This window comes from Stereum hirsutum (assembly GCF_000264905.1).
Source record: "Stereum hirsutum FP-91666 SS1 unplaced genomic scaffold STEHIscaffold_2, whole genome shotgun sequence".
Classification (NCBI taxonomy): Eukaryota; Fungi; Basidiomycota; class Agaricomycetes; order Russulales; family Stereaceae; genus Stereum; species Stereum hirsutum.
In genome coordinates, this window is record NW_006763132.1 from 1,173,880 (window position 1) to 1,235,955 (window position 62,076).

General features: G+C 52.0%; 23 protein-coding genes across 23 annotated transcripts in view; 7 read left to right on the top strand and 16 right to left on the bottom strand.

The window, feature by feature from the left end:
* Window positions 1-2,327: 2,327 nt before the first annotated feature.
* STEHIDRAFT_90828 (uncharacterized protein) lies at window positions 2,328-5,121 on the bottom strand. The gene is made up of 16 exons (XM_007299664.1): window positions 5,089-5,121; window positions 4,958-5,032; window positions 4,878-4,885; window positions 4,810-4,828; window positions 4,710-4,755; window positions 4,630-4,656; window positions 4,508-4,573; window positions 4,311-4,453; window positions 3,727-4,254; window positions 3,475-3,570; window positions 3,305-3,416; window positions 3,167-3,243; window positions 3,015-3,107; window positions 2,875-2,956; window positions 2,778-2,819; window positions 2,328-2,710 (listed from the first exon to the last, which is right to left on the bottom strand). The coding sequence occupies exons 1-16, from the start codon at window positions 5,104-5,106 to the stop codon at window positions 2,664-2,666; spliced, it is 1,479 nt and encodes a 492-aa protein (XP_007299726.1). The 5' UTR covers window positions 5,107-5,121; the 3' UTR covers window positions 2,328-2,663.
* A 2,001-nt stretch (window positions 5,122-7,122) lies between these two features.
* On the top strand, window positions 7,123-7,820 carry STEHIDRAFT_127958 (COX5B-domain-containing protein; the record flags this gene model as incomplete). The annotated part of the gene is made up of 3 exons (XM_007299713.1): window positions 7,123-7,425; window positions 7,550-7,658; window positions 7,729-7,820. 3 exons carry the CDS (start codon window positions 7,123-7,125, stop codon window positions 7,818-7,820), a joined length of 504 nt encoding a protein of 167 aa, XP_007299775.1.
* A 319-nt stretch (window positions 7,821-8,139) lies between these two features.
* STEHIDRAFT_165380 (beta-lactamase/transpeptidase-like protein) lies at window positions 8,140-10,661 on the bottom strand. The gene is made up of 7 exons (XM_007299714.1): window positions 10,608-10,661; window positions 9,817-10,222; window positions 9,305-9,758; window positions 8,970-9,213; window positions 8,840-8,891; window positions 8,535-8,774; window positions 8,140-8,467 (listed from the first exon to the last, which is right to left on the bottom strand). Exons 1-7 carry the CDS (start codon window positions 10,624-10,626, stop codon window positions 8,284-8,286), a joined length of 1,599 nt encoding a protein of 532 aa, XP_007299776.1. The 5' UTR covers window positions 10,627-10,661; the 3' UTR covers window positions 8,140-8,283.
* A 768-nt stretch (window positions 10,662-11,429) lies between these two features.
* Window positions 11,430-12,102, bottom strand: STEHIDRAFT_107620 (uncharacterized protein; the record flags this gene model as incomplete). The annotated part of the gene is made up of 5 exons (XM_007299715.1): window positions 11,430-11,534; window positions 11,602-11,685; window positions 11,758-11,778; window positions 11,845-11,887; window positions 11,963-12,102. 5 exons carry the CDS (start codon window positions 12,100-12,102, stop codon window positions 11,430-11,432), a joined length of 393 nt encoding a protein of 130 aa, XP_007299777.1.
* A 1,469-nt stretch (window positions 12,103-13,571) lies between these two features.
* STEHIDRAFT_144415 (survival factor 1) lies at window positions 13,572-15,415 on the bottom strand. Its single transcript, XM_007299716.1, has 5 exons — window positions 15,344-15,415; window positions 15,090-15,293; window positions 14,065-15,019; window positions 13,668-14,001; window positions 13,572-13,611 (listed from the first exon to the last, which is right to left on the bottom strand). Exons 1-4 carry the CDS (start codon window positions 15,361-15,363, stop codon window positions 13,888-13,890), a joined length of 1,293 nt encoding a protein of 430 aa, XP_007299778.1. The 5' UTR covers window positions 15,364-15,415; the 3' UTR covers window positions 13,572-13,611; window positions 13,668-13,887.
* A 385-nt stretch (window positions 15,416-15,800) lies between these two features.
* On the top strand, window positions 15,801-17,523 carry STEHIDRAFT_136849 (TPR-like protein). The gene is made up of 5 exons (XM_007299717.1): window positions 15,801-16,145; window positions 16,244-16,512; window positions 16,584-16,762; window positions 16,819-17,078; window positions 17,159-17,523. The coding sequence occupies exons 1-5, from the start codon at window positions 15,885-15,887 to the stop codon at window positions 17,333-17,335; spliced, it is 1,146 nt and encodes a 381-aa protein (XP_007299779.1). The 5' UTR covers window positions 15,801-15,884; the 3' UTR covers window positions 17,336-17,523.
* Window positions 17,524-18,119: 596 nt separating this feature from the next.
* STEHIDRAFT_22037 (uncharacterized protein) lies at window positions 18,120-18,553 on the top strand (the record flags this gene model as incomplete). Its single annotated transcript, XM_007299147.1, has 2 exons — window positions 18,120-18,196; window positions 18,265-18,553. Coding segments are annotated over 2 exons (366 nt in total), but the record flags the coding sequence as incomplete, so codon positions are not given.
* A 716-nt stretch (window positions 18,554-19,269) lies between these two features.
* Window positions 19,270-20,799, bottom strand: STEHIDRAFT_118130 (uncharacterized protein). Its single transcript, XM_007299718.1, has 5 exons — window positions 20,451-20,799; window positions 20,268-20,364; window positions 20,111-20,155; window positions 19,929-20,022; window positions 19,270-19,869 (listed from the first exon to the last, which is right to left on the bottom strand). Exons 1-5 carry the CDS (start codon window positions 20,579-20,581, stop codon window positions 19,799-19,801), a joined length of 438 nt encoding a protein of 145 aa, XP_007299780.1. The 5' UTR covers window positions 20,582-20,799; the 3' UTR covers window positions 19,270-19,798.
* Window positions 20,800-21,297: 498 nt separating this feature from the next.
* STEHIDRAFT_118131 (uncharacterized protein) lies at window positions 21,298-22,760 on the bottom strand. The gene is made up of 7 exons (XM_007299719.1): window positions 22,573-22,760; window positions 22,482-22,501; window positions 22,361-22,420; window positions 22,278-22,300; window positions 22,129-22,199; window positions 21,992-22,069; window positions 21,298-21,933 (listed from the first exon to the last, which is right to left on the bottom strand). The coding sequence occupies exons 1-7, from the start codon at window positions 22,650-22,652 to the stop codon at window positions 21,615-21,617; spliced, it is 651 nt and encodes a 216-aa protein (XP_007299781.1). The 5' UTR covers window positions 22,653-22,760; the 3' UTR covers window positions 21,298-21,614.
* Window positions 22,761-23,185: 425 nt separating this feature from the next.
* STEHIDRAFT_152607 (uncharacterized protein) lies at window positions 23,186-23,841 on the bottom strand (the record flags this gene model as incomplete). Its single annotated transcript, XM_007299720.1, has 6 exons — window positions 23,186-23,270; window positions 23,351-23,421; window positions 23,491-23,510; window positions 23,565-23,624; window positions 23,684-23,703; window positions 23,765-23,841. The coding sequence occupies 6 exons, from the start codon at window positions 23,839-23,841 to the stop codon at window positions 23,186-23,188; spliced, it is 333 nt and encodes a 110-aa protein (XP_007299782.1).
* A 793-nt stretch (window positions 23,842-24,634) lies between these two features.
* STEHIDRAFT_152608 (uncharacterized protein) lies at window positions 24,635-25,360 on the bottom strand (the record flags this gene model as incomplete). The annotated part of the gene is made up of 7 exons (XM_007299721.1): window positions 24,635-24,647; window positions 24,713-24,790; window positions 24,866-24,936; window positions 24,991-25,013; window positions 25,084-25,143; window positions 25,204-25,223; window positions 25,284-25,360. 7 exons carry the CDS (start codon window positions 25,358-25,360, stop codon window positions 24,635-24,637), a joined length of 342 nt encoding a protein of 113 aa, XP_007299783.1.
* A 562-nt stretch (window positions 25,361-25,922) lies between these two features.
* Window positions 25,923-27,195, top strand: STEHIDRAFT_165385 (uncharacterized protein). Its single transcript, XM_007299722.1, has one exon. It carries the CDS (start codon window positions 26,053-26,055, stop codon window positions 26,578-26,580), a length of 528 nt encoding a protein of 175 aa, XP_007299784.1. The 5' UTR covers window positions 25,923-26,052; the 3' UTR covers window positions 26,581-27,195.
* Window positions 27,196-27,335: 140 nt separating this feature from the next.
* STEHIDRAFT_118152 (uncharacterized protein) lies at window positions 27,336-30,207 on the bottom strand (the record flags this gene model as incomplete). Its single annotated transcript, XM_007299723.1, has 6 exons — window positions 27,336-27,788; window positions 27,849-27,950; window positions 28,010-28,200; window positions 28,261-29,181; window positions 29,242-29,938; window positions 30,004-30,207. The coding sequence occupies 6 exons, from the start codon at window positions 30,202-30,204 to the stop codon at window positions 27,492-27,494; spliced, it is 2,409 nt and encodes an 802-aa protein (XP_007299785.1). The 3' UTR covers window positions 27,336-27,491.
* A 349-nt stretch (window positions 30,208-30,556) lies between these two features.
* Window positions 30,557-30,895, bottom strand: STEHIDRAFT_49221 (uncharacterized protein; the record flags this gene model as incomplete). The annotated part of the gene is made up of 2 exons (XM_007299268.1): window positions 30,557-30,661; window positions 30,731-30,895. The coding sequence occupies 2 exons, from the start codon at window positions 30,893-30,895 to the stop codon at window positions 30,557-30,559; spliced, it is 270 nt and encodes an 89-aa protein (XP_007299330.1).
* A 2,554-nt stretch (window positions 30,896-33,449) lies between these two features.
* Window positions 33,450-34,638, bottom strand: STEHIDRAFT_49810 (thiamine pyrophosphokinase Thi80; the record flags this gene model as incomplete). Its single annotated transcript, XM_007299313.1, has 6 exons — window positions 33,450-33,577; window positions 33,641-33,752; window positions 33,810-33,943; window positions 34,008-34,113; window positions 34,180-34,255; window positions 34,361-34,638. The coding sequence occupies 6 exons, from the start codon at window positions 34,636-34,638 to the stop codon at window positions 33,450-33,452; spliced, it is 834 nt and encodes a 277-aa protein (XP_007299375.1).
* Window positions 34,639-35,621: 983 nt separating this feature from the next.
* On the bottom strand, window positions 35,622-38,029 carry STEHIDRAFT_107627 (uncharacterized protein; the record flags this gene model as incomplete). The annotated part of the gene is made up of 6 exons (XM_007299724.1): window positions 35,622-37,019; window positions 37,113-37,349; window positions 37,418-37,497; window positions 37,611-37,686; window positions 37,786-37,818; window positions 37,994-38,029. The coding sequence occupies 6 exons, from the start codon at window positions 38,027-38,029 to the stop codon at window positions 35,622-35,624; spliced, it is 1,860 nt and encodes a 619-aa protein (XP_007299786.1).
* Window positions 38,030-40,428: 2,399 nt separating this feature from the next.
* Window positions 40,429-41,031, bottom strand: STEHIDRAFT_118154 (uncharacterized protein). The gene is made up of 2 exons (XM_007299725.1): window positions 40,597-41,031; window positions 40,429-40,545 (listed from the first exon to the last, which is right to left on the bottom strand). Exon 1 carries the CDS (start codon window positions 41,025-41,027, stop codon window positions 40,755-40,757), a length of 273 nt encoding a protein of 90 aa, XP_007299787.1. The 5' UTR covers window positions 41,028-41,031; the 3' UTR covers window positions 40,429-40,545; window positions 40,597-40,754.
* Window positions 41,032-41,080: 49 nt separating this feature from the next.
* Window positions 41,081-41,956, top strand: STEHIDRAFT_48612 (Isochorismatase hydrolase; the record flags this gene model as incomplete). Its single annotated transcript, XM_007299217.1, has 3 exons — window positions 41,081-41,292; window positions 41,467-41,787; window positions 41,869-41,956. The coding sequence occupies 3 exons, from the start codon at window positions 41,081-41,083 to the stop codon at window positions 41,954-41,956; spliced, it is 621 nt and encodes a 206-aa protein (XP_007299279.1).
* A 1,304-nt stretch (window positions 41,957-43,260) lies between these two features.
* Window positions 43,261-46,508, bottom strand: STEHIDRAFT_152613 (uncharacterized protein; the record flags this gene model as incomplete). The annotated part of the gene is made up of 7 exons (XM_007299726.1): window positions 43,261-43,431; window positions 43,622-43,807; window positions 43,865-44,434; window positions 44,604-44,891; window positions 45,042-45,578; window positions 45,644-45,723; window positions 45,782-46,508. 7 exons carry the CDS (start codon window positions 46,506-46,508, stop codon window positions 43,261-43,263), a joined length of 2,559 nt encoding a protein of 852 aa, XP_007299788.1.
* An 8,075-nt stretch (window positions 46,509-54,583) lies between these two features.
* On the top strand, window positions 54,584-56,138 carry STEHIDRAFT_165390 (kinase-like protein; the record flags this gene model as incomplete). Its single annotated transcript, XM_007299727.1, has 4 exons — window positions 54,584-55,019; window positions 55,079-55,207; window positions 55,260-55,339; window positions 55,410-56,138. 4 exons carry the CDS (start codon window positions 54,584-54,586, stop codon window positions 56,136-56,138), a joined length of 1,374 nt encoding a protein of 457 aa, XP_007299789.1.
* A 412-nt stretch (window positions 56,139-56,550) lies between these two features.
* STEHIDRAFT_152615 (uncharacterized protein) lies at window positions 56,551-58,432 on the bottom strand (the record flags this gene model as incomplete). Its single annotated transcript, XM_007299728.1, has 14 exons — window positions 56,551-56,664; window positions 56,759-56,968; window positions 57,047-57,073; window positions 57,139-57,147; window positions 57,214-57,245; window positions 57,312-57,369; window positions 57,452-57,594; window positions 57,661-57,769; window positions 57,835-57,854; window positions 57,915-57,947; window positions 58,009-58,090; window positions 58,159-58,183; window positions 58,243-58,335; window positions 58,410-58,432. The coding sequence occupies 14 exons, from the start codon at window positions 58,430-58,432 to the stop codon at window positions 56,551-56,553; spliced, it is 978 nt and encodes a 325-aa protein (XP_007299790.1).
* A 942-nt stretch (window positions 58,433-59,374) lies between these two features.
* STEHIDRAFT_90850 (WD40 repeat-like protein) lies at window positions 59,375-61,149 on the top strand. The gene is made up of 5 exons (XM_007299678.1): window positions 59,375-59,937; window positions 59,987-60,059; window positions 60,114-60,188; window positions 60,239-60,636; window positions 60,704-61,149. The coding sequence occupies exons 1-5, from the start codon at window positions 59,419-59,421 to the stop codon at window positions 60,923-60,925; spliced, it is 1,287 nt and encodes a 428-aa protein (XP_007299740.1). The 5' UTR covers window positions 59,375-59,418; the 3' UTR covers window positions 60,926-61,149.
* The window catches only part of STEHIDRAFT_165392 (uncharacterized protein), a gene marked incomplete at its 5' end in the record, with an annotated part of 1,801 nt that continues 864 nt past the window's right edge, over window positions 61,140-62,076 (bottom strand). Inside the window, one exon of the mRNA XM_007299730.1 lies at window positions 61,140-62,076. This exon is cut by the window's right edge and continues 864 nt beyond it. Coding sequence (XP_007299792.1) covers window positions 61,228-62,076 — 849 coding nt within the window. The 3' untranslated portion in view covers window positions 61,140-61,227.

The following is a 62,076-nucleotide window of genomic DNA, read 5'->3' on the forward strand; positions in this document are numbered from 1 at the left end:
ACTCACCACATGAGCTGGCGAGCTGCTGGCAACTATTTTGAAGGTGTGGGTTAGCAGGCTCACTCGATGAAACAAATCGCAGATATCGCACATGAAGCCCGTAATGACAGCAATGTTATCAGCCGAGCCGTGGTTAAAGGAGGCTAGTTAAACTGTCAGCTAATGGAAACATGAAACAACCAGCAGGGCTGCTCACTTTGGTCGACAGCTTGGAAAGCGGTCTCCTTACGTCCGTCCAATCCAGCAGCGAACATGATCTGAGGAACGGAACAGCTCCCGACGTCACCGATATTCGATTGACGGGTCCAGAGAGGGCGTGCATGAGCGACTGAAGACAGCGCGGTCAAAGCAATGAGAGATGTAGCCAGCATTTTGGATGGAAGTCGTGGATGAGGTTGTAGCGAACGTGAGTTGACGAAGGAATGAATGGGTCAAGAGACCAAATGAAGCCGAGAGTACGAAAAAAGTAAAAGGAGGCTTCAAGTCTCAAGTCGATGGGTGAATGAACAGGACCTGCGCTGACCGAGGTTAAGGAAGGAAGTGAGCGACGCCTGGTCGAGAAAGAAACAGGGCAGAAGCAAAGGAAATGAGCCGTTCAACGACAAAAAAGACGGAGAGGGTGGGCAGAAAGAGAATGAGGGGGAAAGACTCGGAAACGCAACGGTCAGGCTTATAAACGAGAGCGTCGATAGCGACGGAGACATTACCGGTTGTTGTCAAGCGAGGTCATGTCTTCCAGAAAGCGAGCTTGAAGCAGGCGATTTGTCCCAGTGGGGGCGAAACAGTGGTACGTCGTCAAGGCGTTGCCAGGACAGGTATGCCTGGTAGGCATGCATGTAATTTTGATGTGATTTCAGAGAAGCAACAACAGGACTAGCGTGCAAACATGTCGTTCCCATCGGCATCAATTCATATACTACCACACCCGGGCAGAGTGTCTTGTCTCGTCCGAACATAGGGCTGTCTATGTCAGTCCACGATGAGGATGGAGCAGGAAACGCGTCCAGAGATGCAAGGATGCGTTCTGTGTATTAGAGAAAGAAATTGGATAAGACAGAACGCCGTGATGAACTTACCTCCGATATATCTCCCGTACTAATCACCCGTTCATATATACCGCTCCGAGATATAATAGCAAGTCGGTTCCGTATATCCTTCACCAGGACCAGGACGCCTGGCAGGAAGAGGTCCTTCTGTCATAGCGTACCTTGACAAACCCGCCGATACGCCAAGAAGAAAATCCTCTAGCGGAACATTTCGTTGATGACCCGTTCAATTGAAAGATGAAAGAAGGAGTACGAAAGAGAAGCGCCGAGAACACACGTCCTGAGATCCTGTTCATGCAGATTCAGACCTGGTAACACAGGCACCGCGGAGAACGTGCTCACCACGTCGTCGTTGCCCTCCTCTGCAGATTCATTCGCCGGAGCGCACGGTGACCATCTCCGTGAACAAAACTTCCGTCTCCCTTCCGTCTCCCAACCGTCCTCCGCGACCATCGAGAACATCAACAACCCGCAGGGGTTGCATGGTACTTACCACCGAGAACGACCGAGCTCGAGATTGAGACCGAAAGCTTTGATGTGACGCGGATGCAGAGAAGGGCGGTCCGGTGCCTGGTCGTCGTGCAATGTAATTATGTAGACGATGGGACGTGGTCGTCGGTGCATTAGAGAGATTTATTTAAAGGTCGTCATGCGAAGCAGCATCGAGAGCAGAGAACAAGGAACCCGAGACCACGAGAGTGGTCGAACACTTGGGCAGCGGCATATTAATGGTCGTGTGGCGAGGTGTGGCGCGGATCAACAACGAAGAGTGTTCAAGTTGGAGCAAAGTTGGGGCAGGACCAGGTGAAGCTCTGGGGACGGGATCGTCGGGCAAGTGAGGAAACAGAGAAAAAAAACAAGAGAACCTTTGACCTTTTTATGTACAGCTGGCCGAGCTGCGGAGAAACATATATGTGACCACCTAACAATCATCAATGCATCTCTGGCTTGGAACTCACTGCGCAGCTCGGTATCAGTTCCTCAAGCTGAGTGAAAGTTCGATGCGGCGCCTAGACAGAGCTAGGTTGGGCATTGAAACGTTGAGAGCAGATGGGCTCACAAGAACCAGACAGGATCTTGAGGCTTGGAAGGTGTACCGATGCGATACCAATGCTGTAACCGACAACCAGTGCGCGTACAATAGCGGAGGTCCATATCCTACACAAACGTGGGGACTCAGTAGCCACAGAAACCTGCCAGGGCACCCGTCGACGAGGAGTCCAGGTAGTAGTATAGTATAGCATGGTATGGTATGCGAGCGAGTGAGGGTGGAGAAAGCGAGAGGGAGGGAGGGGAGATACGGGATGATGTGGTTGGTATATACAGTACGGTATGATGGAGAAGAATCTGACGAACAAACGGCCGTGCGCGACGTGCAGGGGACAGAGTAATGTATGTTACAGTCTTTTGAGAAAGAGATCTAGATCTAGAAGAAGCAGAAGACAAGACGATTTACAAATCTAAGGGAAAGAAGGAAACGTTGCAGAGAGCGGTCGTCTAAGAATGCAGTGTATGTGAAGCTGAAAGTGAGAGATGATGTGCTCGAATTGTGGGAAGAGTCCAATGGTGGAGTCCATGCAAGGGTACGATGAGAGCAGATGATGAGAAATGTCCAAATCAGGGAGCGCTAGCACATGAAGCGAGAGTGTACGAGAACGTAGATCCTGCAGAGGAACGAGACACGTCAGCGACTACGCGATCATCATGCAAGGATTTTGGCTTGCGACTCACCGGGATAGAACCAGAAACAGACGGCGATCACCACATAGAGGCCTGAATAAACGCATAAGCAACGAGAATAGGCATACTATGGGAGAGTTGAACTCACAAATGAGGATCGCGCCCTCAAGCCAGTTGGACTTTCCATCCGCCACGACGTAGCCCATGGTGTGCACGGAGATATACAACACCTGCATGAGATATATGTCAGTATGAACACGACATCGGCAATGAGTAAAGCCAACGTACGACAGACTGGAAAGGGTCGAAGAGGAGAGCAAGGGGTTTGGACATCGCCCAGCCCAGGACGATCATCAACGGAGTGACGAAGAGTGCCGTTTGCTACGATGAGGCAATGATCAGAATATTGCATCCAAGATTTCTTTATCGAGGCGGCTTACGATCGTAGAACCGATAGCTACACTAACGCTCAGCGTCAGCTGGTCCTTGACAGACACGTTCATGGCCGTCGCGCACTCTATAGATGAATCCAAACACATGAGCGACTCTTTCTGGCGAAAATTCGGTGAGGTGCGTACCTGCAATAGAGCTGATGGCAGGCAACAAGATTAGACCAATCCATTGCTTGCTAATCATCGGATTCAGCCCGTCCATGGCCTCCACGAGCCATTCCGCATTGACCGCCACTAACTATATCCGGTCATCAGTACGGTCGTCATTTGTTTCAGCACAGATTAATAGCACGTACCACAGTCACTGTGATCAACAATCCCAACGTCAAAGGCCAAGCCAACTTCGGTTGCTTCGGAACTACACCATCAGGCCCGACATATCTCTCTGCTGCCTCCTTCTCCTCAATCGCCCTCCTCCTCTCCCTCTCCTCGTACGCCATATCCTCGTCGAACCGGATCCCAGGCCCTGATTCGAACACAGGAACCTCCACCGTTGTGCCCACAGAAGACGAGCTCGCCATCTGTCCATGGTGTGGAACCAGCTTCACAGTCGTCCCATGCTCGGGCGCAGGTGTGGCGCCCCCCTTCGAATACACGTATCTCATACTCGAGCTCCCAGCGCTCGTTGGACTGGGGCTGGTCTCTCTCCTCCCATGGTCGATAAACTGGCTGGTCGACCCGTTCGTCAGAGGAAGCGAGATATCCGATGCGGAGGCCTCGGGCGAGTTCAGGATGTAAGACCTAGAGTGACCGAACGCATATGGCGAGTTGGTTTCGCTCTTGTGCATTCTGTTTCGCGACGATTTGGGACCTTCGGGGCTTGAGTCACGACTGCTCGAGCTCCCCGGGCTGTTGGGAAATCTCTGCGCGGGGGTCTTTGATCTGTCTTTGCCGGCGTAGGCAGCGATGTTGAGCGTCGAGCGACTGGCCATGTAAAGACTCTTGAGGGGCTTGAGATCGGGTGCCTGTAGGTCGTGGTGTTTTGACTTTTCTTCCTTGTCTTTGAAGTAATTGCGATGGGTGTAGAGCTGGAAGAAAAGGTAGGCGACGTATATCACAAGGAGAATGATAGCGACCTGTTTGAACATAATCAGCCACGCAGGCAAGAACCGATGTGGAGGATGAAACATACACCGTGGCTCATCTGGAGGATGTCAAGTCGCTGCTCAAAGGAGGCCGTGTTGCTTCCACCACTGATCGAAAAATGGTACGCGGCGGGGAGAAGAACGGCGCCGACACTGATACTAAGCAGTGAAGAATGAACCTGCGTGGCGGCTGCGAAAAAGTTGTCAATGATCGGGATAACTAGTGGGTTCGAAGAGTACATACAAGCGTCAAAAGCTTGTTCGGTGAAGCGCAGACCGCCCGCGAAGAAGCACAATCCCAATACGAGAACTGAAGACGGCATTCGATGAGTATGATATATTGCATGAAATACAGCTTGCACTTACGAAGCTTGCTCAACATGGAGCCAATCACTGTAAGTGTCGTAAGTAAATTATATCACTTAGGGGGCCAAGATTTGACTCACGAGTGGACTGCACGACACTGAGCTCGCACTTCCGAAGCGCTGTAGCCTAGAATGAGATCGTCAGAAGTAGACCGTCGAAATAATCGAGAAACATGCTCACAGCTATGACTATTTCCACACTGGAAGGATGTCAGCTCATCGCTTATAGTAATGAGGAGTAAAGCTCACATGTTACTCTAGATGACCATCACAAGAGGACAGGGTTCAGTGAATTATTGTGCTGATTATAGGGAAGAAGCAATACATACCATACTGGCATTCAACAATCCGGTTCTGGAACCTCCGATCCTATGGGCCAAGTCCCGGGTCGTCATATCGTGCAGCTATACTCCATAACCAAGTAAGCATCGTTCTTTCATCAAGAGAATATTCGTTTTACCTTGACAAGAGGCATCATGGCCAGGATACAGACTGGGCAAAGATGAATAGATGAGGAATTGCGGTGCGCCGCACCTGCGGTGAAACAACTTACAAATAAACACGAGCGTCTTCGATTCTTCTCCAATCAACGAGTCCACGATCCACTATCAGTTACAATTGACGGGGATGTCAGCGTTGAATGATGGTCCGATAGGTGTCCTGCTTACCGAAGCGGGCAAGAAAACAAGCAACAGGTTGAACCCTGTCGAAAGAAATGAAGTCCTGCTCCACATTACACGCAAGAGACAGGGAATGAACTTACAAGAGCCAAACAAAACGAGCCGCCAGCCTTCCCAAGGCTTCATCTTCTGCTTATCACCCTCATTACTACCGATTATTCCGCCCTTGCCACCACCCCCGGCGCCTCCGCCTCCATCATCCACTGGAGACAGCTTCTCCATATCAAAGTCGCTGTCCCCCGAATACTTGTCCTTCCGTGAATGGAACGGATGCGGCCAGTGGAAGCCGGAGGTGGTCTTCGCAGTGGAGGGATGCCGGTGTTGCTCGATAAGGAATGCGGTAGAGGCCATGCTGTTGGCGGAGCATTGCGATGTAGTGCGAGAGAGGGGAGGGAGAGGTATTGTGTCGAATGGGCCTTGACTATCTCGAATCGGCCGTTTGGTCGGCGTGAGGTTGGATGTTTCGTAGGAGGTGGTGTTGTTGTAAGTGTAGTTGGAAAGGATGTCATCAACGTTGGACGATGACCTCTCCATCGCTGGAGTGGTGACAACAGGAATTAGGTTGATGAAAGAAGAGAAACTTTGATGAACGCACTAAAGGAGCAGTCGTGGGGCAAGATCTCTGGGAAAGCCTAAAGTATGGGTAGGTGATGCCGGCTAGCGTGCGAGAACAATTCTTAGAATAAAGAGCGTGGGGTATTGGAACACGTTTAGCTGCCGCGTGCTCGCTGGAACAAAAGCACGGAGCAGGGTTGAGCAAATGCTGTATTCGGAGATCGGAGAAGTAAGCGTCGTTCAACCTGGTACGAGGAGTATATAGAGAAGAAACTCACGAGAGAGAGAGAGAGCGGGAGTGGGAGGAGGAGCACTGGGGGTTGTTGGTGGAGAGACAAAAGGGTAATAGAATATGGGCTGGCTGAAGGCGAACATGCCTATGTTTAGCCCCAAACCTGTATCGCGCTTAGCGGAGTGAATTGGTTATATTTATAACACCCCCGTTCAATAAAGAGAAGCAGAAGCGGGAGATGGGGCAGATGCCGTCGTGCCGGGGTGTTAGTCTTCCCATTTTGGCTAGTTCGCAATCCCGTTGTGTCCTTTTCTGGCCGCCTCATGCTAGCAGATCGCAGGATATTTCATAGCTTATTTAAAGACATGGTAGATGTCCCGCAATTGAGAGAGACAGGTGAAGGAGTCTGAGTGCATGGAAGGAAGGGTTGACCAATGAGCAGATGGCTTCGAAGTTCGAAAGCGTTGCAACCCCGCAGGGATAGTGGAGCCAATTCGCACCCTCAGACATGTCATGGTGTACATAACGTCGCTGCGGGGGACCGCTTCATGCAAGCGAGGAAGGACCGCCGATATCGTTGTGCGGCGCACAAACGATTGACAGCGAGTACACACGTGTCGATGCCTTCGCCAGCGCCAGTCTCAACAAAAGATGAGTTTTGCAAGGAAGAACCAGCAGCAACTGACAAGCGAGCCTCCTAAGCTTGAATTGATCATCGACTTCCCGAGCGTTGGCCGTATCATTCAGGCGAAGACGATGGCGCAGGTAGTGAAACAGCAAGGTAACACCAACATTCCTCCAATTGCAGCCATCCTGAACGAGTCCAAAACATATGCAAACTACAAGGACTGGTGGACGTTGACGAAGAGCTCTCGAGGCAGCTCTGGGCAGAGCGAGGCCACGCTCGGAACAACCGGGAAGAGCGTGTGACGGCGTGACAGTGACAAGCGGAGGGTGCGAGACGGTCGTCGTTATCGACCTCGACGTTCGGTTCACCACCACCACCATCAACTCCTTTCTCAACGCCATGCAGTCCGTTCTCCGCGTCGCCCGCCCGGCGTCGCTCGCCATTCGCGCAGCCAGGTCATCCTCTGTCCGCACCATCGCCACCAGCGCCGTTCGCCGCTCTGAGGACCATCTCGCCTTTGCCCCCACCCTCTTTGGTCCCGGTGCGAAGAAAGGCGAGGTCGCCACCGCTGAGAACCAGTCCACCGGTCTCGACCGTGTAGAGTCTCTCGGTCTCCTTCAGGGTGTTGAGGTTTGGGATCAAAACCCTCTCGACTCGAGCCGGATTGGGACCAAGAAGGACCCTATCAAGGTCATTTCCTATGTACGTCCAGTTTATCTACTTCTCCTTCCCCACTTCTCCTACACCTCTTCTTATCAGAGACTCTTTCTCGAGTCCCCTTCGGATTCATATATATATCGGCTCACGTCTTGTGTTTCGTCTTTAGTTCCCCGAGCGTACCATTGGCTGCACCGGAAGCCCTGCCGACTCGCACGATATTCAATGGATGGTCCTCAACAAGGACAAAATCCGTCGCTGCCATGAGTGTGGCTCTGGTCCGTTGACTTCCCTTCTGCTTCTCCCCGTCCATGTCTCATATCATTCTGTATCCTTTTCGTGTTACAGTGTACGAGCTCGACTACAAGCCTGACGAGGTCGTCCTGCAAGAACTCCACCCCCAGGAGCAACTCTCCGAGCCTGCTCACGGCCACCACTAAATCTCTAGCTAGTGTGATGGTGGGATGTACTCCGATCCGGCGCGCCGTACAATTTTATCGTCTTTTTCGCGCATTCTATCGGCTAGCGTTGTCTGCTTCTGTTCTGCTAGACGGCATCTAGAGGCATGAGGATCATTGTCCAGAGCGGCTTGCAGTGACCGCGCCTATCAGGTTCATCAAGACGACATACTGTTTTCTTCGTCTGTCGGAGTCAGGTTCTGAGACTGACCTTCAACTGTGTAGGCGGCGTGATTCTGTTCAAGCTCCTGCTTTACCTTCCGCCCAATAGTAATCCCTCGATTACGGCATTGATATACAGCAGAAGTAAGATCTACACATGGCCTACAGTCTGATGTCCGTGAAATCTGTACGCAGACCTTATGGTGCCTTCAGAATACCCGACGATTCCATGGCACCACCATTGTGCAACTACAACTAGCCTCGACGTAGCTCATTCGAGGCTTCACGAGCGGTACAGTATCGCACCTGTAGCTGGAACGCTCAAGTACCGCTGGCCATTCGGGTCATTTCCGAATAACAACTGAGTGGTCGGATGTCCGAAGTTGTACCCGATGTCGAGATCTACCACGGGAACCATACAACGCCAGTTTGGGATGCCGTTTTGACCAGAGAACCCGAAGGAGATCCTGTCATACATGAAGCATGGCTTAGAACTAGAGCTCCCAACATGCAAAGGTAGGAGTGAAAACGGACCTGAACTCCTCCACGCCCGGCCTAAACGTAGGCCACAACGTTACCTTATCCCCAGCCGCAACCGCACCCAGCAGCAACGTTACGGCGTCCGTCCCCTCCAGAATGACCTGATGAGCCCATAACGCCCCATCGTCGAGACTGATATTGATATAGGTCTGACCGTCGGAAGAGGTCCAGTCGCCCTGGTAGAGATCGGCAGAGATGCTGTCCTTGAGATTGTCGAAGGCTGGAAAGCGTCCACTGCGAGGAGGGCGAACTCAAGCATGTCGCTATACAAACTTGTGGACATGACCATGACTCCGTACCCGGAGAGGGGGTTGATCGCGAAGGAAGCTTGGTAGGCATCTCCGGAACCGCCTAGGAGAGAGTACCGGGGATCGTCAGTGGCATTCCTAATTCCAACGTAACGGCGGTGAAAGAGGAAAGTGAACTTACTCTTGGTGAACAGTCTCTCGACTCTTCCGTGCGTGTTCCTGAGCTTGAAGATCTCCCAAGGAAGACCCATCTCAAACTCGTCATCCCAAAGCGCACTGACTGGTCGGAGCCATTCCCGCATCGTTGCCGGTGTCAAGATACTGTTGTTCTTCGAGGTGTCGAGCATCATCTGCATCATGAGCTCCATATCGGCAAGGGAGGTGAAAAGTCCACCAGCAGGGTCCCCTACCGGACTTAAGTTGTCCTACAATTGGACCATCGAACCAACAGATTCAGTATCATGCTAATTGGAGCAGAGAACAAAGGAGAGGCAGAACGTTCTAACGCGCACTTACTGCGATCGAAGGATCCGTCGAACACACGGCAAACCTCTTCGCCTGATCGTCGTCCGGGTGAAGCGCCGTACTGTTCATCCCCAACGGCCCAAACAGATCCCTTTGCAACAACTCCAGATGTGTCGCCGGCGGATCCTTCGCCACAGCCATATTGACCATCCCAGTCAACGCGTAATCTAAATTCGAGTACATCGGCCAGCTCCACATCGGCAGCGGCTGGTTCGTCGTCGCGATCGCGTTGAAGAGGTCGTCGACCGTGGTTTCCGCGAGGGTCGGCGCGGTGCTGTTCGTGGTCGTGTTCTGGGGCCAGTTGGTCAGGTTGGTGGGGATATTGGCGGGGAGGCCCGCGATGTGGCCCATTATGGAACGGAGCGTCCAGAGCGAGGGGTCGACGGAGGGGTTCGATTGTGCGATTTCGGTGAGGTTGGGGAAGTATTTGGTTATGGGATCATCACTGTCAGCACAAAATGTACTGTCAGCTCAGACAAACGGGGTTTCATGGATATGCTCACAGAGAAACAAGGCCTTGCTGCTTGAGATACATGGTCTCGGCGGCAGTGATGAGCTTCGAGGTGGAATCGACCCGGTAAATAGTGTTTTTGTCAGGAGTTCCGCCTTGCAGAGAAGAATCGGTCTCGTTCGCTATTCTGATACCATACCCCTTCTCAAACACGGTGCCATTCGCAGTGACGACCGCAAGAACGAGACTGTCAATATTGGGAGTTCCGGTATGGTTTGCGTTGAAGGCCGCAGTGACTAGATCATCGAGAACGGAAGAGGCGTTTGCGATGCCGTCCGTAGATACGGTTGGAGGATATGACGCCAAGACGACAGGGAGAGGGGGTATGCACGGAGAAAGGGAGGCAAGAACGGATTGAGCGCTGGTAGACGACGCGAACGTCAAGGCCGCTGTGAGAGCTAGAGCAGTCAGAGACGGCATGGTCAGCCACCGATGGAATGGGTTTCAAACGGGCTCAATGAGTGTGGTGGTTGTAGGATGCGAATATTAGGTGAAAAGAATGGTGAGTCACACATAACGCCCATGGGCTGTTTATTTGTACTGTAAGCCTATCACCGTCTGTGTAGCTTAGGCGTACTTTAGGTTGGCAAGAACACGGTTATGGCATATGCTAGAGTCATACGACCACTCGAAGCCGTCTGTGATGGATAAGTAGGGGTCTTTGTATGTAACCTTCGAAGCTTGGAAGACGCATATGCCTGAGGATGATCATGACCCAAGTGATGATGTGCGGCGAAGGCTTGGCAGAAAGCCAAAAAAAAGCGCATCGTGTCGTATGCTTACCAGGTGTTTCAAAGTGCATCCGAGGGAGCGATCAAACTTCCATAGCTCTGAGATCTGAGTGCTTGGTCTGAGCCAATTGCAACGCACTACAGTCGAGATCCCACCTCTCCTTGTCGTCGCGGCATGCTGCAGTGCAGTCAGCACTTGCCGACTTGAACTAAATGACCGCAGCCGCAAGAAAGGTGGCTAAATATGTCAAGGGCCCCTGCCGGCTCTGGCGCCGGTTCTCCATGGGCCTTCTGTTGTACTATAGCATGGTGAGCGGGAACACTGTCATGTACACAGACACGGCGGTGCTCAATCTCTGACTCGAGGATCCCTAAGAATCAATGGTTCAGTCTACATGTCTATTTGCTCACGCAAAATCAGTGGAAATAATATCGAACAGATTACGCACACTTGCAGTTGCACAGACCTGAGGTCCTACTGGCGTTGAGCGCGAATAAGTATCTGATCCTTCGAATGAAGGCCAGTCGCGACTTTGTACCGGCCGGCGTCTATTTTAGGCGCTCCGTTGCGGTGACACAGACCAGCTCGGAACGAACCGAGGCTGCATTTGACGTTCGCAAGACATTCAGCGTCCTTTTCTCAGGTTTAAGCTACTGCCGATAGCTCAGTGTCTCTCGTCCTTCCTATGGCGATTAATGAATGTCAGACCACGCTGTAGAACAAAAGTCTTCACGTCTTTGGGCCCAATAAGTTATATAAAGATTACAAGCGCGCTTTACAATATCGATCCAGCCGACAATACATCCCAACTGATACGAGGGAGTCTAAGTGAATAATGTGGATAATGATGATGTGTCGTTCCTATCCAACTTCTTAGTTGAACTTCCAGTCTGCGTAGATCACACCGACAGACTCGTCAGCAAAGTAGCTGAAGAGGCTGGGCGAGATATCGAGGCCTCCGTTGGGGCAGCCGGGGCACTGTAGTGTCAAGGATAAAAATGTCAGAGAACAAAACATATGGACGCGGGCTATTAGAGAGACATACCTTGTCCACAATGGTAGCGGAGGTCGACTTGCCCTTGTACGAGATGGTGATTGAACGGCCGCAATCTCCACCGGAGCCGTATTGCTATAGATTTTGTACGTAAGTGACGATGTTCATCGACGAAGGGATTGGGTTGAGCGCGGAGCGATGACCTACAGCAGCGTTGAGAGCGACAACCTAATGAGGAGCACATATAGATGTTGGGTTCAAGTGAGTTCACTTCGGTGAAAGGTTGTCACTCACGTGTTCACTGTCAGAGTGCGTCTGACCACAAGCTCCGGCAGCGCTGTAAGATCCCAACCACACATGAGCAACTCATCCTGAAATTGATGTTCATGACGAGTCGCAGGAAGTGACATACCCGCCGACTTCGTAGTAGGTCATGCGTTCATTGCTGTACGACTGCCTCTTGCTGAGTCCGTCGTCGATGGGTTTCGCGAATCCGGGTGAGGCAGCGAGAAGAACTGAAGAAGCACCGAGGAAGAGAGTAGAGAGACGCATTCTTGTAGGGAGTGTGTTAGGTGGGCCGGGAAGTTGGTTTGAAAGGGCTTGGGAGGGATTGGGAATGAGTTTCGACTGCCTGAGCACAACGGTTTATATACCATTCACTTTGGCTTGCCAGCTCATATCTGTTTACCCTGGCCATACCTCAACCGTACCGCGAGATACTTTGCGAAGTTGAATCGACAAAGGGGTTTAGACTAGCAAGCGCTCCGCTGCTGTGCTGATTGAACCTCGAAACAGTGCCGTGCCATGAGGACCCAGACGACCGTGTTTATTGGTATAAACTACGCGGGAAACCCACAGGGCCGCCACAGACATCTACGAGGACAAGTTAGGTCAGATAGTGGCCCTATGAATGAATAAATTTCTTGAGCGTACCAGGTATCTTGCCTTTCTCACGAGTCACGTAACAAGCCATCCAAGACATACTTCCAGCGCTTGCGGTAGCGCTATCGTCCGTAGCAATCGATCTTGATGGACGAGCATGGCAATGCTTGCACCAGCGTGCTGGCAAGTACGTATGAGCCATATGGCACCACAAGAAAGACCGTAGAAACGGAGGAACGGTATACCTACATTCGTGTCTTTTTACGCGTTTGGTAACGCAAACTGTTTCCAGTATTGTTTCATTGCCAAAACTATACTAAAAGGAAGTTCGCCCGACAGCAGTTGCTGCGCTGTGGTGACCCTTTGAATTGCCAGCAAACTTGACGCATGTCGTGTAAAGCTTTGTCCATCTAATCAGTATACGACCATAGTTGTCAGGCGCGCCTACACCAGCGAACTCCGTAAATACTAAGGAAATATCCACACGGAGTCCCTAGACTGAAATATTACCGACGAGCACCCGAGTGAAAAATATCAGTGAATGTTGAAGATTCTAAAGATTGGCCACTGACCATGGGTATTCCATATCGTTAGACCGCCATGATTAACGGATATGTTTGCAGCCGAACCAATTGGGATCTTGCTTAAGCTGAGACTCCAAGCGCTGTGAGCCCCACGTCCGACCCCAAATCACCGTACAGGGTATCGAGTTCAAATCAATGGATCACGTGGAAAACAGACGTACGGAACGCCATGATGGTACGACGAGCGCAAAGCAGTGCTTTTGACCCCCTTGATTTTGCGAAGGACGACGACGATGAGCGAGTACGTCGGTAGTAACAAGACTCCGCACAGAGAAGGCTAGTATTTGTAGATCATGAATCATCGAACATCTGAGGAGTCAGTCCTTCGGAGTTTCGAGAGTGCCTTATGAGTTGTGTTTGCCGCAGTGTACAGAGGATGGAAGCTCTGACATCCCACGGGCTTGCTCCATATCGATTGTGAAGTCCGGAAAATACCCGTTTCAGAATGGCTGAAGAGGGAAGAGAGACACGTGGCTGTTAAGATACAAACATGCGACCGAAGCACATATCCGATGACCTGGCAGCCAGTGGCCGAAACTAGGCAGGCTATATTGGAGAATTCTGAGTAGTACGGTCACTTGTCAAGTTCTGAAGCCTGAAGAAGTCCATGAGCAGAACCGACGATAGCATACAGACTGTACGAGGACTCACGTTTAGACAAGAGCTCGGCGCTGTTCACAGTAATGCCATGGCGCCTCAGCTCGCATTGTTCTCACTGCATCATACCTTGACAGTGCACTTTGAACAATAAAAGCACAGCAATGGTTGGAGATGTCAAGAGTCGAGGTGTTTACAATCATTATGCATGCGTATCCGGAGCGGTCGATTATTGTACAGGTATTCGGACTCGGGTCCTTGCTTCTATCCTTCTTTAGGAGATGAACGTACACTCGTTGTAGATGTACCCTTCCGCCTCCAACCCACCCGACAAGCCAGGTAAGATTTCATCCGGACCAGTGAGCGTAATCTTCCCAGGGTTGTGCCACTAGGTGACCCGATCCAGCCAGTTAGCCAGGATTTCGAGGCCTGCAATCACAAGAAAACACACCTGATAAATGTATGGCTTCGTGCCCGCCACATAGCTCACCACGGCCTTGACAACAGTCGGAATCTCCGCCAAAAAGTCCACCTTCTCGATCAAACCTTTCTCCTTTCCAGGACCTCCCAGATCAACATTTATCGTCCCAGTCACGTTGCCTGGTGCCTCGGGCAAAAGCGAAGGGCCAGCCCAGTGGAAGAGGAGTCGCGAGGGCTCATCATAGCCGGTATCGGGATCGTGAGCGGCGTCCAGGTGAGTAGCCCTGGACTTGACCACCGCATTCGCATCCTGCTCTTCTCCCGGCCACTTCGTCTCCGCCGTCACTGCGACGAGCTTATTCGCAATTACGAGGCCCCCTACGCTGACATTGACGAAGCCAGACCCCGCACCCTTCCCTCCGTAGTCGTTTATCGTGGTGAAATCCATGAGGATCGCGGAGACACCTCCATGCTGTTGGCTTTGGAAGTGCCCGAAGTTCCAGCGAGCTGCAACGAGGTTGGGGCGCATGCCCTGGATGGCGTGCACGAACATGCCGGGACCCTCGACGCTCGTCGCTTTGCCGTTCTGAATGACATGACCAGTCGCGACAGCCCTCGGCCAGAACCTGTGGATGACGTATCCGTCTGGCTTCTCAAGGTCGTGGCCGAAATAGGAGTATCCTCCCTTGGGGCCCTTTCCGATCTTAAAACCGGGAACAGAGGTAGGACGACGGACGTCTAGGGAGATCTGAAGGTCACTGGAGAAGTTGACATTGATGGTATAGGATTCAGCGTATTCGGAAGGAGAGTCGGAGGATTTAGGAAGAGTCTTGTGAGTGATGGTGAACTGGTCGGATCTGCTCGATCGTTTATCGAGACCGGGCGGGGGAGTAGTGAAATTGGAGACATTGATGGAGCGCCAAGTGGTCTCCTTGGTGTTTGGATTGTAGATCCTGCAGGTGGCCTGAACGGTGGGATACCATACACTGAGAGTCACATCAGTACGATATTTCTTGCGACCTCCGCTATGGGCGATGATGATGTCAGCCCACTCACCCTATGGACGAGTGAATAATCTGGACCATCAAACTCGTTCCATCCTCCAGAATATGGTACCAGATTTGAGTCTCGGCGACGAACCCGCCGGAACACAACCATTCGGTGTCCTTTGGCTCAAGCTCGCCAAAAAGCTCGTTGGGACCCTTGCCGGTAGAAACGGGATGGAAGTTTGGGGCTGTTGGGTCAACAGGGGCGGAAGTCCTGGTAAGGGTGTCAGAGTACACTGGGGCATCTGAGTGGAGAATACGCACGAAAAGAACGAGGAAAACATGTTGTCGATTTACGAGAAGGTGTTCGTGGTGGTTGGAGGCAGAGCTTGCTCACGAAGGCCAGTCTGCTTCACGCTTGCACATCGAGGCCTTTCCGCACGCGGCCGGCGTCTTGGCAGACAAATAGGGATGACGAGGCTGCCGATCTCCCCAGTGGCGGTGGCCCATTCCGAGTCCCATTCTCTCTTGTTGGTTGTGGATATTACCATGGAACAAAGTACCTGGAGCCATTTCTGCTACTTCTCACAGTCGGTGTTGTACAGAAAATAATACAGCACGTATAATTTCCCAACTTCGCGAACAATTCGCGAATGGTCAAAGACTCAGAGACGGGAGCCGTCGAGTCGGAGTCTGATAAGATTAGAGCAATTTATCACTGTGGCGGCGCCACTGACTGGCCAACTTTTCTTCACTTACAGTACCGTCATTTCCTGGAGCACTGTATCTAGCCTCTTCATTCTGAGCCCTTACTGTATCTGTACCAACTCATACGCGATCACCTCCAAAGTCTTTATTTCTGATCATGGGCCGAACACGAACCAAGACCCGTAAAACGAAACCTCCTGTCGTCGAAGTCCAGGAAAAAGCCACATCCACTTCACAGTCACAACCCTCCGTATCCTCCCTCATCGAAAAAGCCCAGGAGCTCATTGTACAGTGTGACTATGAACTAGCTGGAAGATTTGTTCAGCGTGTATTGGAGAGGTCCCCAGACCATGCGGAAGCACTTGAAATGATGGGGGTTGTACAGCTTGAGACGGGAGAGCTCGATGCTGCAAAGGAGGTATGTTCAGACGTCCCGCCTTACATCTCGTCGTTTCCTCTACATATTTGAAACCATATAGCTGACAATAATATCCTCATGCTTGCCTACAATTGCAGACCTTCCTATCGTTAATTTCACCACAATCACCACAACCTCCACCTCCAGCCGCCTACCTTTACCTGGCTCAATTGAGCGTCGAAGATCCTCAGGAAGCATTGCAATATTACAGAGCGGCAGTTGACATCCTATCCATCCAACTCCAGGGAAAAGAGCGAGCCGTCGACTCGGCTGCAAAAAATGAAGACGAACAAGAGACGAGGCGGACGATTGTGAGAGCACTGATTGGGCAAGTCGAAATTTGGATGGACCCAGAATACGAACTGTGGTATGTGACAATTTCACTTGTGTGTTCAATTCATCGCTCACCGTGTGATGGTGTGGTTCATGTCTGTGTAGTTTTGACCCAGCAGCGGAGAAGACATGCGAAGATCTGCTAGAGTTGGCATTGCAGACAGATCCGGATAACGTCGAAGCGCTGCAATCGTTAGCTTCCGTGCGCATGTCACAACAACGGCCGGATGACGCAAAATCATTACTTGAAAAGTCCTGGAATTCCTGGAAGAATCTCGAGAATGGTATGTGACTACTCAGTTTCTATACATGTCTCACTCAAAGATGATTTCGTTTTCAGATGACCCACGGCTGCCACCAATACCCTCCCGTCTTGCCCTCACAAAACTCTTCCTCGAGCTCGAACTCTTCACACCTGCGCTTCTCGTCCTGACGGGCATCATGGCAGCAGACGACGAAGAAGTCGAGGCATGGTACCTTGAGGGATGGTGTTTCTTCATGATGGCGGAGATGGCTCACGAACAAGGTGGAACGATGGATGAATTGAGCTGGGAGACTTTGGCACAGGATTCGAGGGATTGTTTGGAGACGTGTAAAACGGTAAGTCTCAGTGGATATCTGCCCACCTCCTTTTCCCCCCTCGGGGACTGATGATGGGATGGTCGACGTTGTTTTCCTAGCTTCACATGAATCAAGAGCATCCAGATTTACCATTATTGGAGCACGTAAGTGAGCTGATAGAGAAGTTGGAGGAGTTGGGCGTGAAGGCTTCGCCTGAGGAGGAAGGTCAGGAGGAAGGTGGAGATTGGGAGGACATGGAGGATAGTGATGACGATGAGGATATCGAAATGTCATAGAGGTTTTTGGAACGGTTACCCGTCTCTCTCAGTCGACATGGTCTTTTTAGGTCTCTGCCTGGACTCATCCGTGGCCGTGGAGGATCACCGATAAAAGATTTCCTTGGGTTTGCGACTCGTGATACCGTTAAAGCGTTACACCTCTATTGTCATCCCGCACGCACACACGCCACAGCTTTGGACAATGCAACACGAGCTTAGTTTGTCTCCTGAGCCTCACACGCCTGTCAGAGTTGGTTGATATACCGCCACTGAAATTACGGTCGGCTCGTATTAAAATGTTCTGGCCAACTAACTTTCAGCATCGATACTCCACGTCCTCCTCCGACTAGTTCATCTCGTGGTATGGTGTGTTTCCTTCAATATTATCTTTGGTCGTTTTTTCGACTAATATGCCCACTGCGATGGTGGTACAGAACTCAATAGGGTCGGAGTCAGACTTCGAAGAACTAAGTTAGTCTCTGTTACTTCATCTATCGAACCCCTCGACATAACCATGCCTGCCTCACCCATGGATCAACGTCTCAGCTCGCTCTCGCTCTCCGCTGAAAGCAGCGACGACCGTTCTAAAAGTCCGGCTGACGAGGAATACCCTCACCATGAGAAGTTCTACTTCGATGATGGGAGTGTAACTTTCGTCGTACGTTCTGTCCACTCTTTTGTTTCCCTATTCGGTGAGCTAACCTGCGCCACGCAGGTCGATGGGACGGCGTATTGCCTTCACCGCTTCCTGTTCAACCTGCATTCGGACACATTCTCTAAGACGTTCCTTGCCGGACGTAAGGACACCAAGTCACCCATCTTCTTACAAGACGTAGAGAAGAGTCAGTTCGATGCGTTTTTGAACGTCTTGTATCGCACGTACGTACTGTGATGCCTAGTATCTATCCTCACTGTCTACAGTATGTTCACGAAGCTTCAATCTTTAGTTCCTATACTTCGAACCCGATCATGGCCGCCCCAGCCTGGGCCTCCGTCCTCCACCTTGCCTCGGAGTGGAATTTCCCCTCTATCCGAGAACTTGCTATACGGAGCTTTACACCATCGGCCTCTGACGTCGACAAGGTGGTGCTCGGTCATCGTTATCGTTTTGAAGAGTGGCTTCTTCCTGGATATACCGGCCTCGTTGAAAGGAAGGAGCCACTCACGCTTGCGGAGGGTACGAGGCTTGGTATGGAGGATGTTGTTTCGATCAATAAGGCCAGAGAGAATATTCGGACGACAAATTCAAGGGCTCCTGTGCGAAAGAATGAGATAACCCAGGACATATATTGCCAGTATTGCCGCCAGAAGAATACCTACACATCCGACGGCACACAGTCGACAACGGGCTGCAAGGGCACCACTGGCTATCAGTGCACTTACAATGTCACGCTGGCCACCATCACCTCCAAGCCAACTCCTCCGGCTGCCCTTCCTTCGACGGCCGAAATCAGTCAGAAGGTCAAAACTCTCATCCCCCGCTCGTCCCTCTCGTACGTCCCTGCCCCACTGACTCATTGTGGATTTGTTTTAACTAGGCTGTCGAAACAGGCGTTGAGGATTGTGACCTGGATTCGGACACATTATCCACTACTACCGTGCCAGCTGCGAAGAAATCTGGTCCGTGCAAAGGATTGAAGGGCAAGAATTGTCGCGGCAAGAAGGGAAGATCTTGAAGTGTCGAAAATAATTGTGGTGGGATGTTGTATATGATGTGCTTCCAATTTATCGTGCATGTTTTCTTGGAATCGGTTGAGGCGGATGGGGCGTATGATATTACTTCGAACGGGTCAAGCCGTTTCCCAGGGGGGTTCGTGGCCCCGATAATTTGATGCCGTTCGATGGCCATTGCGAGGATAGTGTGTCGAGATGAAGCGCCAATAAGTATATGTTAATGGCTCGAACAGAAACATCCCACGCCGAGAAGAGGCGAGAGTGCAGCCAAGTCGGGTCAAATGTACACTGGGCTAGATACAGGGAGTCAGACACAGAACACATGCATATCTGGTCGTACGTCACGATCATGCGACAAAAAATCGAGACTCTATGAGCAATCAAGACGAGAAAGAAAAAGAAATAAAGGATGAGATATGCGAAAGACGGATTAAGTATGGGAGGCGGGGTCCATGATCATCGAACGTATCGAAGAGGAAAGACGAGGTGGACAAGTCTATTTCGAATCCTGATATTCGGGACAACTGAGTATAAGCGCCCTGACTCGAATGACAAGGAAGAAGGAAGAAGGAAGAATGGGCCCAAGGATATAAGCGAGGAGGGAAGAAGATATATCAGGTTTGAAGTTTTGAAGAGAAAGATGTCAGCGAGTGGGTGATAGAGGCTGGATAGCGGCGGCATGAGCAGTAGTATGTATTGCTATTTGGCGGCACCAAAGTAGTGCAAGACAAGCACAGAGAGAGAGGGACGGGAAGAGGAGACGAAGGTATCGAAGGTGTGGTATGAAGATTGAACTGTGCTCCCGGGTCATGATCGCTTGATGCGTGGTGCTGGAAGCAGTCCCATGAGACCGACGGCAAGCGCGTATAGTCCCGAAGCTAGAGGGGCCCAGCGAATAAGTGTGAGCAAGAGAGCGATGGGAGGGAGAGAGACTGACAGCCGATAATACCCTCAATGTAGCCCAGTGGCGAATACCTCCCGAGTGTGTATGAGAGGAAAGACCAGCCGATGATCATTGAGGCAGTGAGGATCTGTTGTACATCACGGCGTGTAGACGATGTATAGATGCACGATAGTCATGAGTGCGAGTGTAAAGGAAAGACTACGATGATAACGTACGGGAATGACGGACGAGAGTTCTCCAGATTCTCGCCACGACCGGTACTGGATGCGGTATGACGGGTATGCGCCACATAGGCCGAATGGAGCGAGAAATATAGATAAGTCAAGCGCCACGTACACAAAGGAATGATTGGATAGACAAAAAAAGACGCACATTTGGTGGTATACCTTTCAATACAGGTATCAGCAGGATGTACAGAAACAACGATATGGTGAGCAGCCCCGACAGTAGTGATGTCAGGACAAGCGGTCTATGGCATTCAAAAATGGGACAGTAAAGACGGTTCCATTCAGCACAACGTAGCGCTAGTTAGAGACATGATATAGATAGACGCACCGCGCCCAAGACCCACTGGCTCCGTCCCAAACTCGCTGAAGTACTGCCAAAGTCTCGAGGTAGAAAGTGATTGCGCCGCCGGGGATGACGAACTGTAGCTGTCGAAGCGCGTGCCTCGTGTCCATATACATCCCGACTCGTTTCTAAGGATGTTGGCCCTGAAGATCGTATAGGAACTCGTTTGTCCAAGGATAAGGGAGTAAGAGACGTTCAGAGTTCAGTGAGCAGAGCGGAGATTCTGGAGGTCGAATCCCAATTACCAGAGCTGGCGAATGGGTTGACTTCAGCTGTATCAGATTATGAAAGAGGTAGTGGTGGCGTCTGGCTAGGAGAGTGAGATGAAAGTGAGTGGTACTATAGGAAGCGTTGCGAACAGACGGACGAGTTGACAGCAATCGTGGTAAATCTTGACTTTCACATGCAACTCTTCCGACACGTGGCGCCGATCGAAGCAAGATCACTGTCCAATTCGGGCCACCGCCACCCATGCTACCGCCAAGCTCAGGTCTGAGCTTTGCGCATCGTATACTGTGTAGGTCGATCTAGCAGTACTTACACCCAGACACAGAATTATTGGAGAGAACGACTAAGAAATTGCTGCAACCATATGTTGGGTCGCACTGATCCATGCCTCTAGCCCGACTCCGTTCGCAACGCGGGCATCCAGCTTCTGTTCGACAACTCCGAGAACCCAATCCCACATTCTATGGGAAGATGACCATCCACGAGCCTACCGACAATCAAGCACTGTGACAACAGTGTTGCTCGCCCGCAATCACCATATGCATTGCACCATACGCCGTCTGACACCTCATCAAAATACCAAGGTGCATCACAGTAGAACCTCAGAGTGAGAGTGGTTGCTGCACCTTCTTCGCAGTCGACAACAGAGGTCACACATGGGAGGCGATGAGGAAAAACACGGTATTGCGGACAAGTCAAAAGTGTAGTAAAAAAATCGTTCAACCAGGGCGGGATGTCACAGGAAGGAAAAAGACTAAAAGACAGACAAAGGTATTTAAGGAGGGGCCGACACACTGCCAAGACGAGAGGTGATAAACTAGGAGATGATTGTCCGCTGTAAGGTACGCGTTCTGACGGAGCACAGACAGCTGTCCATCGACACTCTAATGACCGTCACGGATCGAATCAGTGGCTAGATGCTTAGAACAAAGCGGCGCCAACAAGACCCATAACACCAGCGAGGCCGAAGGCGGGGATGGAGAAACCACCGGAAGCGGCGCTCGAGGACGACGCCGTGGACGCGCTGGAGCTCGCGGTCGAGGAGGCAGAGCCACTGGCGCTGGCGGCCGAGCCGGAAGCTGAAGAGCCGGACGACGCGCTTGAAGATCTGGTGGATGAAGTAGGTGAAGTGCTGTCAGACGCTGAAGTCGAAGTGGTCGAGGAGCTCGTAGAAACTGACGAGCCACTGCTGCCGCTACTGGAGCTGCTACCGGTTTCTTCGACAGTCGAGTTGACACAGCTGGAAGGAGATGCGTCAGTTAGATGCGGCGGAGATGGTGGAATTAGAACGGGCATACCTAGAGTCGCTGGAGGTCTGGATGGTCACCTGGGACGAGTAGACGGTCGCACCAGTGCTATCCTTGAGAGCGATGTCGCTGTCGGGAACGATATTGTTTAAAAAAGTTATAAAATGAGGTAAAGGAACTATACACACAAGTTGGTGTTCGCGGCGAGATCAGCTTTCCAGGTGTAGCTGGTGCCGGTCTGGGTGCCGAAGTCCTTGAGCTGGAAAATTTGGCCCCGAACAGCGGGTGTGAATCAGCATGATTGGAATGATGCGGTGACAACGCGGTCGATGCTTACAGGGGAGGCAGAAGGCTGACCCGCTGTGAACCACCCAGTCAGAAAAAAATACGAATAATCTGGTGATGTACGATAGGACGTACCAGGGATCAAGGTCAGGAAGTACGGAGGGGTACCATCCTGCCAAGTGAATTGGGCGGGCTCTGTAAGGCAAGTAAGCACAAAAAAAGAGGGATCAGTCGACCACCACGCGCTAGGTCTTACCGCACTGAACAACGCTCGTCCTAAGTGATAAAATGAGTAGGCATGTCAGCGTGAAAGCTTCGAGAGATTGGCGGGACGTGGCGGGACTTACGGGGTGTTGACCAACAGATCAGCACTGACGAGTGCGGGGACAACGGCGACAAGGGCAGCGATGGCGGTGAAGGACTTCATGATGAACTGGTATACTGAAAAGTTAAGAGAACAGTGGTGGAGGATTGAAACAAAAGATGGATAGAGAGTGCGTGTAACGACGGACGAAGAGAGAACGAGTCGACGAACGAAGGGAACTGAAGAGGACCCCCGCGTTCGCAACCGCCTCCAACCCGGCGGAGTTGCAATTTTCCACGCGAGGCAGCTTTTCCATTTCAGTCCGATCGTTCTTGGCGGCGGCCACCCTCTACGTCATTCATAACGGTTGCCTCGGGACTTCTTGGCACCAGGCAGGCTAATTTGCAACAGTCGCCGACATGTTTTCGTGACATGGTTCAGCGAGGTTGCACGAGAGGCAACATAAACCATGCACAATTCGTTCCATATGTACATTGGTCTCTTCTTTGAATATTCTAACAAATAACACGTCATTGAAGGTCTCGATCAGTCGGAGGCATCTCAGGCCAGACAGCTATAGTACGCGACAGAACACACATGTACCTCGGAGTCAGACATTTGAAAATATAATCACAGTGCAGAATTGGACTAACCTGCTAAGACCTGCTATCGTTGCTAGGCCCGATGGTGACATCAGCGGTCTGAGCGAGCGCACCCGTCGAATCCCGGATGTCGATACCGCTGAAAAATCGAGCAATATAGTCAAGATATAGTACGCAAGTACGGCCAATAACGCTGAGCAACTTGATGTTGAAGCTTACATGGAAGTTCCAGCCGCGACGTCCACGTCCCAGGTGATGGTCTGAGCAGACGTTTCGCCAAGATCTTCCAGCTACGTAGCATATGAACAGAGGGGGTCAAGCACATATGCTACCGCACTTGAGGGAGAAGAGAGACGTACGACGCTGCTGGGATCGTTTCCTGTGAAGGACAGCTCAGTGGGCAGGAGTTGCGTGGACGATGGCGACTGCTTACCAGCGGTGATCTCAACATTGAATGGCGCAACGCCACCATTCCAGACAATCTCAGCGGGTTCTATAGAACGGCAGAGTCGTCAACGAGTAGGCGAGAGGAAAGCTAAGAACATAGCTCACCACAATGAACAAGGTCGGTCCTGGTCCCGAAAAGTCAGCTACTACCATGGATATATATTAGAATGTAGGAGGAGCACGAACGGCGTGTCGACGGTCAACATCCCGAGGACGTCAGGAAGGGCAATGCGCAGAGAAGCAAGCGCAGTGAAGGTCTTCATGATTACTTGGAGGAATGTTAGGAAGGTTGCAATGGGAGATGGATTCGTAAACCAGTATACACTAGATATTTTTGTAGCGACCTGTTGATCATCGTCCTCGATGGCCGTGTAAATGTTGGGACATGCCGCGATGGCCAATGATAGCACCGAAGTACCAAGGTAACAAGAATGAAAAGCTCCAGGGAGTAAAGACAACAATACGGTCCATCTTCACAGCAAGCCATGCATGACTAGTATCGTGAGACAAAGGATCAGATGCAGGAACCAAGTTACTTCGTCGTATAGGCGCTGAGATCCTGTTCACCACCAGCATCGTATCAGGATTAACTCTTCAATGGAAAGCCTGGCGTTCGACCCGAGGTACCCGAACATCAAATCTTGGTCGTGGTGGGCAAACAAGGACCGTTGGGATTAAATAGTATAGCAGTGACAGATGAAAGCTGCTGTGCACAGACCAACAGCAAACTTGAACGCAGGCCAGACAAGCATCAGCTTGGGAAGGAGATGGCAGATTCTGCCCGTCGTGTACCGTCGAATCACAGATTAAAACACTCAGCGCCGTAGGAGCATCGGTGCCAGGAGGACAATATGTGGTGCGAATGGAGGTCGATGGTCTCGCATTTCCGCATCTTCAAAGTCAAACAAAACGTGCGTGGGGTAGAAATAGTATCACCTCTGGCATCACAACCGCCGTCACCGAGGTAAACGTACAACGTTGCTGTTAACCCCCAAATATACGTGTCTGAGGAATCGCCGGTTGGAGCCATTGCGGCTGCCAAACATATGATACGTTCTAATTGATGCAGCTACATGATCAGACGAGTCAGCGATGCCAAATCCTAATATGAGGATCAGGTGTACCACGACGAACCTAATGTCATCGCTGGTACCGACTGTGACCGCAGACGAGAAAGCAGTCGTACCGGCCGCATCCTCAACTTTGAGCGAACTACAGCACGAAAACATGAGATGTAAAACCAGTTGAGCCCGGATACTCGAGAAACACAACGTGGATTCGACGTACATGAACGTTCCGGCAGAAACATTCACGTCCCAAGTGAGCGAGTGATCGGTGGTCGCTGGAAACTCGATGATCTAACGAAGGGTCAGCCGGCTTTAAGCAAGACCTCGTTTTCGCTGGGAACGAACCGGACTATCGGTGGGCTGACCGCCTGGTCCAACATACCATGGTCAGCATTGAGACTATGTAGGAAAAGAGCGCCGAGAAAATATTGTACCCACCAGGGATGACTTCAACAGAGAACGGGGAGGTACCTTCCTGCCAGGTGATCTGAACAGGCTCTGCAGACGGACATGGAGTTAATTCGAAGGATACACAAAACAGACGGTAGTTCGACTGACCGCATTGAACGATGCTCGTACTGAAGAAGTGTCAGCGATAAATTGGAGTACGGTGAATAAGAGCAATAAATTGTACTAACGGAGTATTGATGGTCAATTGGCCGAGAGCGTTAGGCAGCAGAGCGAGCAAAGTGGCGAATGCAGTCACGGATTTCATAGTGAGAGCGTTGACTGGAGTTAGAGATCACTGGGAAGAAGAACTGCGATGTGAAGCGTAGGGCACTGAAGAAGAATTTCTCAGCACACACCTACTCCCTTTTATTCATGTCCTCGGGAAGGGGCGATGCTGGTTAGTAATCGATCAGTATACACGTTTATTACCGGTGTTTGTGGTTTGATCGCAACTGAGATCACGGCGGCCAAATATCCTGCGCTTCTTGGGAGCAGCAGAGGCATGGAGCCAATATTAATTCACACAGTCGCCGAGCTCGAAGTCAACGTACTGGCAACGGGCAATCCTCCCCGACGGTTCATGCGTCAAGCAACCTTGAATCCCGCAATCCGACGCCGTAGTGAGGTTTTGGGCAATTGTTCTTGTTGGATTTAGCTAGTTGCAGCTCGACGTCGCGAGAGCTTTCGCGAGCTTTCGACGGACACGGATGACTCAGCAGCGCAGCTGCTTTGCCAATCTCTCGAGTACTGTAGAATTTTCTAGATACATTGTACAGTAGTATAAATACATGTTGTGTTTACCTGTGTAGGGCATCGGTTTGCCCTAACACAAGCCAGCCTCACAGCTCAGTGTGATTGCAAGCCCTCTCAGATTTCTCGTGCTTTTCTCTCTCGCTCACGAAAATCCAACACAAACCGATCTCGGTACCGTCGCCGATAACCCGACGCTCGTCCATCATGTCCAGCTTAACCGCTGCGACTGATCTACCGACGGATCTCCCGACGGCAGCTCCTCTCGTCGCCCCTGCGCTTTGCCTCACGCGTCGCCACTCCCTTGCACCCATTACTCCTGTGCGCCACACCCGCTCTACCACCCTTCCTCTTCGTCGCACATCCTCCCTCGACGCCAGCGCACGCGCCCCGCCTCTGCCATCACCCTCGCGTTCTCGCGACAGTCATCCCGACTGGAGCAGAGCTATCTGCCGCCACTGCCGAGAAGTGGGCCACATAGCCCGTGTATGTCCCTCCGCCACTCTCGTCATTTCGTCCCCGCGTAAGCCGCGAAGTTCAGACGCGCCGCCGTTACCCTCTCCGTCACCTTTTTCATCCGCCGCACCTCCTCCGGCCTCTCCACCCTCCAACCCCGCGTGGCGAAAAGCCATCTGTTGTCTTTGTGGTATTCCCGGCCACATCGCACGCACCTGTCCTCGTTCGAGCTCAGCTCCGAGACACCCATCGTCCGCCATTTCCGTGCTTTGTGCATAGACGGGTTCGATCCCCGGTCCGGAATTTGACGTTGACTCTCCGCCGTCCCTTGTCGCCACATCCTCAGCCCCTATTCCGCCACTTCGCCGCCACCCACCGTTCCTATCCCTTGCCACCCACACTCCTCGCCACCTTCGCCCCGACTCTCTCTTTTCGGTGTCTCATCCAGGCTGTATTGGGCACGGTTACGGATGCCGTAGCGCCAGGTGAGCCGGTGCTCACGACGCCTCGACGCGCATCAACCGCTAGGATACGCCGTTCGTCATCGCGAGCAGAACGGAATTGCCATATGAAGGAACGCGCGCATGTCCAGGGGGAGTTCCTGACCACTGCCGTAGGTTCTGACCATAGACGGGTAATTCACTGCATGTCGTAGTTGATCTAGAGGTCTTTCCCGCACGTCTCGCTGAGGGGGAGTGTTGGATTTAGCTAGTTGCAGCTCGACGTCGCGAGAGCTTTCGCGAGCTTTCGACGGACACGGATGACTCAGCAGCGCAGCTGCTTTGCCAATCTCTCGAGTACTGTAGAATTTTCTAGATACATTGTACAGTAGTATAAATACATGTTGTGTTTACCTGTGTAGGGCATCGGTTTGCCCTAACACAAGCCAGCCTCACAGCTCAGTGTGATTGCAAGCCCTCTCAGATTTCTCGTGCTTTTCTCTCTCGCTCACGAAAATCCAACAGTTCTTTCATGACCGACAGAAACCTTATTGCTCGTGGCAGTGTGGGCTGGATCGTTGACGAGACTGAAGAGGCGAAGACGACATATGAAAGCACGTAGTATAACATGAGCGATGTAAATATACACTACAACATCACAGCTGTAATTCAGATCCAAACGTTCGCAAAGTCCAAAGGTAAAAGCAAAACACACCGACAAATAAAAACGGACCTTTCCACTACACGCTATTAAATATCCAACACCTCCACCACGACGTTCACAGTCATGATGACCACGTAAAACCCGATGAGGAAAACGCCCCATGATCGCGGGATGAAATATCCGTTCCAGGGTACGAAGATCATGGTGGCAACGAGGAGCGCAAGGAGGCCGACGGCGCTCACGACGAGAGTGGTAGAAAAGTTGAGTTCGTAGGGTTTTGCGGTGGTGTGGATTATGTACGAGCCAGAAATGCCGACACCGAGAAGCATGTTCAGCATAGGACCACCGAAACACGCGGAGAATCCCATGATAGGTGCAAAGACCTGCAGAAGAGGCTTTAGCTGGCCGACGACTAGATGGCAGCACAAACAAGAAAAACGTACCGCCACACTCATGTTGGCCACAAGATCCGCCAAAGAGTTACCGACCGCAAAGATGGTCAGACCGATGATGGCATCTGAAAGCCCGAAAATGAAGCCGAAGGTCTACGAATATATGATCAGACCAACGGGAGATGCTATCATAGCAATTCTCGAAGACGAACCTGAAGCACTTTCACTACTTCATCAGCGATGGCCATGATCCAAACCATTGCCACTAAGAACCCCATGGAACAGCGGGCTAATCGAGACGCTGGACGATCTCCATTATCCGAAAAGACGATAACCAGCGCCCCTACCGCGAGCCCTGTAATTCCGACCGAAAGCAGCATCCACTTTGCCTCGGTCATGCCTTCTGGTAAATATTAATGGGTGAGTAAGTAAGTTAATCAAGAAGAAGAAAAAGACAGCATACTGAAGAGGACAGATACAGAGAACAACGGCCCAAGAGCGCATTGCGCTGCCATAAGCCATTTGTTATAATGGAGTTCATGAATTTCCTCCTCAACCTCTTCCTCTGCGATCAGAGCCCGCTCAATACCTTCTTCCTCAAAGGAATTGAGGCCCGAGTCCGGCACCACGGTCTTCTCGTGGACATAAGGGCTGTCGTACGGCGTCACGACGACGGGCAAGGTGATCGTCAAGGCCAACACCGCTGGAGCCGCAAACACACCAGCAATCTTTCCGAGCCATGGTTTTGCCCGGAAATGCGTAAGTGTTGGGAATAAGATGTGGTAGGCATGATTCAAGATCTGCAGCACCCGTTTGCGGCGTGACAGTGGCCGAGGCTGATGTTGAACTTCGCTGTCGGCTTCTGAGGATGGTGATGCTGGAGTGTGCGATATTGTCGGAACGTCGGAATGAGGCTCGGCGTCGTGGATCTCGATGAGGGGTGCAATGGGCGGGGACTCGGGAGGCGCGGTGTGACGAATGACGGGTGACCGGTCATTGAGAGGCAGGCCGAGAGTGAGGTCGAATGGGTTTGTGGACTCATCGTGTGATAACGGAGAGCGTGAACGCGAACGTGGGTGGCGGTGGTGATGGTGGTAGTGTCCTCCGGGAAACGGAGTGATTGGTGAATCGAACACGCTTAAGGAGGAGCTTGCAGCTTGTGTCTGCAGTGAAGCAACGACCTCGCGAAACTCCAGAGCGCCCACGAGAGAGAATGACGGCATGGGACTGATCTCCTGTGATGCACGTCGCGTCATGGAGGCCCTTCGAGGTCGGCCCGTTTCTATCTCGAGTCGAGGGGGACTTGGTTGAGATATGGCACGGGACCGAGAATAGGGGTCCGGAGGGTGGAGCGTAGAAGATGCACGGCTCATGACAGGGCTGGCTGAAGAAGTATAAGTATGAACGGGGCGTCGCAGGGTAGAGAACGATTTTGAACACTCACGGTCATCTCTGTACGGCTCATCATCATGATAGACCATTGGGGGAAATTCCTCTTCCGCATATTCGTTTCGTATCATTGCATCCCGTAATCGTGCACGCTCTCTCCGCCTGGATAGCCAACTCGTGATGACGACGGCGAAGACGTAGAGGACATAGACAATGACCAGACCTCCGGCCTCCCATGCCTGAATCGTTCCATCCCACAGCATCACGAGGAAAAGTGTGACGGCAACAGTGAAGAAGCCAATGTCTCGCAAAAACGGGCCTCGGTTGACCTTGAAGGGCTTGATGATACACATGGCGCCGACGACACAGGATACGATGAAGGACGCAGCACCTAATAGCTCCCCTATGGCCAGGCTACCCGAGTTTGCACGCATGGCTGAGAAAGTGGAGAATACGTCGGGGCTGCCGTTACCGAAGGCAAGGAAAGTAACGCCCGCTACATTCTCGTCCAGTCCTAGTATGGAGGCGAGTGTGGCGAGGTTTGGGCAGAAGAAGTCGGATGCGCTTATTCCAAGCGTTGAGAAGAGGAATATGAGCCACAGGATATAACCTGCAAATAAGAATGGGCGAGCAGTCGATGAAGAGCAGAAGTAAGACTGCAGGTAGGGGATGGAGAGGAAGGTGGGAGCGGTGGGGCAGGCGTCCCAGACATGAGAGCATTGCTCCGCCACGGGAAATCCTAGTGGTTTGCACTGTAAAAAAAATTGCAGCCAGTTCGTGAGCACTGGACGTCCTCGCTTGAGTATATAAAACGCACCGTCGCGACTTCAATGTCGAGAGCGGTTGAGTCGTTCGACCCGGAATACAGTGCGACAAGGCTGCGCTTGAGCGACCTGCCGGGATGGGAGATGGAAGGACTGGCGGTGCTCGGGACGAGAGCATACTGGCTCTGTGACCAGAGAATACAGTTGATCAGGAGAACTACGACGAAGACGGCCCTCGAAGATGACAGTGACATGGAGGGCACGGTTTGGGGGAGAACATGGTGAAGCCTGCGGCTCGCGCTCACGGCAAGTGGAGGTCTACCTCCACGTGACTTTCATATCCGTCTCCAACTTCCGGCGACTCACACGCATAACTTGAATGAACCTACGCCACCTTGGTTGTGGCCCGATGTTGCTCCCAGACAATCTGAGCCTCTTAAACAGACGCACACAGATATATTGGGCCCAATTTAGATATAAATTATCGCGAGAACTTGGACACTGCAAAGCACCAGGTTGAACTGGAAACTGATGCAGGACCGATACATTATATATAATACATCCTAAGCATGAGCAGAAGCTCAGATGGTTATGAATCTGCATCTCCTAGTTGAAGCTCCAGTCAGCGTAGATCACACCGACAGACTCGTCAGCGAAGTAGCTGAAAAGGCTGGGCGAGAGGTCGAGACCTCCATAGGGGCAACCAGGGCACTGGACAGAATGGCAGCGTGTCAAAAAATGGGTCGTTGCAATGCCAGTCACAACAAAATAAGCACGAACCTCATCCACAATGGTAGCCGAGGTAGATTTTCCCTGGTACGAGATGGTGATAGAGTCGCCGCAGTATCCACCAGAGCCGTATTGCTGTTCGAGGAGTAAATTAGTGATAGGCCCAAATTCGTCACAACAAGATTTTGGAAGAATGCTCAGAGCAGTGACCCACATCGGCGTTCAGAGCGACAACCTAACGACAGTAATGGAGAGCAATGAGATTAGACGGATCAAATTCAGTGAGAAACCCACAACTCACGTATTCATCGTCAGAGTGCGTCTGGCCACAAGCTCCGGCAGCGCTATCAAAATAAACCCACCCGTAAGCTCTTCACCCGGGTTTCAAGGATCTGAAAACGAGCCACACTCACCCGCCGACTTCGTAGAAGGTCATGCGCTCATTTGTGAACGACTGCCTCTTGCTCAGACCGTTGTCGATGGCCTTGGCGAAGCTAGGAGCAGCGGCAAGGAGAGCAGAAGAAACACCGAGGAAGAGAGTGGAGAAACGCATTGTTGTGAGGGTTGGAGGTTGATTGGTGAAGGCGTGAGGAATGAGCTGAGAGGACTTGGGATGAGGCCCTTGCTGCAGAACGACGACATCTTTTATACCATTGAAAGACCTGCCTGGCGGTGTCTGTCTTTCCAAATAATTGGCTATACTGCAAGGATATGTGTGAATAGGTGAGCTGGCCAGCGCCCCGCTGCTATGCGTATGAAACTCGGGCTGAAGGCCCTTTAGTGATTGAATCTGAACACATAGTTGACCCTCGCGTCTAGTGCCAAGCTCTGGGAACATCAACGGGACAGCAAGAGCAAGATACAGGGAAAGTCGCATAAGGACGACGCTGTACAACGTCCATTTTTGCAGACCCACATGGGCTGTTTAGGCTCTCCTTGCTGATGTTGGCCAGAATAATGAATTTTGTAGTACAATGTCCTGGTAGTTACAGAACTCTGATTAGTGTGCAATCAGCACCCGCAGATATTGCACTTCAGATAATTTGAACGGTGTGCTTACGCGATAACTTCAACCAGCGCCGACGCGCGGGCTCAGAATAGATACGGTGAATGTGAGAATTTGTTTCATCGCTTGCGCGGATGACGGGTACCAGAAAGATGTTACGGATGTCAAGGGCGTCAAGTGCAAAGTCTAGCGGTTTGAAACCGGTCGATGTAAGACCATAGAGAAGAAACTACGCCATCAATGTGGTCGGGGATATGTCTCCATGTCGAGTAGAACCCGTAGACATCATCTGAGATGGTAACATGGTGCTTTTGTCACTTCTTCAACGCCACTCGACCGCTGGCAGAAATGTCCATGGAGCTGTGAACCGTCGCATACAGAGAAGGCGGGGTACGCAGCCAGTTTGTGCGATGCAGTCCAACACTGTGTGCAATGCGCATCCAGGGGTCCTGTGAGCAGGTGAGGTGGAAGGGTAATACCCATGTGCAGAGGATCAACATATAACTCAACCAACAAGTCGAAACAACACAGATATTGCCGATGGCCGGCCTCACCGGCGTACCATACTAGCCCTGGTAGCTCGGTAATAACGTCTCCTCGTTGGGATTCCTGAACGATATCACTTCTCATTCAGTCAAGTTTCTAAATTCCCGATAGGAATACATTCTGTGGATGTAGTGCGAAAGCCAGTATCAGTATTGGAGTCGACGAAAGGAAATGTCCCATAATTGAATAAGTATGAGCTTACCACAAGTTTGACATAGCTCAACGCAGACAGGTATGAAACAGGGTTGGCCGGGTTGAGAGCCTCATCCAGAAACAGGGTGGTAACAGACGTTGTTGAATCAGATAAGACTTAACCTTGAGTTGAGCATCGTATGGTGCCAGCTCAATAAAATTGGCGACGAGAAGGGCCTTGTGGAAGCGAAGTTTCCCGGTCAGGTGCGTGTAGCCCATTTGTGAACCTGCCCGAGCTGATACTCATGGAGGAACACGTTTCAACTATTCTGTCATATTATCGCGACCAAAACCTGTACCAGCCACAAGCACCCGTGCAATGCGCAGACGCCGATCAACGCTAATCAAACAATGAAACGATGTCAAGTTTATCTTACCACGTGAAGCAAATCCCGAACGCCCTGGGGGACATTAGCGTGTCCATCTTCCGTCCCAGCAGAGTATTCCGCTGTAATATTCAGCGAGGATTCGGAAACTTTGACAATCTCGAAGGGGCTCAAACTTCAGAGGGCATACCGCACTAACGGCCTCCAGAAAGCGATGAATAGCCGTGATGTCGCATGGTGAAAGGTGAATATCATATGTAGGTGCTACGGGAATTTTGCATCAACGGGTTCCGCGTATGGTGAACCTATGATTTACCTCGGCGACAATCTTGACCGATGTACAATGCGTAAGCATAGATGTCTGAAAATAAGCGGAATTCACTTACAAAATTTGGAGGGCTATTGGCCCGACCACAAGCGCCGCCGTAGAAGTTCCGAACTCATCAACGGAATGAAATCCAGATCCAGCGTTGCCCGACAGGTCAGATATCAACGGGACCAGGTAAGTGAAAATATAACCGAAAGATCCATGAGCGTGGATCAAACCATAGCAGATCCGCGGGATTGCAAGTTGGATCGGCTGGCCATTGCTCCTTCGTAGCAGCGCTTCGGAGACAGAGATAGTTATTATCCAATAAGCATATCAGAAACTTACACACGAGCTCTATGGACGGTATCACGGGAAATATGAGCAGTGCAACTAGCTTATCTGTTTCAACTCTGCACACCACCAGATAGGTCTGGACGTTTTCACCCATACGGTCGATTCTTCTGGTACGAGGTGATTTGAAGTGGAGACCATGCCGTCGAAAGATGAAACGTTATCGGCTGGGAGTATCGGTGAAAGTGTCAGAAGGGAGGGAAAAGACTCTAAAGAGTTGATGAACTTACACAGATTCCACCTCAGACCGGTAGTTGAGAGCACAGTGGAATCGATACCGACGGGAAGTAAGCCGCATGTGGGGCCCAGTACCGAGTGCTCAATTGAAATGAAGTGTTCTCCCTGCTGAAGGTTGAGTGAAGATCGGACAGACGGGGCCCATCACAAGCGTTGACATACCTCGTCAAGAACCCAGCCGACGTTCTCATCGGTGACAGCAAAGACACGACGACCAGTCTTCCGAAGCTTGTGTAGGTATGACAAGGTATGAATGGTCTGGTCCAAACGACCTGAAAGTCCGCCTAGAAGAACGACTTCATACATATCCTGAAAAGTTGATTTGAGGTGAGAAGGTAGGAAGGCAAAGGTAGAATGGACCCACGTCGTCTGGTGCTGTGGAGCGTTTCTCTATCTCCTCGAGACTGGATATACATTTCATCAAATCTGTGGAATACTGATCCTCATCGGTGATTATTGGGACACCCTATGAAAGTTCATGCCCTTCTCGTTAGATGCTATGGTGTATATGTGGATACGGGAGACTACAGACTTTCGAAGTGTAGTAGTCCTTGACATCGTCGCGAAGAGAGTCGAGGTCGCCTTTGATGAGATCTGGGAGATACTTGCTTAGACCGCAAATCTCATCAGTTTCGAAACATAAGTCGAAAGGCTGGATAACTCACAGACGTTCATCTACGGCCTCGCCACAATCCTGCACATTGTCCGCAGACGAGCAAGCTTCCCGGAGAAGATCATGGACCCTGTTTGCACCGCCATCCGCGCAGAAGTGGTGTTGGGTAGAGCTCCATAACCTATCGAATAGCGAGAAAGAAAAAGGCTGGTTCAGGACTATCAAGGCCCGCTTGTGTTGCGTGTGGCTAGACTCGGAAGAGCGCTCGGATGTTGGGAGAAGGAAGGATGTGGACCAATGCTTTGTTTCATAGGTTCCTATTGCGGACGTGGGGGATATTCCTGCCTTCGTGGAGAACTGTGTCTGGTGATCTGCCATGTCGGCCTGCAGGACGATGAGGTACAACGATTGGTTCGAAGCAGGCCTGTGAAGCCTCGCCACACACTCAGAGTTGAGCATGTCAGATAAGATAATCTCGACAGATGTGGCCACTGTCCCGGATTTAGTCGCCAACTTGTCGCCAACGCTGTACTATCACTGGCCCTTTGTTCGGACAATCCGGACTGCAAAAAATCTAGCTCAGGCAGTATAAGGTCTCTTGCCATGAAAATTTGCACACACAATGCCCTCTACTGTAGCTACATGCCCATGCAATTTTGTTGTGGATTGCTTGAGAGAAAGGTTGTCGATCGGGGGGTGGGACCGTCGATCGGACAGCCGATCCCGCCAAAGCGTCCGAAACACCCCCCTCCCCATTCGACCTCCCACTGCCATTATTGTACTCAAATCACTTCACATATGGTCTAGTGGTGATTTATCATGATTTATGAGAACTTGAACGGGGAGAAACGATAGGGAATTGGACGTGTTTTTTGCACTGTCCGAACAACGGTTTGTCCGAACAAGGGGCCACTGATACTTAGTAGTGCTCCATTTTGTGGTCCGCCCTTCTTTGCGCCCACAATTTGGCCGTACACCACTGCGCATTGCAGCAGACATGAACATTACAGATTGCCCGGAAAAAAGAGTGGGGCCACTGTGGCCCACCGGTAGCATAATTGTTCGGCAGTTACGGTATTCAAGAATTGTCCGAGAATGAAGAGTAGTGTCCGTTAATAATATAGACAACGCAGGCTCCCATCAACCCCCCATAAGTTCCCGCTCATTGCATAAATCAAATCAGGGCGAGTAGTGCCGATGGGAAAAGATCTTGACTTTTGGTTTTTTTTGACGAGGAGTATAACGAGATGGTTAAAGGCTATGGTTCCTGAAATAGAGATCAGTCTCAGCGCATGAAGGACATATCTGGATAATGAGTTCATTGCCTACCTTCAGATTTAGCGATTACTTTCTAATTTGATCTACCCATCACTATCACCACCACTCCTACTGTCCTTCTTCTCACCCCTCCCCTGCGCACCCAACATCTCAAACCCATCCAAACCCATCCCTTCATCCAAACCCACGAACTCCCCCTCTCCGTCCTCGCTATCACCCCGTTCTCCTTCGATGCCGATGTTCGTCCCGCTCAGACCAGAGCCAGAGCCAGACATGGACGTAGGAGGGAGACTAGACGAGGACGAAGCGCCCATATCGAGGTCTGGCACCGCAGTAGCCAACAAATCCAACCAATTCGGTCCCTCTACCATCCCTCCATTCCCTCCTCCGTCCCCTCCGTTCCTAGTCCCTCTCCCTGCGCCTGAGGATGAGTGGTCCGACGAACCATGTTGCTGCGATTGTGAACTTGGGTTGTACTGTGGCCAGTCGAACGAGTACATCAGTTCATTGTTATTATTCGCGGGAGGTTCGGGATCACTGAAGAGGGACTCCAGGTCGAATGCGGAGAGTGGGTTGGAGTGATAGTTGAACGGTAGGCCGCTTACCCCACCACCACCTCCTGATGCTCCCCCGTTCCCTCGTGTACCATCTCCCGATCCGGAGTCCGTTCCCGCACCAAACACACCGGCGAAGAGATCTTGCCCTCCTGGGCTCATCGGTCCTCCCACCCCATGCCCACCCCCACCCCCACCCCCACCTCCTTCACCTAGGCCACCACCAGGACCCGACAGGGGATGCGTACGTCCCGGGTAGCCAGGCTGTGGCGTCGATGAATTAGAAGAGGAAGAAGAAGGTAAACCCCCGGGTCGGCGCGACGCTGACTTAATTTGTCCGTATCCTCCTGCACCACCTGAGGAAGAAGGTGGCGGCGCTGGAGTACGACCATGCAAGTGTGAGTGTTCGTCGTGAAATGGGGAGTTTCCATTCCCGCCGCTGCCGCCTCCGCCTCCGTGTAGAGGCGATGAGTCGTCGTACAGGTAGGAGGACGCGCTTCCTCGTCCGACGAGGCTGGTTGCAGACGTGGGCGAATGGTGTGGATAGGAATGGTGCATGTCGAGACTTGGGAGAGAGGTGCTTGAGAGACGAGGTCGTTTGTTCGGATTGCTTTCGTTTCCGTACCGTCCCAGCTGGTGTGTGAGAGAGAGATGCGAACCGAGAGATGGGTACGGTTGGTGCGATTGTTGTTGGTGCAATAGATGACTGTGAGACTGGTAGGCCGCTAGGCGGCTGCGTGTGTGTCGGTCGGAAGAGATGGGCATCGTTGGGGAAGTCGAAATGGAGGGCACGCCGCCGAGGGAAGAGACGTCGTCAAAGCTGAAAGGCACTAGAGAGGGGATGGAGAGAGTAGACGCCGAAGAGGATAAGTTGGAGGAGAGTGGGTGGTTGTGGTGTGGGTGGTTTGAGAAGGAGGTATAGTCCATCTGTATCGCACATAAGTAGAAGATCGTCAATAACAAAACAGACGGGAGAGTCTGATATAATGAACGAAGAGCAACTGGTGAAAGTGCACGCACGTCAATACCCATGTCCCCTTCCGCCTTCACTGAAAGTGGTCTCCCTCTCTTTCCTCTTTCCTCTCCACCGGATGGTTTCCCTCCGTCTGCGTCACCCTCACCGCGAGCGGAAGGCTCATCCGCCATATCCTGATCGTCGTCGTCGTCTCCGGCGTCATCTTCTGCGCCCGCAGCACCAGAGGGAGCCGGGTTCCCGCTGAAGTCGCTCGGAGTTCGAGTGTCGCGCTCTCCGCTAAACTATAATAGTCCCACGGAGATGTGAGAAGGAACGAAAGTGAGAGTGAGATATGGAAGCGCGGACGTACCCGCCGTTGACGGTCTACGATGCCTCGAATGTCCGACGAGCAATACTGATAAAGCTTTTCCGCGTGCCCTTGTCGCTTCTCTGCTCAGCATTCGATGAATATTGAATAACGAGACCGTCAGGATTGTTGTTGAGGACAGGGAGGTGAACGTGAGCCAAAAATAGAACAGACAACAGGCTAAGCGTGGACGGACCAAAAATGATGACTGCGACGTCGACCGAGCAAAGGACGCCGAGCTCGTACGCTTTCTTGAATAGACCGGTCCTGCGCTGCTCGTCATAAATGCCAATGTATAATGGGAGGAGGCGATGAAGGCGCGTGGCGGTCAGCTATGCTATTTTTACAACTAGAAAGTCTTGGCAGGCTACCTTTAGGAAAGTGACGGAGCGGTTGCGCTCGTTCTGCAAAACCACGACATTCAATCGGCGACGAAAATATCGACGGCGACAGGATTGGCGGTGAAGTAGACGCAGATGCGAAGGTAAGCACGACGGACGCGAAAATAGCACGGCGCAGAGACGAAGTGGGAATGGGGCAAGACATATACGACGTAAGAGGAGGTGAGATGATACAGACCGTTATTGGCTGAATCTCAATCTTCTTGCGTCCCATGTTTCGCTAGCCGGGCCTTCTTGCTGTGTTGTGCCAGGAGTAGAGGGGGGAAGGGTGGCAAGGACAGGGTACGGGTCGAACTCTGGTCCGAGGGAAATGTGGCCCAATGCGGGCTGGGCACCTATTTATGCTCCTACAAGCAACGCCAAACCATTGGACGGTCACCTTCCCCCGCACTACCACCGACCGTGCATCCCGCTTTCCTCTTTCGCTGGAATTTCTCAGCGCTCGAGTCCTCGTTTACGCCTTGCCGCTTTCGTATTGCGGATTTCTGATTTGTGCAGTCTGCGACAGCCTTCTACGTCGAAGAATTCGTTACATACCACTTGCTTCGTCTCGTCGTCGAGCAACCTCGCATACCATCATGGAATCAAAGTAGTCACCCTCCTCGGGATCAGACCCAAAGTTTCTCACTCGCCTTGTTCACTCGGACGGAGTGCTCCTGGAACCAACTTCTTCAAGCCGCTCACGCAGCCGAAACTGCAGCCGACCGACGGCAATGTGACCAAGGTATGACAATGACAGATCACAATCCTGGTCCAGGAGAGGATTCACTGGATACAACGAGTGTAACACTCTGCCGAAGCCTCGAGCTGAGGGGTTACACAACCCAAGTAGTCTTCAATTCGAAGCGCGCTACATGTTACACATCTTCTTACAATTTTAATTTCGTAGTAACAATTCCATACAAGGAGACGGAATATGGGTGGAAACGATGCACACGAATCTAATCATTAGTCCCAAACACCTCCACTAACCCTCTAAGATTCTAACGCGGGCCATCGTCCTGTAACTCTCAGTCCTCCCGCAACGTCCGCGACCGTCACGTCAATAGTGGGCACCTTTCAGCTCCTCGCGTTCTTCACTTTCGCCTTTCCAATAAGTACTCCCTCGTCGAACAAAAGTCATATGATCCCGCATACATACCCAGTCCTACCCCGCTCATCGCCCCTGATTCACCCCGCCAGCCTTCGGAGCTATCCAACGGTTCGAAGAAGCCTGGATGTCCCGGTAGAAGCAAGCTACATAGGAAGAAGGCGCAGTCCATCACGATACTTATCTGGGCCTCGACGGTCCCTCAATTGACAATTGACCCCTGTACATGTTCTCCGCAAGTGGAGGGAAGTCTTGACGGAATGTGGCCCGGGTTGAAATGCGCGCGAGGACAAGAGGGTTGCGAAAGGGAAGGGGTTGATATAGTAGTATGTGGTAGTGGAATGTACGATATATATATGGAGGTAAGGTTGTGATACGAGATTCAAGTTGCCAGTAAAGTCGCCACCGATGATCATGTTTGAATACTTGAGGGCGAAGTTCCTTTTAGAAATGGAGGTATTAGCGGAGCTGGTGAGTACTGAAGCCTGATAATCAGGAACGGCGGTTCGTCGCACCTTATGTATAACATACCAAAAACGCCCAGGAGACGAGTCATTGGCAGAGTCGGCAACTTAAATATTAGGGCCATACTATAAACCTTGGTTGGATTGAACTCCTCCAACCATGAGGCCACGAGATTTTTTACCACTAGGTAAGTAGCCAGGATGACGATGATGGGCCCTTAAGCTTTTCGACGATAGCTCCAAGTTCAACGGAAAGAGTCGGAGAGTATTTGCATTTGAGAGCTTCGAGTGTATACGCCTTTTGCAAACTTAGCCGGCGTCCCCATCAAGGGGTGTGAAGAGACAACTCCAAGTCAAAGCACAGAGAGGGAGGTGAGATGTGTCAAGTATGCGACAAGACACAACGTCGATCGTTCCGATCGATATTAGTAGCCCGGCGGAAGCGAAACCGTCAAAGGCGAAGGCCTCCGAATTCAACAAGGCCAAATAGCGTTTTTGTGCCTAGTGGCGCACTGTGGCACCGTTCTCGGACATGTCACATGAGAGCCACGGCACGACCGTCCGCGAACTGGAAGCTTGAAGAGTGTAGACGTGTAAGGACGGGCGAGAGAACGATAGGTGCTGAATAAAACCACGAAGAAAAATATCAGCAATAGATCCAAGAACGTATCATATAGGAGAGAAAAACGAGCATTAATTGCGTCCAGGAAAGCAGTGAGAATGGATGCGCGAAAAGTATGACGAGTGTATGCATACCGAGCCAGGGCATTGTTGCGGGCGAGCGAGGAGAGAGCGCAGTTGTATACAGTAGAGACAGCGTCATCCATCCTCGGGTTGAAATATCGTCTGCACTGCCTTTGGGAGACTACGTCATCCGTGCATCTTTACCGCTACTACCACCACCGCTGCCCTCTTCCTCAGGCTGTGTTCTATCACACAACTTCATGTCGTCCCCGGCGTATCTCTCAATTCGAGCTCACGTATGCTCAAACCCAAACGGCGTCGGCTTCTGTATCTCCGCCCCTTTGTGATTCTGGCTCCGAGCCCTGCCAACGTGTCCTCCCAGCTGCCCATAAAACTCCCACCGATGTGACCTGGAAGACAGAAGTTGGATTGGGAACTCAGTCGAGGTTGAGGGTAGGAAGGAAAGGAGATTGTGATGACGAGGGAAGAAAGGTGAGCGCAATGCGCATAGCCGGAGAGAACCCCCGTTCACATAAAGAGAAGACGCAACCCTATAATCCCGAGTGAACCGCAAACAACGCGACATAGGGTCTGCCTCGTCATGAACACGATGCCTTCCATTACGCCCTTGCCAGCAGTCAAAAGTCTCCTGGCGAAAGGCGACGAGTCTTTTGGGACGGTAAGCACCGATCCAGCGTTTCTCACCAGTTAGTAAATCTGCACTGATCTGAGTTCAGGATGTAAACTTGTACGGGTTCAAGGGTTGCGCGCATTGCGTCCTCAGCCGAGTTGTGAAACCTAGATAGTTTCCCAAGTTCGTCCGCCTTTGGGGTCGCGCGTGCAGGGAGGCACGGGTGGCGAGAGGGCTCAGGGGGTGGCGCCGGGGCAGTGAGGGCCCGCCTTCCGCTACATTCCATTCGCCCTGAGTCCGTCCTTCCACTACCTTCCACTCCAGGCCTGCACAGTTCACCCATCGCCTTTATAACAAGCCTGATTGCGACGGTGAAAAACGAGCAACGCGACCGAAATGCAAGCCCCACCGAACACCGTGCTGCTCGTCATCGACGCCCAAGCGTCCAACTTCCTCCCTCCGCCCCTCGGCGTCCCCGACGGCGCCATCCTCCTCCTCGCCCTCCAGCGCGTCCTCTCCATAGCCCGCGCCGCCCGCGACAAACCGCTCATCATCCACACCACAAATCCCCCCGACTTCTTCTCCTCGCCGCTCGCACACGCACACACGTCCACCGCCACCGCCGCAGCCTGCTCCGTCCCGTTTCACCATCGAGACCGGCTCTCGCTCGATCCTCGCAAACTTAACCACGCAGGATATCCCTCCGACCCTCTCGATCCCGGTCCGGAACGCTCTGCTCGTTGCCTCAGTAGCGTCTCCTCGACCTCCTCGCCTCCATCGAGCCCACTCTCATCCCCTCCCGCATCCCTCCATATTCCGTATCCCCTCCCTCTCCGCCCGCTACCCTCCGAACCCGTCGTCTCAACCCCTAAAAACAACGCGTTTTCACATACGCGGCTTTTCTCGCTCATCCCACCCGGTCCTAACGTCCTCGTTGTCGTCGTAGGCTGCCAGACCGATTTTTGTATACGCGCGACGTGCAGTGCAGCGCTGGATAGGCGTAACCAGGTCGTGTTGGTGAGGGGCGCACATGGGACTTATGATAGGATGGATGTGCCCACGCCGGGCGGGAGGAGGAGGGCCGCTGTCCGTTCGCGGGCGCCGTTCGGTCTCGGCTTGGGAGGTGCGGGCGTCGGGATGGGCATGTTGGAGAGCTCGGGGACGTTGGAGAGGACGGGGGCGAGGGTGGTGCAGGGGGAGATAGAGGCGGAGTTGGAGGAGGCGGGGGTGGTGCTTGTGGATGTGGAGGATGTGGAGGAGTTGTTTGGTTGATGGGGATTGTGGGTGAGGTGTGGCCCGGGTGCGGTGAGTTCGTGTTTGTTTCTGTGGGTTTTTTGGTATCTGTTGGGGTTAGCTTCCTTTTATATCTTCATCTATCTTTCGAGCGGTATTATCCTCCTGTGTCCATCTTGTATTCATACATCCCATCCCCCCTCTTTCGGTCCCTAACTCTCTCTCTCTCTCTCTCTCTCTCTACCTCCTTCTACATCTCTTTTCTCCTCCAGGGTATCAACCGGTCTGTCTCCTTCAGCAACTCAGTGATTCGTTTCACTCCTCGGTCCAGTGCTCGCTCAAATGTACTGTACATCTATCGCAGTATTTAACGTATCTTATTTTATAGCACTTATCACCCGACCGCCTTCGTCTTCGTACTTACAACCCAACGCTTTTGAAATATAAGTACTCGCAGTCATCACCATCCCTCCCTAGGTCTCGACGGACTTATCTTCTTGAGTCCCCCCCCCTCTCTCTCTCTCTACAACGTTAAACGGAACCCACACCGATTCGAACGATGACGCAGCCCCCTCTCCATCTCCATCTCCATCTCCCCCTCCATCTGCATTTCAATTTCAATATCCAGTCGTCCAGCCCCTCCGAGCGATCAAGATCACAAATTATCGGAATCGGAGATAATGCATTAACCCCGATCCGACGTCGATCCAACTCGATGAGTCTTGAGATCCAGATCGGATAGCGATGAAGCGGGGGCTTCGGGATTCAATAAGGACAAATAAACGAACGAACGAACGGGTCTGACCTTTTACTACTGTAGTATTAGGAATCGAGCGAACGAGGGCATGCACTTAGACTTATAATGCTATCTAGCGAGACAAAGTAATCGGATTTTTATAGCACCATATACGAAAACAATACCGCCGTGGGCATGAAAATAAGGTGAACTGAGCCCGATTCATTGCGAATTGCGAAAGTCATGGTGTGTGGTGTGTGGAGTAGATACAGAATTGAGCATATATGTACATATAACAATAAACAGCGACACTAGCTGCAGACCGCAGATGCACCCCGACTACGAGTATTGGCCAGGCGGAAGGACGGAAGGACGGAAGGACGGAAGGACGGTGAGGTGAAGCTCCTTGAACACCGATGATGATCAAAGCGGCACGCGACCGCGAACGAAAACCGAAAACGAAAACGAAGACGACAAACGAAAACAAAACATGAGAGCATTCCAAAGCATCCGACCTCCCCTCTCTCCCCTCTCCCCTCTCCCCTCCCATTCCTTCCTCCCTTCCTTCCCTCCCACCTCACCCCCCCTCCCTCCCACCTCACCCACCTCACACACCCCCCTCCCCCTCCCCCTCCCTCTTAACCAACAAAAACCCTCCCTCCAACCCCTGCACCGCCTCCCCGCCCTGCGTATCCCTCCACCGTCCCACGAAGTTCCCGCCGGCGTGTATGTAGCCTTGGAAGAGCCAGCGGGGGCCGGGGTGGTGGGTGGGGTCGGACTTTGTTTGGGTGAGTTGAAGAGGGGAGGTGGAGAGGGGGGAGGTGGGAGGTGGTGGAGTGGAAAGGGGAGGGGAGGATTCAAGTTTGCATGCATGGGCGGGGCGGAACGGGGGTAATGATGATGATCGAGGTCAGTTGAAAAGTCCGAGATGTGCAAGAGAGAAAGAAAGAAAGAGAAACAACACGTACCGGATACCTCAACATCAACACCATCCCATCCCACGATCTCACGCGCGCTATAAACCCAAAATGGCCAAATGCGTCCCCGAGCGGGCCTGTCTGCAAGGCCACAAGGAACACGACAAGATGTGAGCAAGCGAGGGGAGCGGAGGGAGTGGAGGGATGTATAAACAGAGTGCGAGCGATGTATGAAGACTGAGAGGGAGCGATGTATAAACGGAGCAAAGACAGAGACAGAGAGAGACGACCGACCTCGCCAGCAAGAATAATATCCTGCACGCCCGACGTCGCATAATCCACATGATCCTCCATCACCACCTCTCCCTGTGCTTCCCCCTCCGCATCCGCATCTGAATATGTTTCCATCCCTTCATCCTCTTCCTCCTCCCCTTCCTCGTCATCTTCGCGAGGATTCGAGGTCCCAGATCCAGCCTTCGGACCATGGGAATGGAAGTCAGGCTGTCCTGTCAATGGCTGAGGATCCACCTCGCTCTCTTCACCATCATGTTCCCCATCCCCACCCCCCGCCCCCGCCCACACCCCCCCTGCAAAAGGCGACTCCTTCCTCCACCTAAACACACACGCGTGCCCTCCTCCCTCTCCCTTCCCGTCCTCCCCATCCTCCCCATCATCGTTTGTGTTCGTGTTCGTGTTCGTGTTCGTGTTAGCATCATCACCGTTAGTGTTGTAATCACGCTCCGGGAAGCCTTTCCGCGGCAGCGCCGAACGCACGGTAGATGAATTATACCCCCCGATGGAAGGGATGTATTCTTCGTAGCGGTGTGTGGAGGAGGTTGTGGGGTCTTCGAATATTAGGGCGTTCTGTTGCGAGTTGTCAGAACGGATGAATGAATGGGTCAGGATACGCGCATGGACTGACAGGGAGGGGGGAGAGGAGGAGGAAAGTGAAAAGTGAAAGTGAAAAGTGAAAAGTGAAAAGCAAAAATGGAAAGGGAAGTGGATAGGGAAAGAAAGGAAGGGGAGAACGAACCTCGACACTCCGCATCTTAACGCCCTCCGGAAACCAAGCATTCATCATCCCCTCCCCATGCATCTCCATCTCCATCTCCCCATCCTCACGCTCCCCCTCCCCCTCATGCCAAGACTCCCCCGTCCTCAACGGCACGCTACCCTCAAACGAATGATACTCCCGCAGCTCACAATAAAACGGATGTTGAGTGAGGGTGCAGTCGAGGTCGCCGGTCGGGGGGTTGACGTGGCCGTGGATGGGGATAGAAGGGGAGAGCAGGATGGGGAAGAAGCGGGCGATGTCGGGGTGCTGGGTGATACGACGTGCGAGTTTGATGAAATGAAAGAGCGTTCGATGAAATGAGATGGTGTGAGATGAGATGGTGTGTGTGAGATGAGGACGAGGACGAGGACGAGGACGAGGACGATGACGAGGAAAAGGAAAAGGAATGAGACGTACAGAGATGACGCCGTGCCATGAACCACTCAAGCTCCCAGGTGAGATGACCCGTCCACGAAGGATAGGTTCATCTTCGAGCGCGAAAGGATCGGTACAACTGACGAGTCGATGCCAATCCTCGTCGTTCCGCTCGCTACGGGTCGGCCTGTCTTCTTCTTCGTCCTCATTCTCTTCTTCGCGTGCGTCGGAGGTGGAGGCAGAGGCAGAAGTACAAGGGAACGAGATTTTATTCGTGTTATGGATCCAATGATGATGCGCCGCCGCGCGAAAAACAGAGACGGGGTCATTCGGGTTAATAGCCTGCGCGTATTGATTATATGGCATCTGTTTAAGCCCGACGAAAGCGCGCGCAGAGGCGAGCATCATAGCGGGCGGGACGAGAGGGGGGTAAGAGATACGGATGGGGAGAGAGAAGTGGTTGATTGTGGTTGTGGGAGGGACGAGGTCGAAGGGGAGTTGGAGGGCTTCGGGGGGGAGGTCTGGGAAGTGGCAGAGGGGGAGGGATTTGAAGGAGGAGGGGAAGTAGCTGGATGGGTACTGTGGAGGTGATCAGCGAGGGAGTGAGGGAGTAGGGAGAGGGGAAGGGGAGGAGAGGGAGATACCTGGAAACCTCGGAGAACAAAGGCATGGAGGAGATTGCGGACGGTCTGACGCTGGATCGGGGTCTCGCGCTGGATGTCGTCTGGGAGGGAGGGTGGAGTGTGAATAGGGGCAAAGGTGAGATGGAGTGAGAGGGGTACCTGGAGTGGTGGTCATCCAGATGAGCCAGAGGATGAGACTGGTGATCTCCACGTCTTCCTGGGTGAGAGCATACCAGGGCCTGCCCTGAGCACCGTACCTGAGGGAAACGAGTAGCCAGAGCCAGTGTTGGAGGCCGGCCCAGTTGACGAGCAGCTCAGCGTTTTTGTAGTCGTCCTCGAGAACGGCCAGATAGAGCACCCAGAGGTCGCGCTTCAGGAGAGCGGGGCTAGAGCGATAGAGCGCAGAGAAGCGTTGGCGGACTGGGAGGGGAGTGGATGGACGGGCGGCTCTGACGCGGCGGAGGGTGAGGTAGCGCAGGCGGAGCTGGTCAGCGAGGGCGTCGTCGGTCAGGTGGAAGTCGCCGAGACGGCGTGCGGGGGCTTCTGTGTCGAAGGCTACACGGAAGCAGTCTGCGAGAATGCTGGTCTTGAGCGGGTCGAGCGCTGCTTTGACGGTGCGCGAGGTGAGGAAGAGCGAGAGCAGGTCGTGTGGCCGGCGCGGGTCGAATGCATGGAAGGCAATGCAGCCGAGGACGTCGGGGACGAGGCGTTCGAAGGACGAGCGGTGGTCCATGGCGGAGGATGTGTGGGGAGTGAGACCATCGCTGGGCGTATTTGTAGGGGAAGAGGAGAAGAGGAGGACCAGGAGGACGGACTGCGAGTGTTGATCCCCGCTTTCGTCCACTCCAAGTCCCCGTCCAGGCACTCCCCGCTCGGCGTCCGGCATCTCACGCCCTCTTAGCGCTTTGATCATCTCTCTCTTCCGTCCTCCGTCGATCGTCACCGTTCTATCCCCTCGGCATTCCACGAACGCTCTTTCCCACACCCCACCTCCATCCACACATCCTCCACACCGCCCTCCCCAACGTAATCCGTCCCAGCTCTCTCTCCGAATCCCGCCCCCTTCCGACTTTCTCCCGTCCTTGACTCACTCACCCTCATCTCCGTCCACACGAGGCCCACATCTCACAAACCGCGACGACTCCACTCTCCTCAAAACTCTTACCCGCCTCCTCTCGCGATCACTCCCGTCGTCGCCATCCCATCATGCCGTCCCTTTCCTCCGCTTTCTCCATCCATCTCTCTATTTCCGTTCTCGACCTCTTCATCTCCGTCTTTTTTCTCTCTCTTTAGCCTCACGACCTCATCACCATCACCGTCATAATTCGTCTCAGCGCTCCGTGCTGTGTCCAACTTTACACCTTCGGATCGTTTCAAATGTGTACGATCGTCACTCACGCTGTGTGCGCATATTGCCGTTACACCACCACTGCCTAGGTGAGTCTTTCTCGTTAACTGCACAGATTTCAATACCGTACCACCCCCCGAACATCAACATGCCGCTACTCTTCACGAAACCCCCGTTGCCTAGCCCCCGGCACGAACCGCGACAAACAATTCCAGAGTCCAGACTACGCCCCCGCCCGCTCCTGTTCATGTCTAGACGGCGGCGTTCATGTCTATGTAAAACACCAGAAAGACCTTCATTTCGACGGTTTTCTCTTTCTTTCAACTACACATCTCCGTCCCCTCTCCACCACGCCGCCCCATCGAACATCAACATACCGCCACTTTTCACGACCCCCGTTGGTCAAGTTTCCCCGGCATGATTCGCGCCTCGGTATTCCCTTCCGTCCACCAGGCGCTCCTCTAGGCTCTTCATGTCCGCCTTACCTATGTAGCTACACAACAACTTGGAGGGCTTTTGAGACCCGTCAACTACACATCCCTCCACCGAATATCAACATCAACATCCCGTCACTCTTCACGGAACCCCCGTTGCCAAAGTTGTCCCCCTCTCCGGAACGAACCCGCGAGAAAACGATTCTAGAGTCCAGAGTCCAGACTATGTACGCGTCTCGTCCACCAGGTGCTCCTATTCATGTCCGGTTTCCCTTGCTACACTTGCTACACAACAAGGTCCCTCGAACCCGTTGGACACATTCCGAGCTGCAGCGTTCCCAGCAAACTGCCTACTTACTGATTGACTTAAGTATCATCTACTAACCAAACTTCATCCCAAACATATCCGACAATGGCCGGAAATCTCCAAGTTGGCTCCGAGTCTCTGCCGGCGGTATCTTCATGTCTATGTAAAACACCACGAACACCACGAACATACAGCTCCGTTCATTTCGATCTGGGTTTTGACTCGTTCCACTAGCCACTCGGTCTATTTCCGTCCTTGCTTGCTTCGAGAATCGCTCGTCACATCACTGTAACTGTTGCATCCTCTTCCAACTTCCGGTCGTGCTCCGTGATGGTTGACGCCACTCATATGTTACATACGGCCAGTACTCCTAACTTGACTTATATTTGGGTTTGGGCTAGACTACGACTAGGCCCTGCAGCGGCGAGCGAAGATCCCGGGGAATCCGAGTCGTACAGTTACAGCGAACGGCATTCAATATTCACCCTGGACCGTGAGTCGGTAAGGTCACAGCGCTCCGTTCTCCATTCTCTAAAACCCTATTCGGTTTTGCGATACAAACGGACTTTATGCTGATAGATGGGGATGGAGATGGGGATGGGTTGACCTGAGCAGCGAGCGGACATCCAGTGAACGACATCCGTACATCCGTGCATCCGTGGGTCAGTAAGTTCCCCGTTCTCCGTTCTCTGGACCCTTTTTCGGTTGCACGATGCTGTGATGTCGAAAACGGATTTTGTGTTGATAGTCTGATGGGGATGAGGATTTACATGTGGACGGGCTTTATCTCGTGCATGATGTACATAGACCCTGAGCAGCGAGCGGAGATCCCGACGTCTGTCGTCGTCATCGTGCAGTTACTTACAGCGCTCCGTTCCCTGGACCTGTTCTGCGTTTCCCGAGACGAGCGACCTCGTTCGGTCGGTTTGCGATACTGTGGTCTTATAATAACTCGGAGTTTGTGCTGATAGAATGGGGTGGGTGATTTGAGCAGCGAGCGGAGATCCCGACGTCTGTCGTAGTCGTCATCCAGTGAACGACATCCGTACTACTGTAACCTGTGAATCACTGGTAGACTTCACAGCGCTCCGTTCTCCGAGACAAGCATCCATATTCGGATTTACCCTTCTGCATTCGATTCTGCGTTTCTCCGCGATCTCACACTTCGGACTTTGGGCTGATACATGGGGATGGGGATTATCTCGTATGATACATGGGATGTCCGTTTCTGATGGTGATAGTTGATGGTTGATGATGATGGGGGCGAGGACGAGGACGAGGAGGTGATGAGGAAAGCCTTGGCTGATGGCCGTGATCAGAATCAAAGTCCGTTGCTTGCTTGCGAGACGAGACGATGTGGCTGTAGACGGAAACGAGGAAGGAAGGAAGGAATTAAATTCAGGATACAAAATGGGCCCATAAGGACCAATATCCCTATCCGTATAAGTAACGAGTACCTCGATACTTTTCCGGAAACACTCTTCGACGGGGCCGTCCTATCCAAATACGACGGACAAAGAGCTCCGACTCAGATGGCGTGGGGGCTTCCGTGTTTTATCTGTCTTATTTTGGATAAATTTACATAAACATAAACGACTTGACCCATTCGGCCAGAGTCTCAGGCTAAGTTATCGTTTCGTCTTGCCTTCGTACGACGTCCTTTGTCTTCGAACCACCGCCTTCTTCCTCGTGATCTTTCTAGGTGGCGTTCTTTTCCCTCTTCGTCCACTCTGGCGACGTTCGTTCCGGTGTGCGCGCTAGTCTAGTAGTCAAAGTTCAACGTATGGCCGTCGTTCGTTCGTTACATAGAGCTTCGGGACTCGGATGCGATTGATGGGGCTAACTTACATATCTAGCGCTCGGCCTCTTTCTGTCATTGACAGTCGTGGCGCTCGTTTTCAAAGTTCTCCGCCGACTCGACTCTTTTTGCGCTGATAAGTAAGGAAGTATGTACGGGGATAGCGGGGACACGGAGATGGAGATGGATTGGGACGAATGGGTTTAAATTACAGTATGTGAGTTTTTTTTTCGAGTCCAGGTTTTGTTGGTCGCCGTTTTTGCTCCTACATAGCGCTACTTTATCATGATACACCACTGACTCGTGGCTCGTTCTGAGAGCGATCGCTTTGAGTACACAGTGGTGGCCTTGCCCCCTCAGGCTCCCGTCCAAAGCCCGGTCAGACTTTGGAAATTCGAAGCGGACTCTCTCAGGCTTCTAGATCTGGCACGTCCTAGAGAGTCGGTTATAAAGGAGAAAGAAAGAGAGCGAAGGGACAAGTCTTGCTTTCTGGACGTAAGTACTGGGTCTGAACGTTCACGCCACGATATCGGAGGAGTGCTAGGAAGGGGAAAGGGATCGTGCGTTAGGGGTTGAGCGTCGATGCGTGCAAGGAAAAGACAAAGACGAGGACCCTTATGGCATGGGCATGCCGTTCCTTTTCGTTTCCGTTTCCGTTTGTCCGCGCTTTCACCGTTTCATGAACCCCGTCGACGCTCAACATTGCAATGTGAATGGGTTTAAATTTCGTCGTACGTGTATTTATTTGGGCACGAGGCTCTTTCGGTGGCCACATCGGTCCATTGACACACTATGGCAACTGGTGCGTACGTTGCGCTGCCATTTTTTTCCATTGACACTAACATAACCCATCGCGTGAGCACGTCGGTCTTTCGGTGGCGCCCCGTTCTCTTCGCCGTTCCTCGCGATGTCTGGGAGTCATGATGTCGTATACTTACAGCATCCTTTATCGAGTCGTCGAGCAGCCTTACTGCGATCAATTATGTATGTCTTGTCTTTGGGCTCAAGACTGTATTCGAAATAAGCTTGAAAATATGTGCACACCGCTTCGTTCTTTCCATCTTTTGTTTCATAATTTATGGCCCTTCAAGGCGGGGCGAGTGTGTCCAAACTGAAATAAAAGGGCAAGGGACAGCCGTAAGTGGCGACGGGGTTCAACATGCACTATGTACTTGCTAAGAATGTACATACTGTAGTACGTTACGCGGAAGACAGCGCAGCGTTGGTCCGAGTCATGACGGAAGAGCTCGACGTGAAGATTTTGTGTGACACTTCGTGCTAAACTCTATCAGACACCGAAACCGGAATTGAAACTGCCACAACCTTTTGGTGACGGAGCACTGTAGGCAGGAGGCGCTTACACTACACTAACTTGGATATGGTAGGTGGATGACTATATTGGTGATGAGGAGTGTGGGCTCGAGGGTCCTACATACAGATGTAGGCACACCGTACATATGATGCCATACGAAGGCACAGAAAACAGGAAAGAAACTCAATACGCCGTCCAACAGACTCTATTACAGTCCTTGGAACGGCGAGCATTGATCATAAGTTTATTTGAAGGCCAACAAATCTGCGTGGTATGCAGGACGGCCACGAGGCTTGTATTCGTGCAGGGGCTGGAACACCGGTGCGCCACAAATCCGCACAGCAGGCCCCGTCGCCCAATCGGGCTCCGAGTCATACGAACCTCGAATTATTCCCCATGGGACTGGGCAAGTCGTATCCCGAATAAAACCCTCCTTCGCGGCCTTTCGAATTTCGAAAAACACCATTCAATGCTCGAACGCCACAAAGCCTTCGGAAGGAAGGAAGGATATTCGGAGTCTGGAACGTCCAGAGGCGGTCTCCGTCTTTGCGGAGAGATTCCCGCAGACAGCGACGGCAAAGACCATCCCGAGCTGAGTTCTCGACTTTCCGCCACTTTCCACCCCCGTTTGCACTCCGCGAACGCGCTCAGGGTCCTACTATCCGCGGCCGGTTACTTTCAAGCCTTCGCCAGCCATGGAAGGGAAGGCACGGTGAGTGCGATCCTCCGGATCGCTTCCGACGCGGCAGGAAAATACGCGGGCCCTTCGAACTCTTCGAAGGATGCGGCCAGGTGCTGCATCCGGGTAGAAGATGCCGCACCGGTCACTCATTCGGTGTGCTGCGAGGAGCAAGCGAGTGGGATGCAGGCTCGATATCGTGCGGCGCACGGTAACTTGGCGGAATATCGGGCACTATTGTTCAGGCTAGCCGGTGGACACGGGGTCGTACATAAGTGACCTCGACATTGTTACTATTAGCGCTGGCGAGCATGACGCACCTCAAGGTTTTTCGAGGACAAATAGTGTGTAGTAGCGCCTGTCGATTCGAAGACATTAGATTGGTCGTCGGTTTGTCCAGTGAGCCTGTGAGCTGCAGCTTGAGGTTCTTCTGATTCGTCCGCCGGCCGCTTCTCTTCGCCTGGTGGGGACATTGTTCGTCGCACTCGTGTGTAGGTGCGCATGTGAACAAAATACCGGTTGAGGCACCAGCCATGCGAATATTGGGATGCTTGGATTCGGTGGGGGAGATCACGATGGGCAATGAGTACGTATCGGAATGAGAACGTTCAGAACATTCACCAAGTCGACGACGTGATCTCTCCGGCGCCATCAAAACAGACTGCTGCCGTACCTACCTATCCGAGGATCAATGGAAAGGGGAGGTAAGTACGGAAGAGTCCGTGGGCGGCCGAGGATCGTCAATGAATCTAGAAAGCTCGACGCTCGAAGGCATGGAGATCCCGAGGGTTCTTGATGCAGATGCGAGGAGTCGGGCATTCATCCGCGTTGGGAACTCGTATCAAGTACATCATACTTACAAGCCGTACGGAGTCCTATGGCCACCACTACTAGCCAGGGCGGGTGTCTGCTCAACGGAGTGGTGGAGGGAAATGCCGTAAGCTTGGAATGAGGGGTGCGCAAGAGTCCTGCGCAGTGTGATGCGTGGGTTAGATGTGTGTATTTCTCCAAATACATTTGTAGTGAGCAGCTGGCAGTCGCCGAGAAGAAGTCATGGCAGGGTGCTAGCCACGATCAAGCACCACCGGAGCGGCATTGAAAGCTGAACCAGTCTCCTTGGGAAGACATGGAGTAGATGCCTGTCGCTCTTCTACCTCCGACTCGGGCTGGATAAACGGCTTATGCATGTAAGTTATGCGGCACTGATGTGACTGTCTGTCATGGAGAGTCTCTGGAGAAGAGGACCGGTGCGCATGTAACTCTCAAGTGAGTCGCCATGTCGGCGCAAATGTCGGCGCAATACCAAAACATGACGGAAGAGCCCTCAACGTCAGGAGCCTTGGACAGTACATGTCGTGCGTCACAAACTCAAAAAATGAGGTTACCGCCACATTACTGCGGGTGATAATCTACCTGCGGAGATCTTGACATTGTTGTAGAGGCAGTGAAGGGGTCAGGGTCAGTTACGGATTTGTAGTGCTTTTGTTCAGCAAGAGACATACCGCAACATGCCTCATGACATCCGAAGAGGTTGGTACGATTCAGATCCACCGGATAAGCTCATGATTCACAGAACCTGCAAAATTGCAGCAGGTGAAAACGCCGCTGATCGCCAAAACGAGCGGCAATGAGGTCTTGTTCGCCTCCGTTTCGATCGTCATAGTTCGACTAGAAGGCAGTATTGACTGCTCAAAATCTGCAAGGCCGATGTCAGTGGATTGAAATTGAACGGAAAGTTTTCATACTTGGACTGCCATCCTTGGATGCTTTCAGTCCTACATGGAGACGGCTCCATTCCACGATACGACGCAAGTTTCCATGTTTCAGCCACGAGAAATAACCCAACCATTTCCAGATGGACAAAACGAACAGCTTCGAGGGGCTATGAGATCCGAGTGGAGTATACCCTTGATTAAGGTCCAAAATGAGTTGCACAACCCACGGTAAGATCAAGGAACGATATTGCATCTACAGGAACGATACATGGCCGACCCGGAGCTTGCATGTTTCGCGTCGGAGGATCACATTCGCGGAGAGTAAGGAAACCTACATTGGCAGCGTTGAACTTGACAGGGAGGTGCCTTTCTATGAGAGCTATGAAGTGAGTACTTGTTGACCTCGTTCTTGCTATAGAAGCTGACTTCTGTTAGTATAAGTATGGTGTCAATCATGGAACAATCAAGAACAACGTACGTACTTGATGTTCTGGGAGACTGAAGCCACTTTCCATAGGACAAGAGGTTAGACATGGAAGACAGGGGAAGCGACTAATGGTAAAATTGACAAGTCCGACTGGCACCAGCGAGAGCGTCGTCCTACATCGCAGCCTGAGGTACGAAGCAAGGTATTTCACAATCACAGTCCATGATTACCTAATCAATACCATCAGAAAGCGAAGAAAACCATCTCTCAGGCTTTGACTCTGGGGCTCGCTCGATTGCAAGGGTGTTTGCTAAACTCGTAGTAGCCGCAGTCCAACAGCAGTCCCTCAAGTGGTCCGGCAGAACGCGAGAGCCGCTCCTTTCTACACGCTCGCCTTTCCACGTGTGCCGGTGATGCTGGTTTCAAGCAAAGATACAATCTGGGAGCAGAGGATAGCGGAGTCGACACGTGAGTAGCAGACAAAGAATGCTGCCTAGTTCGGAAGTCAAGGGAGCAAGCCGGCAGTCGCCGGGTCGCGGTCCCACGGCATTCGTGGTTTTCTGCATGCACACCGTGTTTCCGACTTCAGCGACTTTCACAACCGTAGCTTGCTCACTTCATTATAATCTTCATATTTATACTTACATGTAGTCTTTGTACGTGTCTCTTGTCTAGATCCTAGATTGCTGTGTTAAGACTCGGAAATCTCGTCTCGTACTGAGGTCAACGGCAGTCTCAAGTCGACACTACTACCCGTCTTCGATGCTGTCTCTCTATGCCTGGACCGAACCTCCTCGCTTGATTCGGATGCATTTGGTCTCATGCGTTGTTGAGCCTGCTGGTCTAAATCGAAACAACGATACGTGAACGCCTCCGCACAGGGTTCTGGTCGCTACCCTCTTTCATCTTTCTCCACTCACTTTTCCACACACACCATCATGATGTCTCTCATCAAACCCTCTGTTACGAAGCTCAGTGGCCGGACCATTGCCGAGTCGTATCTTCTCACGAAGTTCATCGCTGCAGGAGCCTGTGGTGCTGTATACTACGCCCTCAATACCGTCTCGACCGAGCAGCCAGAGTATGCCATCAAGGTTCAGCGCAAGCGTCTGCGCTCCCGACGTCGACTTGCGGCTCTCCGACGCGAGATAGAACTTCACCATCGAGTCTCTACCCACCCAAATGTCGTCACCCTCCACCGCACCTTTGAAGACTCAGATTTCGTCTACGTCTTCCTCGATTTCAAGCCCTTTGACCTGTTCACCGCCATCGTTGAGAAGAAATTTTACTGGATGCAGGGAGATCTATTGAAGGAGGCTTTCTGCGGTTTGATCGATGCTGTCGCCTTTTGCCATGACCAAGGTGTCTACCATGGAGGTACGTGCATGCAAATGATAAGAGTGTGCCAAGGCGCTAATGCACGCCTTCATCAATAGATCTCAAACCAGACAACGTCTTAGTCTCTGAAGATGGCCGTCATGTTTGGCTTGCAGATTTTGGTCTAGCTACCGACCTCCCTCTGTCCCGCGATTTCGGTGTGGGTAGCCCAGGTTACTTGAGCCCAGGTCAGTGCGACCTCTCACAATCCCATCGTTGGATCCTGATCGTCTTCGTCAGAGTGTCTCAACGACAAGTTCTCCACCAGCGGAGTTTTCTCGACGTCCAAACGTGACATCTGGGCCATGGGAATCCTTTTAGTGCAGGCGAGGCTCTACAATCTTATAATCTTCTATCTGATGTCTTACATCTCGTATTGTCCGACAACAGATGATTACGGCTCACAATCCCTGGAGTCACGCAACTACCTCCGACCGCAACTTCGCGGCCTTTCTCCTTCACCCAAACTCTATTCGCAATGGTCTCCCCATATCTCAAGAAGCGAGCGAGGTCATCAGCCGTATCCTTGCCTTCATACCCTCCGCTCGTCTCAGCCTCGCAGACATGTACGACCAAGTCTCCCGAATCGGTAGCTTCTTCATGTCGGATGCGGAGATCGGAGAAGGCTCCGAGATCGTTAGGGAAATCGTCGCCCAAGCTCAAGCTCAAGCTGAATTCCAAGATCAATCTCACACCGATGCTGACATCGTCATTCACGTCAAGGAGACATCCATCCCAGAGTCTTCCGACAGCGTCCCAGAGCTCAGATATACTGGACAGCGCGGTGGACCATCATCCGCTTCTGACAGCACTGGGCCTGTCACCCCCAATACTCGACCATACCCTTCTGCGCGTTCTGCCGACAAGGTCTCCACCCAAAACAAGGAAGCTGGATCGTCGAGTGTCCTCGTCGTGGATTCATCCATTTCGTATGATGTGACTCGACCTGAAGATCCAGCACGTCACCTCGCATGCGATGTCCCGCCTGCACCCCGTGGTCCACACCATCAAAACCCTCATCTCGGTCACACCAAGAAGCCAAAACGCCAGATTGGGCGATCATTTTCGATGGAGTTGACGGAGATGCTCGAATCGCTTCTCCTGCCAGAGACCGTATAGGACCAATTGAGCCCTGGCTATTGATTTTATCGATGGAACAGTCGGTGTAATGTGTATTATGTATTGTTGAAGTCTATCGTATGCTGTAGACGTTGAGCTTCGAATAATCCCGTATCTTCCCTTTACATAGTTTAATACAGATCAGGAAGCTAGAACTTTTAGACCGTACGTTGTAGGTGCCTAATGCGCATGTCTGGACATTAATAGCATCCATAGAACGACGCAATGGGAGATCTAGATGCACTTTACGTAGTTGAAAGCAAAAAGTACAGGGAGGTGGCATATATAATGTCATGTTTCATCGTCAATAAACAGCGACATCGCGAAAAGATGACAGTGGAAGCGTTGGCGCCTCGGGTTATGACGCGGTGCGGAAAGAACTGAATGGAGGCAAGCCATGAATATGAAGCAATTACGGATACGCTTTCGAGTCCGTGGTAACGTCGAAAGTGTAATCCCCGCTGCCACGCTTATTCGCGCCCACGATGGAGTCGCTCATCTCATGTTGTTCGACGTTTACAAACACCTGCATATTGATATTTCCCACTTTTAGTCCGACGCCACCCAAATTGAAGAATGTGGAAAAAGACAGGTGGCTGGGAGTTTGCGGGAAGACGTACCTCGGGAGCGGTCGTTGTACCCTCGAAAGTGAGCACGTCCTGACGCCTCCTTGCACCTTTCGATGATTGTCCATGGAGGGTGTTCGCTTGGTGATCAGGCTGTGATGATGAATTGTAGGCCCAACCGGTTCTTGCGTTGAGTGACGAAAGTAAGGAGTTGGTATACAATTTCGCAAGAGGCATGTTGAAGACAAGATGCAGGCCGTTGGGCTATTCGGTGAAGTAAAGCCCGATGACGATACAAGTGAGTGATAGAGGGTTAATACGATGTGGATGATGGGCACGCACACTCGCTAGAAAGGCGATGAGAGCGGCCTGAAAAACAACGGTGAGCGACGATAATGGACATGGTAGACCATCTTATCGAGAACGGTACTAACAACAGCCACCTAGTGGAGCCAAGCTCTGTCAGCACAAGAATGCGTGGCCAAAGATGATGATGAGCCCGAACGCACGATGGATGTAATCAAGCCAGTTTGCACCGTGACTAGCCGAAGAACAGTAGTTGAGTCGGTATCCCCGGACCAGGCATATCACTGGAATTTGAGCGTACGTCTGATGATCCTGTCCACGATTCCATCTGTCACCACGAACGCGCTCTTCTGTTTTCTCTGTACGCATCGTAAACCATGTTCAACGTCTTTCCTCGCTTTATCCACGTTGTCGTGAGACTGAGAAGAATGAGAAACACACCAGATACGACACTAGAATGAGTGTAATGAGGCAATCACAAAGAGCAGAGAGAGCGAGCCAGATTATGACAGCCGGCTTGAATGTCTGGAACTCAACGAAGCGCGGAACGATGCCGACCGCTATCGCCGTAGCCACCCCTGCGCCTGTGTGCAGTAAAGTGGCATTAGAAATTTAGAATTTGGAATGGTCGAGGACGGATGTGGGCGTACAGCACGAAACAAATGCGCAGAAGCCGACGAGGATGGTGGCCCAGATGCTATTGGTCAATACTTTTACTCTCCAGGCGAAGAATAGCTGGACTGCCATCCCGATGACACCCTGCGCATTGGATAAAAGCCCCTTCTAAATGACTTGAAGAAGTAGAACGACTGAATATTACGCACAGCGGGATCCGTCCGGAAGACTGCACCCAAAAACAATTGAGCGAGTTATTCAATATGCGAGGTGTAGAGCATAGATTCACCCCATGTCGCAACTTCGAGGTACGATTCATCGGCTACAGAAGTCAGGTTAATCAGCACCAGGACAGGCCTTTTGCGGGAGTCACCAAAACGCACAGAAATGGTTGATAAGGGCGTCATACACTAGTTGCATGTCGAAAACTGTATTGATTGTATCTGCGACGAAAAGGATACCGATCTGTTGACGGCAACAAACAGAATCAGGTCCACACGGTCAATAGCGCAGTGCTGAGGCCTGGGACGAACAAAGCATCTCAACCAGAATTTATCCCTATGGATAAAAACATGAGCTGGCAGAGTTCAGCAAATGGGTACCGGAAGACTGCTCACCTTGTGTATGATTGGTGGTACATATACAGCTGTGCGACCGTGACTCCAAATAAGAGTATGTTTATAAAGGTCCCGACGAGTATTGGGCCCCATCTGCACATGCAAATGGTCGTAAATGTAAGGTGTGGCCTGCAGCTACCCGAGAAACGGGACTGAAAATGACTCACGTGGACTGAGCGAAGGTACTCATAGCTGAGAGGGAGGCGTGAAGCTGATGACCTGGACGACGAACCGACTCCTCCTGCTCAATATTTGGGGCAAGCCAGGCGCAAACTATCAGGATCTGCCTCCAGTGGGTGACTTTCCGTAGGGGGTTTGTGCACGTTCTAGAGACCTAGAACACAGAAAAGAGGCTCAGATCGATTTCTGATTGGCTGAGAGCCTCGTATTTGTGCTTCTGTGCGTCAAGAAACACTCCTAGACTGCTACGGAAAGTCACCCAGTCTTGTTAAATAAAAGACCACCTAGATGAATTGAAATAAGAAGCGATAAATGTCGAGCCGCCTTCAGTCGCTTGCAGTTTCGGGATAGTACGCTGCCCTGTGTCGCCAAGGAAAATAGTCCGGCAGCGGTCATCGTGCGGTGCTTTCGCAACGGAGTGGATATCTGGGGTATGATATATGCGAGATGTATCTCATAAAAAAGTCATACATGGTGACAACTACCTCGAAAGCGGGCGTTAGGCTCTTGGCTGCATGAATGACATCAGCCTGATATCGTCAATTCAGACTAGTACTAGTGATAGTAATAGAGAAACATCGTGAAAAAGGAGCGCGATTGGCTCAAAGAGCTACCTGCGCACGCGAATATTACAGGGCTCGACCTGTTCCCGTAGACTGCGGTAATTCTAAGTGATCTGTGACGACGAGCTGTTACTTACTCGTGGTGGAGGGGAGCTATTGGGACGCGGTGATCGAAAATTGGCACAAAGTTGGATCTGAAGATGCAAAGGCGCCCTTTGGTCGGTTCTTTTCGATCACCCGGAAAGGTCGATAAGATAAGATCAAAAGATCGAGAAATATTAACGCCAACTTTCTCACTCTGTCAGCTATATCTTTATTGCTTTGCTCGCTCAGCATCTCTCTCTGCTCGTTACTAAGCCACTGTATAGTCCTGGTATATAACACGTCTAGTCAACTTCCACGGTCTTCATAGCTTTCTTTTGTTTCAACATCCATGTCATCATCAGGCCATCACGAGGTAGACCCGACTATAGAGGGCCAGGAGGATGAAGAAGGATACCTGGAGGCCGACGACGTGTACGAGGTCATTGCAGACGATGGTGACCATCCTATGGACGAGGGTGAGGACGAGAATGACCAGCTGGGGGAGCTTCCGTCTGGTATGGAAGGGGGCTCAGGGGAAGGAGACATCGTGTACGAAGATAACTCGATCCAACATTTTCCCGCTCATCGCCAGTCTGTCTTCGCCGTATCTGCGCACCCAACCGCACCTCTTGCTGTCTCGGGTGGGGAAGATGATCTGGGATACATCTGGGATCTCGAGACAGGGAACGAAATCGTAAAGCTTACGGGCCACACGGACAGCGTCTCCGCTACCGGTTTCAGTGCTGACGGAGAATTGGTCGCCACGGGCGGTATGGATGGCCGTGTGAGGATATGGAGGAGGGTAGGGAAGGATGACTGGAAGACATGGGAGTTCCTCACAGAGCTTCAAGGTCCGGACGAGGTTATGGTACGTCTCAATCTCGAAAACTTTAGGCTACCACTCATTTTCGCTCTAGTGGCTCAAATGGCATCCAAAAGGCAGCGTTTTACTTGCTGGTGCGAATGACAGCACTGTATGGCTTTGGCAACGTTCGTATTTTACCTCCGTCGAGTTTTTTGCACCGTAGCTGACATACCTCACAGTGCCGTCTGGAAATACGATGCAAGTATTCGCGGGCCACACTGGTCCTATACAATGTGGCGACTTCACTCCCGATGGTAAGATAACTCACAATCATCATCCGAATCCCATTCTCATTGCCCCTCAGGGAAGCGAATAATCACTGCCGACTCCGATAATAACCTCATCTACTGGGACCCCCGCTCCCCAAATCCAATCTTCAAGCTCACATCATCCAATAACCGCTTCAATCTTGACGGCATAACCTCCCTCGCTATCAATCCTTCATCCACCCTCGCTGTCGTAGGTGGTGCCGCCGGCGGAGTTCGGGTAGTCAGTCTCAGCAAGGGAGAGGTCCTTAACGCTTTGGGTGGCCATAAGGAGGGAGAAAGTGTTGAGAGCGCCGTGTTTGTGAACATTGTGGGCACTGTCGGAGGCTCGGCGAGTGCTCCGGGTGGTGGGACGGTCGTCACAGGTGGAACAGATGGAAAGGCCTGTATATGGGATTTGAACACGATGAGGCTGAGGGCCACTCTGGAACATGAGGTACGTCATATCCTCGTATTTTAAGGACCCGTTGTGATCGCCGCTGACCCTTCGCGCTCCTTGGCAGGACTCTATCACGACTCTCCTTGTTCACCCGACAAAACCACACCTTGTCGTGTCTGGATCAGCAGATAAAACGCTGCGAACTTGGGACGCTCGTACAGGCGCGCTTCTGCGGGAACACAAAGGGCACCACGGTCCCGTGTTGGGTGCCGCATTAGGCCTGGGGGGAAATGTCATAGTTACCGCAGGAGACGACGGCGCGTGTTTGGTGTTTGGGACCGAATGAAGCTGAAACATATGAATCAAAACAATGTACTAATGTCGTCTGTTGTGGTCGGGATCGACTCTCTCGATAGTATATTTCTAGATGTTTTTAGCGTTTAATTGATCTTTATGACTTGTGTCGACAGTGTATTATTGAGCATCGCTGCTCGTACTTACGGTATCCAGCGGACTTTACTCCAAAGATTACGCATGCAGGTCGCTCATGTATCACGGTGAAGGCGAAACTTTATTGGGGAGCGACACAATTGAGAGATATTTGTACATCAATGACGTTCCACTGACAACGTACAAGTAGAGAAATGATCAGGTCAAGCGGTGGCATGAAATGGGCCCCGACATGTCTTCCTCAAAGGTCCGCGAGTATTGGACTAGGACTTCCGGGACAATACCTCGTAAATGTGCAAGAGTTTTCTCCGACACTCGACAATCCTGCAAACACAACCACTGGATCGGGACGGCGCGCATCTTTCGTAGGTGAAGGACATCTAGAAGTAGATGCTCGTAACTCCTCCAGTTATAGGACGCAGCCCGCTCGGTGAGATCAGTACGGTTGATCTGCAGACGCGCAAGTCGCGGGAAGGAGGCCATGGAGATCGAATGGTGGTCGCATGCGGTGTCGGTGAGTGAAAGAGCTGAGAGAGGAGCGTAGAGAGCGCAGCCTTCAAGCTCGAGGTAGCGGACGAGCTTCAGGCGTGAAAGAGCCCTCGTCCAGATCCCAGAGACCGCGGGCTGCGCATACCTCACGGAAAGCACTTCCACGTCGAGGAGGGGAAGGCTTTCGATGGCGTGTGTTGTGCTTCCGCTGTAGTCGTTCGGGAAGGTCTCGGCAGGGGATATCTCGAGGGTTAAAGGAACATCGGACGGTGAACCGCCACTCAGCGACTCTTCGAAGTGTGGCCGCCCATCGAGCCCGCCGACAGTCTGAGAGCCTTCGAATAGTGTATCTCCGTTGATATCAGAGTCCTGGGGTTGAATTGTGAGGGTACGGAGAGGGGGGTCGAGGGCCAGGAACTTGGATGCCAGTGCGGAGAGTAAAGCGCTATGGTCGTCCTCAGATCCGGGAAGCGAAGACGCAAACACCGCGAAGGCGGTGCTCGGAGGTGTCACGATGTTACTCAACAGAGTAGCGCAACTGGATGGGAAGCCCGTGAC

Coding starts and splice junctions, on each gene's coding strand:
- STEHIDRAFT_165380 (XM_007299714.1), bottom strand. Junction 9,759..9,816: donor CAGCAAGGCCTTGTTTCTCT/GTGAGCATATCC, acceptor TTGTGCTGACAG/TGATGATCCCATAACCAAAT. Junction 9,214..9,304: donor CGACGGATCCTTCGATCGCA/GTAAGTGCGCGT, acceptor GTCCAATTGTAG/GACAACTTAAGTCCGGTAGG.
- STEHIDRAFT_118130 (XM_007299718.1), bottom strand. CDS start 20,581: ATGTATATGGACACGAGGCACGCGCTTCGACAGCTACAGTTCGTCATC. Junction 20,156..20,267: donor TGAAAGGTATACCACCAAAT/GTGCGTCTTTTT, acceptor TACCGCATCCAG/TACCGGTCGTGGCGAGAATC. Junction 19,870..19,928: donor CATTGAGGGTATTATCGGCT/GTCAGTCTCTCT, acceptor GGGCCCCTCTAG/CTTCGGGACTATACGCGCTT.
- STEHIDRAFT_144415 (XM_007299716.1), bottom strand. CDS start 15,363: ATGTTTTCCTCGTTCTTTTC. Junction 15,294..15,343: donor ATGTTTTCCTCGTTCTTTTC/GTGCGTATTCTC, acceptor CACCCTTACCAG/GACTTCCGCCCCTGTTGACC. Junction 15,020..15,089: donor ATTATTCACTCGTCCATAGG/GTGAGTGGGCTG, acceptor TGTGACTCTCAG/TGTATGGTATCCCACCGTTC.
- STEHIDRAFT_90850 (XM_007299678.1), top strand. CDS start 59,419: ATGTCATCATCAGGCCATCACGAGGTAGACCCGACTATAGAGGGCCAG. Junction 59,938..59,986: donor AAGGTCCGGACGAGGTTATG/GTACGTCTCAAT, acceptor TTTTCGCTCTAG/TGGCTCAAATGGCATCCAAA. Junction 60,637..60,703: donor GGGCCACTCTGGAACATGAG/GTACGTCATATC, acceptor GCTCCTTGGCAG/GACTCTATCACGACTCTCCT.
- STEHIDRAFT_165385 (XM_007299722.1), top strand. CDS start 26,053: ATGTCCAGCTTAACCGCTGCGACTGATCTACCGACGGATCTCCCGACG.
- STEHIDRAFT_90828 (XM_007299664.1), bottom strand. Junction 3,571..3,726: donor CGCCCGAGCATGGGACGACT/GTGAAGCTGGTT, acceptor GAGGAGAAGGAG/GCAGCAGAGAGATATGTCGG. Junction 3,244..3,304: donor TGCCATCAGCTCTATTGCAG/GTACGCACCTCA, acceptor ATTCATCTATAG/AGTGCGCGACGGCCATGAAC.
- STEHIDRAFT_118131 (XM_007299719.1), bottom strand. CDS start 22,652: ATGAAGTCCTTCACCGCCATCGCTGCCCTTGTCGCCGTTGTCCCCGCA. Junction 22,301..22,360: donor CTTCCTGACCTTGATCCCTG/GTACGTCCTATC, acceptor GGTGGTTCACAG/CGGGTCAGCCTTCTGCCTCC. Junction 22,200..22,277: donor GTCAGCCTTCTGCCTCCCCT/GTAAGCATCGAC, acceptor CAAATTTTCCAG/CTCAAGGACTTCGGCACCCA.
- STEHIDRAFT_118154 (XM_007299725.1), bottom strand. CDS start 41,027: ATGGGTGAACTGTGCAGGCCTGGAGTGGAAGGTAGTGGAAGGACGGAC.
- STEHIDRAFT_136849 (XM_007299717.1), top strand. CDS start 15,885: ATGGGCCGAACACGAACCAAGACCCGTAAAACGAAACCTCCTGTCGTC. Junction 16,146..16,243: donor AGCTCGATGCTGCAAAGGAG/GTATGTTCAGAC, acceptor CTACAATTGCAG/ACCTTCCTATCGTTAATTTC. Junction 16,513..16,583: donor GACCCAGAATACGAACTGTG/GTATGTGACAAT, acceptor ATGTCTGTGTAG/TTTTGACCCAGCAGCGGAGA.